This window comes from Zootoca vivipara, chromosome Z2 (assembly GCF_965207765.1).
Source record: "Zootoca vivipara chromosome Z2, rZooViv2.hap1.1, whole genome shotgun sequence".
NCBI lineage: Eukaryota > Metazoa > Chordata > Lepidosauria > Squamata > Lacertidae > Zootoca > Zootoca vivipara.
In genome coordinates this window covers 9,183,878-9,255,423 of record NC_142585.1, presented here as the reverse complement: position 1 = coordinate 9,255,423, position 71,546 = coordinate 9,183,878, and the positions used below count along the sequence as shown (strand labels likewise).

At 42.6% G+C, this 71,546-nt stretch overlaps 3 protein-coding genes across 7 annotated transcripts; 1 reads left to right on the top strand and 2 right to left on the bottom strand.

The window, feature by feature from the left end:
• The first annotated feature begins 41,664 nt into the window (after window positions 1–41,664).
• On the top strand, window positions 41,665–48,704 carry LOC118084559 (protein EOLA1). 5 transcript variants are annotated; one of them, XM_088664450.1, is made up of 4 exons: window positions 41,677–41,806; window positions 42,076–42,163; window positions 45,456–45,739; window positions 47,423–48,704. In XM_088664450.1, exons 3-4 carry the CDS (start codon window positions 45,487–45,489, stop codon window positions 47,644–47,646), a joined length of 477 nt encoding a protein of 158 aa, XP_088520576.1. In that variant the 5' UTR covers window positions 41,677–41,806; window positions 42,076–42,163; window positions 45,456–45,486; the 3' UTR covers window positions 47,647–48,704. The 5 variants fall into 5 exon arrangements, with proteins under 5 accessions (XP_034970085.2, XP_088520576.1, XP_034970089.2 ...); XM_088664451.1 differs by lacking the exon at window positions 41,677–41,806 and adding an exon at window positions 41,837–41,966; XM_035114194.3 differs by lacking the exon at window positions 42,076–42,163 and having other exon boundaries at window positions 41,665–41,806.
• Window positions 48,705–49,046: 342 nt separating this feature from the next.
• On the bottom strand, window positions 49,047–55,356 carry LOC118084008 (heat shock transcription factor, Y-linked-like). The gene is made up of 2 exons (XM_035113219.3): window positions 54,793–55,356; window positions 49,047–51,845 (listed from the first exon to the last, which is right to left on the bottom strand). Exons 1-2 carry the CDS (start codon window positions 55,354–55,356, stop codon window positions 51,066–51,068), a joined length of 1,344 nt encoding a protein of 447 aa, XP_034969110.1. The 3' UTR covers window positions 49,047–51,065.
• Window positions 55,357–56,993: 1,637 nt separating this feature from the next.
• Window positions 56,994–68,921, bottom strand: TMEM185A (transmembrane protein 185A). Its single transcript, XM_035113217.3, has 7 exons — window positions 68,793–68,921; window positions 63,079–63,255; window positions 61,370–61,577; window positions 60,366–60,449; window positions 58,931–59,107; window positions 58,066–58,189; window positions 56,994–57,906 (listed from the first exon to the last, which is right to left on the bottom strand). Exons 1-7 carry the CDS (start codon window positions 68,828–68,830, stop codon window positions 57,662–57,664), a joined length of 1,053 nt encoding a protein of 350 aa, XP_034969108.1. The 5' UTR covers window positions 68,831–68,921; the 3' UTR covers window positions 56,994–57,661.
• Window positions 68,922–71,546: the final 2,625 nt, after the last annotated feature.

The window sequence follows — 71,546 nt, the reverse complement described above, 5'->3', positions numbered from 1 at the left end:
CTTCCCTATTTAGAGAAGTTTTCGGTTTTTTGTTTGCTGCATGCAACTGGTGGGAGTGATGCTTTCCACTAGTAGTTTGTGTGGTGTACTTTGTTTACTTCTGCTCTCAACTTACAGCATATATGCACATATTACATATGGAAACATCAGTCTGTTTGACTCTTCATTTAAATCAATAGGGCCCTAATTGGATTTTAGCAAGGATGCATCCTACCAGTGGCGAACCTATGTTTTTAGGGCCCTGAAATTTGAAATGTCATGAGGGCTCCTTTGCCAGCAATGAGGTCTGGCTAACCCCTTGTTACTTTCTTCAATGGGGTTGTTCAATGACAGATCACCAATTTTTTAAAAAAATTAACTACTGCATCTCAGATTTTGATTAAAATGGCTGTCCTGGATTATCTCACCTATCAAAGTCACCAGGGGAAACAAAAATGCCTTACAGTTTTTGAGCCCCACGTTGGGCAAAAGATTCCTGCATTGCAGCAGGTTGGACTAGATCAGCGTTTCTCAACCGCTGTTCCGCGGCACGCTAGTGTGCCGTGAGACGCTGGCTGGTGTGCCGCGACTTGCGGCGGCGAGAAGGGCGATTTGGGGAGAAGGGCAATCCCCAAAGCGAAGAAGACCTCAGGCCTGGCAGCTAGGCCTCTTCCCCACTCGCACCCTGCGCCGTCTCCTAGCAACCGGCCGTTGGCGGCACTGATTGGCCGGCGCGGCTCCCGCCACCATTTTCAAACGGCTTTTTTTTTTTTTTTGCCGAGGCAGCCGGGCGGCCCTCCTCCCTCAGCCGCCGCCATTAACCATTCTCGTCCCGGGCTTAAGTGGAGGCGAGTCTGGTGTCGCCCGGCATGGTGAGCAGCCCTCTGGCTGAGAAGCCCCTTCTGAGGAGGAAGGGGAGGCGGCGGCGGCAGCAGCAGCAAGCGGCGAGGCCCACCGCCGCCGCAGGGGGAGCGCCTGTGAGGCGCGGCGGCGCGCTCCTATTCGAGACCCCCGGAGGGGCCCGGCAGGCCTCCTCCTCCTCCTCCTCCTCAACCGCCTCCTCCTGCGGGTGGTAAGTGCCCCCTCCCACCCCTGCCCTGGGTCCTTAGGGTGAGGGGCGGGTGACGAATAAATTCATGGTAATAGGAATAATAGTAATCGACGAGGGGGTTGGCAGGCGGTGTGAGGTGCTGGGGGTGTTGACCCCCTCCCCAATATTATTCGCTTCAAAAGGAGGGGGGCGTAAGAGCCTTCAGCCCCCTACCCGTCACAGGGACGATCAGATTGCATCGCCGCCACCACAATCATTATTGATTACAGTACTATTGAACTCCAGGCCCAGTTTTCTCCCCGAAAAGGGGAGGGCGGCACAGAGTTGGTGTGCCTCGTGATTTTTTTCATGGAACGAGTGTGCCGTGGCCCAAAAAAGGTTGAGAAACACTGGACTAGATGATCCATAGGGTCCCTTCCAAATCTGAAATTCTATGGTTTGTTTTTCTGGATTTTCTAGCAACATATTCACGATCAGTTTCATTACAGGAGAGCTTCCTTGCAATGTCATTTTCTGGAGACAATATGCAGAAAGAATTTAAGCACTCTTCAGCAGAACAGCCAACTTACCCTGACGCTTCACCTTTGCAGCGCCTGCGCAATTTCAAGACTGTTGACATATATACCACCAAAAATTAATCAATCTGAGTCATGCTACTCAAATTGGGTCTATTGGGTCCAATTTTTTTAAGCAATGAGGACTAAAGTTGCTTCTGGGGCCCCTCTGGGATTAGGGGCCCTGAAGCCTAAGCTTCATTAGTTTCATATTTCAAATTCACCCCTGAATTCCTACCCAATCTAATCAGTGAAGAGATGATTTGTAGTGCTCTGTTTTGATATTAAGGGTGGGGGACCAAGCTACCTTGCAAAATGTAGAGAGGATTTCCTGAAGTATATCAAGGATATATCATTAGAGGATGAAGAAATTAGTAATATCCTTCAACACTTCACCTAGTCCTCCCCATATATATATATATATATAGTTATTATTTAAAGTTTGAGAGTAGAGTTGAATAAACAAGAAATAATTTAATGAGGGTGTTTTTGTATTTCTTTGGAAAATAAAATAATAAATGCAAACAATTATTTTTTAAAATGGGGCCAGAGATGATGGCCTTCAAAATCTTCATTACATCAACATTTCAGCATAATAATTCTCTTCTATATAGGCTAAGAATACACGTCAGCCAAACCAGTTAGCTAACAGCAAGAAGTCTATGACCAGAATTTAATTTTTTTTTTCCTTCTGTGGGCTAAAGGAACATCTCTTTGCTTAATCCTAAAGATGTAGCAAGCAGTATGCAATCAATTTCTGAAGATGCTCCTGGAAAATGTGGACAAACAGTGCCACTAACATCACTTGCCTCCGGCAGCAGGAAACCCATCTCTCTGCTCTGCTTGATGTCAGGTGAGGCATACTGTGTGGCATCATTACCAGACATCAAGAACAAGTGTGAGTTTAAAAGTATATTCTTTTCCTTGGTGAGAAAAGAACATATAATCACTTACCCTTCAAACCTATAAAATTGGAGTGGGACGAGACCTAGCTGTTAGGGAATGTTCAACATTTGTCTTTTCTTAAGGTTTTCCTGGTAGCAAATATGTATTCTCTCTATCTCTCTCTCTCTTTCATTTTCCCTCTTCCCAACAGATAAAAGGGTAATAAGCAAAAGGCTGAGCATATCCTCCCTAAAGTGATTGCTGGTGGTTTTGGTTTTTTAAAAAAACAGTAATTGGTGGAAAGAGAGAAAGACTAGAATTGTTGTTATTTCCTTTGGACAGGAGGTGAACTGGATCAGAACAACCTACAAGACCTTTAACAATATTGTTAACTGAAATACAAAATACAGTACCAAGTTCTTCTGTGACTATGTGCCACAATAAAATGCCCCAGTCTTTAAGGTGCTCCAAGAATCTTCGTTGCTTTTTTGGGGAGTTAAGAGTTCCCAGTATTTTTAGTTACTTAGAACTGTGTGTTTCCCTACACTTTCCTGCATAGGTTGGGTGGCTTTCTAAATGACAGCCTATGTAATTAAGATGTGCACCTATTCAGAGTATTGCCAGATCTGCCCCCACCAATTTTTAGTAAACTTTTAAACTTGTAAGTAGTAGGTTACATAATAAGTAGTAGGTTGCAGCCCATGATAAGAGGACAAAACAGCAAAGACCTTTTTCCAGAAATGAGCAATTGGTCTACAGTCCCAGCACACATGTATAGTGATGCCCAGCAAAATGCAACTACGCCAGCACTGAGGTGATAGTGTGGAGCTGATGAGAGTGGCATCCAATCCCAGTATAGATAAACCTTCAAGGTTGCTTCTTGGTTTCTAGCTGAAATAGATTTTAACAGAGGACTTACTTACCCATAGTCTGTCCCACACCTGGTCCTCAATTTGGATGCCAATGTCTGGTTCACAGTATTTTTTTAGTGCTGTGGATGACCCCATATTGATTTCTATGAGAAGTTTATAATTTTGAGATAAAGGTAAAGGTAAAGGGACCCCTGACCATTAGGTCCAGCTGTGACCGACCCTGGGGTTGCGGCACTCATCTCGCGTTATTGGCCGAGGGAGCCGGCGTATAGCTTCCAGGTCATGTGGCCAGCATAACAAAGCCGCTTACCATGGGCGATGTCAGCAAAGAACGGTATCATTGCTGCTGTTCCTACAGCCAATGAAGAAGCAAGAGGGCTAGATTAATAAGAATCCTTACATGAGGCAACTGGCTAGAGCCTTCGTGGTTGCAGGGATCTACCCACAATAGCTTTCATTTAGAAAAATGAATTTCTGACTCATAACGCTCAGAATGTGTGCGGCTTGTGTTATGCTGATGTCTTAAAAAATTCAGGGCAATTAAGCTACTTGCCCTGTTAAGAGTGTCATCCAAACTGGCTGGGTAGTTGAGAGGAAGGATAACGTGGTTTGTCTCAAGGCCAGTACCTCTAGCAAAGTTCTCCTAAAGAGCTCACACTTAAGTCTCCTTCCCACTTCAATAAAAAGGACCGTGTGTCAGCCTTCCACTATCACCTGCCACCTCTTTGCTTACCCTTGCACATATTGAAAGCCAAACCTTGAAAATGCAGGGCCAACTGCCTTGCTTAGCAATAGCTAATTAGTGTGTGCAAAACCGGAAAAGCTAGTGAATTTGTCTGCAGTTTTGCAAAGACAGCCCCCTTCTGTCATAAAAGGAATAGCCAAGTGATTCCAGCTCCGAAGAGGAGCCTACATTGCATTAAAAACCAACTGCCATGTGCAAATAATTGCTCCACACGCAGCATAGTCCAAAAATAATTGACTCTGCCTGTTTTGCTATTTTGGGGAACCAAAGAAGAATTAGCATGCCAAAACAAAGTGCCACTTATAAGGGAAGGGAGGAGAACCACTGTGGCCATCTGCTTGGTATGTCAGTGGCAATATAAATACTGGTAAAGAAAAATAAAATAAAAACCACACACACTCTCTCTCTCTCTTTCCTTCACTACTTGCAACATTTAGAAAGGTCCTTTGGTGAGTTAATGTACTTGTGGCATTCTGTAGGCAATCCTCTCTCATACTGCCCCTCCTCAGTTGTCTGGTTGGAAAACATCACTGTGGCTCAAAGTACAGTGTACTTGTATGCTGTTTTGGGGCTAACTGCCCCAGCATATTTCTGAAGGTTATCGCCAGGAACTGGTGACAAAGCACGTTAGACAAACTTTGCTGGCCTGTATTGGTGTCCAGTAATTTTCCAGGCTGAGTTTAAGATTCCACTTATCGCCTAGAGCCCAGCATATATCTGCAAGAATACCTCCTCCCATAGTTTAGTCTCCCTAATGTTTAGGATCTTTTGTGCACACCTGCCTCTGGGCACCTTCTTTTTGAGACAGTGCCCAAAGCTAGGAATCTCCCTCACCACTCTTCTCATTTTCTCTTTGTTTTAATCAGTTTCATCAGAACTTCTACAACATGCGTGTCAGAGAGGGAGAAATGCCAGGAGGAAGCCCTTAAATGCCATTCAAGTGAGAGGTGAATATGGTGCACTGTACAGTATTACAAGGTTTTAGGATGTTACGAGGAGTTTACAGGAGTTGGGATGTACCTGCATCAGGGCTCATTTGATTCTGCTTATGCAAAGGGCAAAATGTTCTGATGATAAAGATAAGCCCTTACTTCTCTGGTTTCATGTTTCCCTGGGTTGTTCCTAGGTCAACTGCAGGCAGTATGTGCAGGATATTACTTCCAGCAGTTCTTAAAACAGAACAGGCTGCTGTGCTTAAGAGTTAAACTACAACATATCCCCCTCTTCCCCTATGCTTCCTTGTCAGACTGCAACACACTGTTGTACAGTGTTTTGTGGGAGATGTATGTATACCTTTACCTTTTGCACAGCAGGAAGGTAGACTACTGTACAAAGTAAGAGTTGCCTCCACTGTTCTGCCTACCTTTGCCTCTGGCCCCACTCTCATATGGTCCCTGGAAGGTTCTCCAGAAGGCAATGAACTGAAAAATATCAGCCACCCCTGCATTAAGTGTTCAGATACATAGGTGAAATATTATTCTACTTTTTATACATTTGGAGCCTAAACAGCATCGCCAAAGGGTCTCACCCTTCAATACTTCCCAGCACTACAAGAGATCTACCCACAGGAGAATCTCCACACTGCCAAAATACTCACTGGTACACAAAAAACACCCTGATATGATTTACAGTATATAATAAAAATCAAGAGTTGAGCAACATGAGAACCGGGGAAAAAACTAGCATAATTTACAAGACATAATAAAGGAAAAGTTGAGCAATAAGAACAGAAATATGACAAGTAGCCCTGTTGTATTTTAAAAATGCTCTCTCATGATCTGCATTTGCAAAATATCCATGGATGTTATTTTGATTGTTCTGAAAAAAGCTATTATTAAAAAAGCAGCAAAAGAACATGAAAAAGTAAAAAGTCTGCACTATGTTCCAGTAGCATCTGCCTCACTGATTGCTCAGTGTCAGGCTAGGTAACATTCTGGTCTCGTCTTCATTTCATGAGAACCCTCCCCTCATGTCTAGCAGATGCTAAGCTATTGTACCATGTGGGCAGAGTCTGAGTGAAGAAGACAGCCATGTCACAAAGAAATGTTTGTCAGAATAATCACAGAATGCAGCACACCATTACATCCATCCCCTCCTCCTCTTTATTCTGTTATGCTAAGGCTTGTAACAACTGTGGGGTTCCTGGTGTTAACAGTTGGCGAACTAGCAAATTGTGATGTTGCCAGAGTCAAGTCCATACAGTAATATGGAGAATAAAACTGTGTATGTTAGACCAAAGACAGGCATTAAGAGTGGGCAACCTTTGAGGCATTTTATTCATGGAACATCATCAACTTTGCTGCAGTTAACTTCAAGATCTCAAGGGGAATGTTCTCAACTGCTCAAGTATAAATAAAATATTCATAGTTTGGGACAGGTGGTTGGTTTCTAAGTAGTTAAAGATTTATATATATTTGGGAAATAGTTTGCCTGCCTGTCCACCTGTTCTCTAGGAGTCTGGGCACCTCTCAAGCTAAGTGTGACACAAGGTTTCCCAAGATGGGGGAAGGAACGTTGGTCAATTTTTGGATGCCGCATGCCATTTTGAATCAAGATGGTGAACTGAAACATGATTTTGGCATGACTTTGCCCTTTTTGGCACAAGTTCAGCTGCCTCTCAAGATATTGTCATTAAACAGCAGTCTTCACTGACACTTTTACCGTAATTATTTTTTTCCATAGAATTCAATGTAATCTCCTACATAGTTCTCTCCCACCCTATTTTTGTCATCACAACAACCCTTTGAGATAGGCCAGACTGAGAGAGCATGACTGGATCAAGGTTTGCTAGTCTTGTGTCTTCTCATTCTTCACCATAGTGGCCCTCAGCACTATATGAAAATTAAACTAATTTACCATTTTCGGTTTATAATCAGTATGTTTGCCAGGAACTTAGAACCAGTGTCGTTTTCATCGCAAAGCATTAACCTTTTATGTGAATCATAACCCAGAAGACAGCACCATGCTGGGCTGTCAAACAAGTTAATATTCAAGACAATACACTTTTTCAACTGAAAGAGCAGCAAGGATTTATTCACACTTCCTCCTGTGCTGCTGCCTCACCCCCCCCCCCCCAGGAAAACTGCTCTTTAGTGCTCAGTCAGACCAAACCACAACTCAGGTTTTCCCTGGATTGCCATTTGTTCTGATCTATCACTAAAGAGTGGGTTTCCCCTTGCAGAGGAGGGCAGCAAGGGGAGAACTGCTTGGACCCATGCATGGAACCAACGGAAGTGTATATGAGCCCTAAATCTGAATCACCCTTGCCTGCTCTGTTGAGTATTCAGGGTGCTGTGGTCTTCTCAGCTAAAAAAAGTTCTAGTTTCAATTTTCTATATCCTTTTTGTGCACAATGACTAGTATTGAACAGGATTCTATGAACATATTAGAACAGGCTCAGTCACTTCAGAGCATGCCAGGTAGAGAAGCTATGGTTGCAAAGTAGCACCATCTAATGGCTTTAAATTGTCATTGCAAGACTGGAAAGCAAATAAAATACAGTAAGCTGATCCAAGACTGGAATTCCACGAACAATTCAATAGTTGGCAGGCATGTCAGCAGAACTCTTAAAAAACTTTTAAGAGTTGTATTCTGTCTTAATGAAACATAAAAAAGGAAAGGAAAAACCACTGCAACCAACCAGCCATACACATCCTTCTCACTTCTCTCTAGTGATTTCTGAACTTAAAGACATTCAAGCTTTATAAGTTCACAGGTGTGGTTCATTTCCTCAGAGAAGCATTGTGCAGTGCTCCACTCCAATAAGTAATTACTGCTGCTAAAGTGCACCGGGCACAATCACTACACCTGTGGCTATTATTCTTATTCAACTATGTAGTGCAAATGAGGTGATCTAGTGCCTAATGTAATTAGTTTCTCAAACACTATAAGAGTCCCTTTTCTGATAGTCACACTCTCCACTTATACTGGCACACAAAAGTAATCATACAGACCTCCACAAATGAATTCACGGCATTTGTGTGTTGCTCCATAACATAAAATTCTCTGGGCAGCTTATGTAGGAAAACAAATTAAATATGAAAACAAGACATGAACCCAAGCAAAAAAAAAATGCAACAAAAACAAAACTCACCATACTCCAAAAGTTAAAATATAGGGAGATGTTATGATGGAGATATATATGATGTCTATAAATAATGGTTGAAGAGAAAGATCTTCACCTGGTGCCAAAGGGACTGAAAGGAGGGTACCGGATGAACCTCGCTGGGACAGCTATTTGGTAGCCAGGATGCCACTACAACAAAGTCCCTCTTCTCACTTGTGGTTACCCACCTTACTTCCTTTGGTGGGGGAACTCAGAATCTGTGACCCTCCAGATACGGCTGGACACCAGTTCTCATCATCCCCACCTATTGACCATGCTAGTTGGGGATCATGGAAGTTGGAATCCACCATTTGAAGAGCCACTTATTTCCCATCCTTTATTCAAGGGTTGCAGCTACAGATTTCAGTCTACTGTTTCTCATATTCACCAAGGCTAATGAAGATAAAAGCTCACTGCCTGTCTCAGCAGGAGCAGGCCTAACTTGGCAACAATTAATTTCAAAAGTATTCCTAGGTCAATCAATAGCCGAATTTGTAAAAGCTTTTTTTTTAAAGGCCACTGTAATTTCTAGCACTTCCCACTCGCATGGAAGAGCAATACTGGCATGGAAATCATATATAGTCTGTCTACCTATTGTTGTTTAGAAAACAAAACACAAAGTGTTTTTTTGCACCCTAAGACTGACAAATTTATTGCAACAGAAGCTTTCATGGGCAAGAATTGGCTGTTAGGTACTTGTGACAAATTGCAGCTTTAATGTATATAAAACAATAAGCATCACCATTCACAAAGCAGTGATGATTTTAAAACAAACGCTCTGGCATTGGCAGGGGTGGACTTTGGTCTTTCATATTTCAGAAGCTCTCTGTGTGGAGCCAAAACCCATCCCACCCCACCCCCTTCCATTCTGCTCATTTCACTATGTCAGAGTTGCAACACCTTGCAGTCCCCCCCCCCAGGCTCAGTGCCCAATATGGTAGAACTGGTCATGCTAACCTAAAACTGCCTCTGGCACTGGTAAGGAAAAGATAAAAACCTATTATCTTGATCCAGGCCACAAGTGATTTAATTTAACATGTAGTTGCTTTCTCACAGTCATATATAGTAGCCCTCCCTCCCGATCAAGTTTATAATATAATTTCCTTTGAAAAATCTATGGACTTTTAATGGAAGCAAGTGTTAACCCGACCCTTCCATAGTTCTGTGCTCACACTGTGGCCTTGGGTAAATTACACTCTTTTAACCTCACATTTCCTAATGTGTGTAACATGTAAATAGGGCCAGGAAGGTGGATTGTGTATTTAACAAAAAAACAAAAAAACCCACCCCCCCACACTGATTTATCGCTTGAGGCTGCAATTCACAGAAGGCAGCAAATGAAACGGTTCTGGTTTTAGTGACATAAAACTTTTAACACCAAGCCGGTAATTTTGTTCCAAGAGGATTCTTGCTACTAGCCTTGCTAAAATTGGATTATGTTATCACATGTTAGTCTACTGCTTTCTTTACTAACAAATTAAAAAGTCTGGTCATCAGTTAGCCACACACACACACACCTTGCAGAGATAAGTATTGATTTTCTGCTCCACAGAAACAAAGCCTTAGATGTTCTGTTAAATGATTGACTGCAGCTGAGAGCCCTTCTTAAAAGCAGAGAGCTTAAAATCCAGTCCTCAAGCACATCCTAACAGCTTCTGTACACATGGTTCTCACTGTTCTAGATGGTGCTCTGGCACACGATCTCACAAGTTAGCTTGTGAATGTAAACTGAAGCACAGAAGTATAAATGATGGTTGCCTCTTCCCCTACATAAGTCAGACCCAGTACAATTTATTATCAGTCTCAGTGTGCCAAACACATATATCTATAGTCAAGGCATATGCTGTCCCTTAGTTGGGTAAAAGTGTTCAATAAAAAAGAGGCAAGTGTGCCTGTGCAGAGGAGAAATTACTGTTTTGTTCATTCCTTTGAAGCCTTCAGTGACTAACGTTAACATTATATTGTCAAAAATTCAGCAGGCCTCTGAAGGATGCATTGTGTTTGTGAGCAAACACATTTGCATCTCAAGAAATCTGAGGTTTATGCAATGAGTAGATTTAAAGGGAAGAAAGCACGTGTTGTTTATGCCATATGAACAGCCATGCTGCTGTTTGCCTCCTACATTCAACAGTCGATTCACCTGGGAGGGAAGGGGAGGCATTTACTGCATGCATAGAAGAAAAGGGGAACAAAGCCCCATAGTGATGTGCAGAACAGAAAGTTGCCTTATACTGTAGTGAGAACATTGGTCCATCTAGCTCAGGGGTAGGCAACCTAAGGCCCGGGGGCCGAATGCAGCCTATCACCTTCTCAATCCGGCCCACGGATGGTTCAGGAATCAGCGTGTTTTTACATGAGTAGAAAGTGTGGTTTTATTTAAAATGCATCTCTGGGTTATTTGTGGGGCATAGGAATTTGTTCATTCCCCCCCCCCAAAAAAATTGTCCAACCGACCACATGGTCTGAGGGACAGTAGACCGGCCCAGGGCTGAAAAAGGTTGCTGACCCCTGATCTAGCTCAGTATTGTTTACATTGACTGGCAGCATCTCTCCAGGGTTTCAAACAGGAATCTCTCTGAGCCCTACCTGGAGATGCCAGGGATTGAACCTCGGACCTTCTGCATGGAAAAGCAGGTGCTCTATCACTCAGCTACAGCCCATTCCAGGTGGATGCTGTCCTAGGAATGCAGGAGGATACCCTACTCCTTCAAGATGAACATCTTTATCACACTTTGACCATATTTAAGTGCTTATCTGTGCTTGTCACTAACCTGCTCCCTTTGTCAGTCAAAGAATATTGTGTGTGCAACACCATTTTGGAAGCATTATCACAGAATCATAGAACTGTAGAGTTGGGACCCCAAGGCCCACCTAGTCCAACCTCCTGCAATGCAGGGATCTCAACTAAAGCATCCCTGGCAGATGGTCATCCTGTCTGCTTAAAAACCTCTAAGAAAGGAGAGTCCGCCATGGAGTCTATTCCACTGTTGAACAGTTCTTACTGTCAGAAAGTTCTTCCTGATGTTTAGTCAGAATTTACTTTCTCGTAACATTGAATCCAATGGTTCAGGTCCTAGCCTCCAGAGCAGGTTAGGTATAATTAAATTTATGCCCCAATCCTTAACCTCCATTCTCAACGCATCCCTAGAGTTGACTAGCTGTTGATGGCTTATTTAATAATCAACATTTTCAAATTTCTGCATTTAAGTCCATGATCCTGAAACATCTATGGCTGGCCTTTCTAACATTTTCAACATTGATAATTCTGTAAAAAAAACAAAACCACCCAGTTATGTAGAGCTGTAATTTTCTTTAAAGTTACCAAAGGAAGAAGTGGCTGAGCTATACATACAGAAGCAAGTCTCAGCATTCAATGAATCTGTTAGCTGAGATGGAGTACATTATATTAAGTAAATGTCAATTGACAATAGGATCTATCAAAACAATGGGTCTCAAGTTTTCCCTGGCAACTTCCAGTATTCAAAGCTTATTTGTTGGCATCTTTGATACTTCTAAAGCAAGCAAGCAAACAAACAAACAAACACATTGAAACCTTTCATTTTACTCTTCTTCTTGTTGTTGTTGTTTAGTCGTTTAGTTGTGTCTGACTCTTTGTGACCCCATGGACCAGAGCACGCAGGGCACTCCTGTCTTCCACTGCCTCCCGCAGTTTGGTCAAACTCATATGGGAAGGTTCGAGAACTCTGTCCAACCATCTTGTCCTCTGTCGTCCCCTTCTCCTTGTGTCCTCAATCTTTCCCAGCATCAGGGTCTTTTCCAGGGAGTCTTCTCTTCTCATGAGGTGGCCAAAGTATTGGAGCCTCAGCTTCAGGATCTGTCCTTCGGTGAGCACTCAGGGCTGATTTGAACGGATAGGTTTGATCTTCTTGCAGTCCATGGGACTCTCAAGAGTCTGTCTGATGCTGGAGAGAGAGGGAGCCATGTTGCAGTGCTCCATGTGTATTTATATGTAAATAAAGTAGATTAGCCAAAATGCTGAGTTGCTGAGTTCTGTTACGCAACTGCGCAAACCTCTGCAGATCTCTAAGTGTGCTGATGTCTTCTGGCATCAGTCGCTGTGATGTTCGGGTTGAGGAATGCTTTTGAAGCTCCCGAACGATCGCCCAGTAGGTAGGGAATGTGCTAGTTGGGCATGTGTCTCTGCCAAGGTTCTACTCGTGTGTAGGACATCCTGACACTTCAGCACCATAATTCAAAAGCATCAATTCTTTAGCTATCACCCTTCCTTCTGGTCCGGCTCTCACTTCCATACATCGCTACTGGGAAAACCATAGCTTTAACTATGCGGACCTTTGTCGGCAAGGTGATGTCTCTGCTTTTAAAGATGCTGTCTAGGTTTATCATCACTTTTCTCCCAAGAAGCAGGTGTCTTGTAATTTTGTGACTGCTGTCACCATCTGCAGTGATCATGGAGCCCAAGAAAGTAAAATCTCTCACTGCCTCCATTTCTCCCCCTTCTATTTGCCAGGAGGTGATGGGACCAGTGGCCATGATCTTAGTTTTTGTGATGTTGAGCTTCAGACCATATTTTGCGCTCTCCTCTTTCACCTTCATTAAAAGGTTCTTTAATTCCTCCTCACTTTCTGCCATCAAGGTTGTGTCATCTGCATATCTGAGGTTGTTGATATTTCTTCCGGCAATCTTAATTCCTGTTTGGGATTCATCCAGTCCAGTCTTTCGCATGATGAATTCTGCATATAAGTTAAATAAGCAGGGAGACAATATACAGCTTTGTCGTACTCCTTTCCCAATTTTGAACCAATCAGTTGTTCCATATCCAGTTCTAACTATTGCTTCTTGTCCTACATAGAGATTTCTCAGGAGACAGATAAGGTGGTCAGGCACTTGTATTTCTTTAAGAACTTGCCATAGTTTGCTGTGGTCAACACAGTCAAATGCTTTTGCATAATCCAGGGGTGTCAAACTCAAATTCATCGGGGGCCGCATCAGCAGTTTGGTCACCCTCAAAAGGCCGGTTGTATCTGTAGGACTATGTGTCCACTCTTTATTATCATAAATTGTTGTCACTGCATTCAATTATTACTGTTTTTTGTAATAATGTAAGTAATAACTAGCTCTGAAAGCAGAAACATAGTCAGAATAATGGCAAGTAGATATTCAAATGTACAATTATTGTACAATTTATTGAAAAATGATTTTTGGTAACTGCACTGGGTGGTGGAGGCTCGCTAGGGTTTCATGCAGGACCTTTGCAGAGCTACTAGTACCTGGAGATGCTGGGGTCCTTCTGCATGCAGGACAGATGTTCTGCCAGTGAGCCACCACCCTTCACCAAAGGGACTGGCTGAGGTTGACTCACTGGAGCTGCTCTCCTGGTTCCAGGGTTTAAGGGCCAGAAGTATAAAGCAGCATCCTATGTTTCTGAGGAGAGGGAGGGGGAGGGGGAGGGGGAGGGGAGGGAGGGAGGAAGGAAGGAAGGAAGAAAAGAGGGAGTGGAAGGGAGAGAGGAAGGAAGGAAAGAGGGGAGAGAAAGAAGAGTAGGAAATAAGGAAGGGAATAAAGAAGGAAAGAAAAAGAAAGAGGGAGAGAAGACGGAAAGGGAGAAAGAAGGAAGGAAGTAGAGGGAAAGAAAGAATAAGAATGAGGGAGAGGAAGAAAGATGGGAAGGATAGAAGGAAGGAAGGAAGGAAGGAAGGAAGGAAGGAAGGAAGGAAGGAAGGAAGGAAGGAAGGAAGGAAGGAAGGAAGGAAGGAAGAGAAAAGAGGGAGCAGGAGGGAGAGAGGAAGGAAAGAGGTGAGAGAAAGAAGAGTAGGAAAGAAGGAATAAAGAAGGAAAGAAAAAGAAAGAGGGAGAGAAGACAGAGATAAAGAAGGAAGGAAGTCCAGTCTTTCCTCCATGCTTTTCAGGTATGGTCCACAATTTATAACTCTGTGTCCAAGCGCTCTTTTTAAATTTTTGCTCCAGGGCTCTCCCCACAAAAACCCCCTTTAAATCTGAATCAGACCAAACAGCAATTTGAAGAAAACCTGAATTGCTGTTGGCTACACTTTGGCTTTAAAGAGTGGGTTTCCGATGCAAAAAAAAAAAAGAGTGCTCAGAGACAGAGTTTTAATTTACTTATTTATTTATAATCTGTAATCTATTTATTTCTACACTGCCCTTTTACCAATGATCACAGGATGGTTTACAATACTGTGCAGTCTGGTGCCTCAAAAAGCAGAGCAAAAGATAAGAAGCATGGATAAGCCCTCAGTGTGACAGTTAAAAGCAGATTGTTTCACTTCTCAGGTTGTGCAAACCATCCTATTATGTCAGAAACATTAACCATATAACATTAGCTCAGTCGGTAGAGCATGAAAATTTTAATCTCAGGACCATGGGTTCAAGCCCCACATTGGGCAAAAGATTCTTGCATTGCAGGGGGTTGGACTAGATGGCCCTTGTGGTCCCTTTCAACTCTACAGTTCTATGATCCTAGGACAGTGATGGGCAACCTTTTGAGCTTGGTGTGTCAAAATTCACCAAAACCCCAAGCATAACTTGGGTGGTGTGTCACTTCGAGAAAAAACCCATAATTTATAGTTATAGTTTAGATAACAAAAATGTATAATTGTAATATATAACTGTATTTAATAAACCAAAAACTAATTATTTAACCAAACCAACCCCAAACCCCCTTATTTATCACAAAGTGCCCAGAGTTGTTGACCTTTTTGGGGGGAGCTGCTAACCTTTGGAGGTTTTTTTGGGGGGTGCAAAAGTTGCTTTGCTTTTTTGGGGGGGTGCCCCAAAGCTGCTGCACTTTTGGGGGGGGAGAGAACAAAAATAAATGATGAATAATACCTTCGCTGGAACTAACACACAGCACTGACATAGTCTGCCAAAGCACCAAAAAAACCCAGCACAGAACGGGTTAAAAAATGAACGCTGTTACACCCAATCATAGTCTGCCAAAGTGCCAGAAAAAAACAGCACAGAAAGGGTTAAAAAACCAATCTCTGGCTACCAGCAACAGAAAAGCTGTAGGAGGAGCAGGAGAACAAATGGGGGGGGGGACAAAAACAGCATAAATGGGCCGACAGGGTGCGTGCCAGCAGTGAGGGCTCTGCGTGTCACGTCTGACATGCGTGTCATAGGTTCGCCATCACTGTCCTAGGATTAGGGCTTACCATAGGTCATTTCAAAGCCCAGTTATTGCTTTTGCCAAAAGACCTATGATTAAGGCCAGAAGTAGCAATTCATACCCTCGAAGGTATGTGTGAGACAGATTCTGTGGTTGAACCATGGTAAAGCAATCACCAGTTGTATCTGCATCTAGCCAAATATGTAACATAATACCAACTCTTCATGTGATTATCATGATAAGAATGAGATTATAAACATTATACTGCAGATCAGTATAAAGAAATACAAAATGCAATAAGCAGTGCCATAAATTGACTGCAGTCCACCTCTATATTCTATAATACCCTTTAACAACCAGGAGTCTTCCACAGAAAACTGCAGTTTTGAGGGTTCAAAAAACAAAGAATTAAATCTAATTTTGAAACATCAGTACATTATTTTAAACTTTTAAAATACAGTTGAAAATTATTTGCAAAGTAGGCAGATTGTAAATAATTATAGGTTTGATTCTTATTAAACAGCAGCAGCAAGATTGTAAAGGCATGCACATTATACCGTGTTTCCCCCTTTTTAAGACACCGTCTTATAACTTTTTTTCCTCAAAAAAACACAGGGTGGCTTACTTTCGGTGGGATGTCTTATTTTTTAATTACTGGTACGGTTTTTACGGCTCAGGGCGCTGCTGTGCTCTCTTGAGTGCTCAGCACTGCAGCAGCCACCGGTTCCGGGCGGCAGGGCAGCAGGCGTCCTTGGCCAGGCCAGGCGGAGGCCACTGGCTCAGGCGCTCCCCCCGCCGCTGCAGGGTGCTCCAAGCTCCTTGGCTGGGCCAGGCAAGGAAGAAGCAGTGAGCCCAGCGGTGGTGGCAAGCGGTGGTGGCAAGCGGAGCACGGGGATGCAGCCAGCAAGGCGGGAGCGCGATCAGCTGTTAAGCAGAGCTCTTGGCCGCATGGAGTGACTCTGTGAGTGGAGGTGCCTGTGGGGGTTGGTTTCCATGGCGCGGAAGTATGGCTTATTTTGGGGGTATGTCTTATATTTCTCAAATGCTTAAAAACCCTGCCATGGCTTACTTTATGACTATGTATTAAAAAGGGGGAAACAGGGTATTATTCAAGGAACAACTGAATTATCATGCAATCTTTAGGAGGCAGATGCCAGATATTAAGAAAACCTTCCATCCATGGAGCAAGTTGGAAGAATGTTAACAGTCACCTCTCTTATGCAGAATGCTGACTTAGCAAGCCTGTATGTGAAACATTACATTTTTTATCAAGAGTATGGACCACACATAAGTTTTTTTTTTAAAAGAAATTATTGCCAGATATGAGAATAAAGACCAAGACCAAGTCAAAAACTTCTCCAGGGAGGTAAAACACCTTTGGACCAATATATTTCTGGGGATCTCAAGAATGAACACTGAAGGTGGGGGGGAGACATTAGGTGATCATAGATGTCAGACACTTGGCATCTGCCACCACAGGATAGTTTTGTTTATATAAGGGCTTTATATCATGGTTAGGAGGAAACTCGACAAATTCCACACATCAGTTTTTATTACTAATGTCTGCACTGCAAGCACAGGGAGGCAACCTAAGTGGTGTTTCGTTCTTATAAACATTCGGCTCAATGCTAAATATGTTAACCCAGAAATGGGGCTGTTGCCTGAGATGTTTCCCTGGGAACATAAAAGTTTTAGTTTCTGCACATTTCTTTTTAAATTGAATTTAGGTTCACAACCTAAACGTAAGCCTAAAATCTTCCTGTATGCCTACATAAATCAAATTAACAGCTATTTGATCAAACAACTTTTTAAAAAATCATCTGACAGCTCAAGATATAAACAAGTAGAAAAAGAACTGAAGTGGTAAAATGTAAGAGGGAAAGCTTTTAAAAATAAGGATCTAATGAATGGATATTTTTGCACCTGTTGTCTGCAACTAAAGAGGCTCAGATCAAAACTTGAAAAAAATCCACTCCTCCCCACTGCCAAGAAAATCCTCAAACACCCTGCTACATCGTTCACTACAATTTGCTGGCACTCCATCCTGTGTCTCACAACATAATTGAGTAAGAATTGATGTCTTCTTTTTAGGATACAGTCAAGACGGAGTTCTTCATAGTATCATAGCATCCTCATTCTTGGATGTACATTGTTTTCTATCTTCCTTGTGGGTGCGTGCACACCCGCACATGTGTGTATGTGGCCATATTCTTCTACCAAGGATTACTGCAGGATTTTAATGGCAGGCTCTACACTCCATGGTGCCTCAGTATTCTTCATGCATGAATTTATGTGCACTAGACTAGACTGGTTATGTATCTACTCAGCACAAGTGGGCATCTCTGGGAAGAGGGATGAGACCTGAAGAATGACATCTCTAGAACACACATGAACACATTCCCCGCCCCCCCTACCAAAAAAAAAATACTTCCAGAAAATATCAGAAAGCAAAACTGGGTGCAGTGATTTGCAAGAAAACCAAGATGGTCCTTGGTAAACAGGGACTGGAGGAGGGAAAATACTGTTAGGCTTTATTTGTCAGAAATGACCTGTCATGCCTATTTAATAACCACAACCAATTGCATATTTTAGGGAGCAAAAAACATTGCACTGTTGCCTAACAGTATTGTGATTTGCATATATAGTTTATTACAAGCTGCAACAACTCTGAGACACAGCAAGTATGCCAATGGAAAAAAAATGTTTCTGGCTTTGGTTTTTATTAAGGACAAATTAGATATTTCTGAATTGCTTTTAATGTCTGCAGACAGTGCTGCTCTCTCTTGGGCATGTCTTATTTATTTGGATATGTTAAAGCCTGCCTCATCCTGAGGCTTCCCACAAAAAGCAACAACTTGTAGTATAACACAAGAATGCTAAATATATACTTTAATAGAACCGTATTAGCTCACCCCAGCCAGATTAAACATTAAAAAACCAAGATGAAATGGTCTGATCTTGTCACCTCTGTTTTTTTAGGATGTGAACAATATGCTGATCACACTCAGTAATACCTCACTTTTTCAACCTATCTTGGTTATACAATGTCAGTGCTTACCTTGCATTTGCCCATAGAGAGAACCCATAACACAAAGTTTAATCTACTTCCTTTTCATTTGAGTGAAGTCACATTATGTGCCTCTTAATCCACAATCCTGGTTCAACACTCTAACCATTACAACCAGCCTGGAATGAATAAAAATGCCTTCAACTGGGATTGAAAGGTCACCAATAAGAGGGAGGGATCAAATTCACAGAGGTGGTTCCAACTGGGGTGATGCCACAGAGAAGGCCATGCCCTGAGACGTCATGACACATACTCCGCCAGAGGTGGATCTACCAACAGGGCATCTCCCATGGAACAGAGATAAGAGGACAGGAAAAACAGAGGAATTCTTGCAAGCCACCCTTTCCTTAGATGCAGTCCACTAAGGACAGACTCTCTGCCTTCCACTTCCAGAAGCACTTTTTGGTTTTCCCGTTTGGATTGCCTTTTAATAGCGGTGAGTAAGCAGGCATGGAATGTTTTTTATTCCTATATAAAATACATTTTTATTGTTTTTCTTTTTAGTGCATCCCCTCTACCCCAAAAAAGTCCATTACCTGCCTCAAATCTTAGCAGAACATAATAAAGTATCTGGTTTAACCCCCTACGTATCGTCCAGTGGATGGGACTGACTGTGTTTTTGAATAATTATTTGCTCACAAAGCTTACAAATATACAGGTCAGCTAGACGGGTTGGGGGTTGGGGTTGGTTACATGCCAATGCACTTTTGCAATGCAAACTGCCTTTTGCTACTAAAATGGAGAGCTGCAACCCCCCCCCCCAACCCACCTTTCTTTGAAAAAAGGTGGTGTGCTTTGACTATTTGTTCCTACTAAATCACACACACATTTCTGCGGGACATTCAATAATCATATAAAAAGCAAGTCACATCCTGCTTCTTAAAGAATACTCCACAGTGCAACATCAGAACACCCACATAACTCTTTTCTCTCCCCCTCTTCCCCGCCTTGGTAAACAGAGCCCTATGATTAAAGTCTGAGCTCCCATGGTTATCATGCACACACAAGTATGCATTACACATACTGTCTCAGCAGGTCCTCATTATGTAGTCACAGCATAGAAAAAATAAATGCCTCACTGAACAAGGCGGAAGGGGGAGATTTTTCACTAGCTGTGTGGAAAAGCATTAACAATTTAGAGAAAAGGACAAAAGGTAGGATGACCACATTTCCTTTTTTTAATCCCCATTTTCAGAATGTTTACTGATAGAGCAGAATAAATGCTTTGGAGTGAGAAAAACTGCTCTCTAGAGGTTTTACACTAAACAGTTTTGTTAGGTACTAGCTTATTGGCTACCTTGTAGTTTCTTCTCCTGTTTGGGTGATGATGACGATGATGATGATGATGATGATGATGATGATGATGATAATAATAATAATAATAATAATAGCAGCAGCTGGGACTAAGCACTGAGACACCAGAGTAAATTATTAATTTGGGTTAAAGCAGAAATAACAATCCATTCTTTAAATATTTAATTGGTAACAATGACAAATGTCAGGTGCCCCAGAGAGACAGTGAAACACATAGTCTGGAAACACTGTCTACTGCTCACAGTATATTGAACCATACCTGTATGTTTAACCCATTGCTTTCAGAAAACAAAGCCAAAATTTCATCACTTCATTTAGTTGATCAGGGACCTTCATTCAAGAACCTTCAGATGCTGTGTTCAACGTAATTTCTTCCCCAAAGAATTTCAGGTGAATTCAAACTTGTAAAAAATTACAGGTGTAGAGACAGAAGACTGCCTGCCAGTGGCGAAGGGTTCCTCACTGGCACCCAAGTGACGGGGTGCACAGCCGGAGCAACCATTGCCCACTGGAGCTAAGTGGGGCGACACTGCACCACCTGTCCGGGGAGCCTGGCCAGCCGATGCAGCCAATAACACCCTGCTTTGAGGGGCACACTCACATCACTCTTGTGAGCCCAGCACCGGTTTGTGAGACTAGCAAAAGCGGTGTGGGGCTGGCAGTGCAAATGCCTGTTGCATCCTGCTGGAGGGTGGGTTAGAAGGACGCAACAGCTCACAACACAGTTGTGCCCCCCAAAAAACTGCCCCCAGGATGATGGCACTCCCAGCCCGGCCCATGCTACACCTCTGCTGAATGCTTCTAGATTTATAACTTTCTTTATTTGTCTGTTTTATTGTATTTATGAGAAACCTTACAATTTCTGTTATGAATCACTCTGGGATATTCAGATGAACGTCAGTAGTATACATATTATTATTATTATTATTATTATTATTATTATTATTATTATTATTTCTTGAAATTTTTATCCTGTTCTTCCTACAAGCAGATCTAGATAACTTACATAGGCATCCCCTTCTTCTACCCTCTCAACTATCCTGTTGAGAGATCATAACAGGCCTGAGGCTGTCAGTAAGCTTTGTGGCTAAGTGGGGATTCGAGCCCTGGTCTCCAGCAGTCTAGCCACTACCCCAACTTGGGTCTGAGTCAGGAACCTTAGCCTGTCACCAGGAACTCCCCAAGAGATTAATCAGGCTTGCCCCTTTACTACCAACTCCAGTGAGGACAACTGATTTCCGACTACAGTACTGTAAAAGATAAAGCTAAAGGGGACCCCTGACTGTTAAGTCCAGTCACGAACAACTCTGGGGTTGCGACGCTCATCTTGCTTTACTGGCCTAGGGAGCCAGCGTGTGTTCGCAGACAGCTTCCAGGTCATGTGGCCAGCATGACTAAGCTGCTTCTGGCAAACCAGAGCAGCACACAGAAAAGCCGTTTACCTTCCCACTTGGAGTGGTTCCTATTTATCTACTTGCACTTTGACGTGCTTTCGAACTGCTAGGTTGGCAGGAGCTGAGACCGAGCAACAGGAGCTCACCCCGTCACAGGGATTCAAACCACCAACCTTCTGATCGGCAAGCCCTAGGCTCTGTGGTTTAGACCATAGCGCCACCCACGTCCCATTCCAACTGCTGTAGGTAGCCAATTTTTAACTACCCCACATGGCCTTAGGAATCTCTTTCATTAGCACCAGCATTTAGGGAGCTTTTTCTTTTCTTTTTAAGATTGTTTCTTCTATCGTCTATGCATGCAACAATCATGACAGTAAAGCAATCTTTCTTTCTGTCTCTCTCTCCCCACCGCCCACCAAGAACAATATGATAAATAGAATTAATAAGATTTCTAAATATTCCTCCAGTATTGCAAAAATAGTCTATCTGCAAAGCATCCTTGGCTCATCCTTGGTGCACAATATATGGCAATGTATTGCAAAATGAAGTGGTTTGTTATTGCCTGCTGACAACTGCTACTTCAATCATATATGGCTTTCTCAAGCACAATTAACCTTGCCTTCTCAAACTAAAGTTAATAAGACTTTTATTGGGCATAATGACCACATATTTTTGGTCCCTAGCTAAGGATTCAAGTATATGTCAAGATGTGCATGTTGTTGAGCATTGTTCCTGATATCCCTGCATCCCTGTTATCAATGACTGAACTGCTCTGATGTCACAATAACCTTGTTAACCCTTGCAAGTAGGTCAAGTCGCTTAGTAAAGCATTCATTCTGATTTATTTTGGGGGAAAGCATTTATCCTTCACTTTCCATAGCACAAAAGTTTGGTTTTTCATATTTGTTGCATAAATGCACCAAATCCACTTTAATTGGTTTTTTAAAATTATTATTCTTTATTCGACTGTCAGTCAGAAAAGATACATTTCTCAGTACAAGATTAAAACATCTAAGACATCTAAAAAACAAACTCTAAAATAAAACATGGGCAACACTAATAAAAGCTATACAGATAAACCCACATCAATGCAGTCGATTTTAATTTTATGACACGAGAGGTAGGAAGAGAAATTTTTCCACCAAGACAGCTGTTTTCCCAGTGGGATTATTCAACAAATATACAACCTGACTTTCTCTGGATAGAGAGCTGAGCTGAGATAGGCATGGGGCTATGAGATATTGCCTTAAATCTACATAGAAAGGGCAACTCAGGAGGATATGTTCAGTGGACTCTACCTCTCCCAAGGCACAATGGCAAGTTCTCTGGTCGTATGGAACTCCCCTGTACCTTCCTCATAATACCGCAGATTCAAGGACATTCAAGCTGGCTGCATTGAATAGTCTACAGTATTCCACATAGTAGATTTCCGCAAGATAAGGAGATGGTGTAACCTGATAGATCTGCTCCCCCAGGAACATCCCTGGTTTCACGAGGACTATGTCCTCTTGTCTAGCAATATCACCCAATCTCTGAGAGATCACAGCTCTAGCTTGACTGTATGTCATAGACTCCAAGTAAAGATGTGACAGCCCGCAAGTCTGTACTTCATCTAAGACCTCCCTTTCCCACGATGATTGAATATCATCCCTCAATATCAAGGGGGCCAAACCCACTGGTTTAAAGCATAGCTTAAGCCAGGGGTCCCCAGACTTTCTGCGCGGCGGGCCGGTGCCCGCCGCGCCGACCGCACGGTGGGCCGGAGGGCAGGGGAGTGCGCGCGCAGCGGGCCGGAGGGCGGGGGAGTGCGCGCCCGTGCGCACACGCACACGGGCGGGAAAAAAATCGCCAAAAAACGCTTGTGCGCATGCGTATGGGCCTCCCCCGACCCGGAAGTGCACCAGAAATGACCTCTTCCGGGTCGGGAGAGGCCCATACGCATGCGCACAAAGGATTTTCGGCGATTTTTTGCCGATTTTTTAGATCGTCGCTGCGCCGCGCGCCGTGAGAGCGGGCGGCGGCAGCGGGCGGCGGGAGTCGTCGCGGGCCGGATTGGAAGGCCGATTGGGCCGCATCCGGCCCGGGGGCCGTAGTTTGGGGACCCCTGGCTTAAGCCATAGCCAAAGCTTCGCTTTCAGGGCCATGTACCGAAAAGCTTGGCAGCCAGCCACTAATCTCATGACTGCACCCGCTACGGAAGTGGGGATCCTGAGGATAGCTCTGAGAAATTGCAATTGGATAGATTCCAGTCTTAAAAAATCCCTGCGTGAACCCAAAGCAATGCCCACCAAAAGTAGTAGTAGGACTTTCATTTGGAAAAGTCTCAAAGCCACTTTCACTGTTTGTGCCTGTATCTTGGCATATAAGGATCTAATCAACATAGCTGCTTTAGATGCGTTTGCAGCTATATAATCTCTATGTGCCAAAAAAGACCTGTTTGATTGGATTACCTGGCCCAGATATTTGAAACAGCTAACCAGGCTACTGAGGCAATGGTCTGAAAAGTGCCTCAGTAGCCTGGCCTTGGGTTTAAAAGTCATAGAACCTCAGTGGGTGTGATAAAGGCCTAAAATGCTTCAGCCTCTCTAAATGCCGCAGAGTCACAAACAGGCTTATTAAATTGTTACTATATATATATATATATATATATATATATATATATATATATAAAATTATCCAAGAATGTACACATTCTTTTTGCTTTCATTCTTAAAGTACATGCTTAATAGTTTGAGGCAGAGTTACACATTGGGAGCAGGTTAACTACATTTCAATAAATATAACTTATAGTTTTTAAAATTAAAATTAATTTTTAAAAATAAGATGTTCACCATTAAGATGTTGTGTATGGGACGTTAGGGGGAGGGTAGTGCTTCTGGGGCAGTTGGCCACCTTTGGTCCCCACCCTGCAACTCAGCTCTCACCTGTAGCTCCTAGGAACTGTCAGCATGCCACTGTGGCCATACCCTAGGAATGGCACTGACTGACGAGCTAAACCAGGCGAGGGTAGCCAAAACGTTTCAGATCCTCAGTGAATTAGGGACTTCCTTGCATGTGAAGACAAGCGCTGGTGGATTAAGCAGATAAGACCAATAGTGTGTGTCTGTCCTACAGTAAAGAAGGCAGTTTCTGCCCATGTTGTGGAGGGAAGTGAGGAACAGATGGTAGTCAACCTGGTAGTCCATCTAGGAGAAGGAAAACTCTGATCCTAAACCTCTGCTGCCTTGCAGGGCATCTTTGGGAGAAGAAAAGGCTAAGGAGTAAACCCTACAAATCAGGAGTCGCTAAAGAGGCTAGATTGTGCCTTGTCTGTTTCCTTTCAGCAACTCCTGCAGCCAAGCTGGTGCCAAATGTATTGCTTTCCTTACCTTTCGTGAGGCCAAGAACAACAACTTCATGACACTGACTTCCAAAAAGCAATTCAAATAAATTTGAAAAATAGCAAAAAAAAAAAACCTCAGCAGGTACCAACCCCACAAATGAAGTTTATTTTTTCATTTTGGTAAATTAGCCAAAAGCTAAATTGCCCTTAGTGTGTAAAGCATTCATCAGATCTTTAAAACCTAAAAATTTGTATGTGGAAAATACAAAATGCTACATGAGCTTCATTTTAGAATTTTTAAGAATCCAAATCCCTAGACTACAAGGAAACAGATATCCTCAAATGCAACTAGCATGGGTGTAGCAAATGCAACTAGCATGGGGGGGGGGGGCAGGGAGAGACAGCTGCCCCCTTTAAATCAATAAAAATACATAGCTAACTGAGGTTCTGCCCCCCCCAAAGGCCTATATCCCCAACAAAAATCCCTAACAAAAATCCAGGCTATGCCCATGGATACATAAATGAAAGCTGGAGACACATACATGATTCCCCATATTATAAAGCACAGCATTTTAATTGGCTACATATTTGATTTGCTTGCACAAACTATCACTTTTTTTTTTGAAAGACTAAAAGGGGAAAAAATAGAAGTGAAGACTTCTCAATAACTTTACCATCAAACCAGGCAAGAAACTTTTAAAGTTTTAGGCACTTTCAAAAAGCATATAACAGCTGTTAGCATCTGGAAAAAAAAGTGTTAACTAAAACAAGCCTTGACTATGCTTAAATATTTAAACACAAATAGGAGTAATAATTAATCTTTGATGCAACAGTGGTGTAGCAATATAACTGCTAGCACAGTTACAAAGCTAAGCAGAGTTTGGGATGGTTTCCAGATTGGATGGAAGACTACATGTTGAGGTGCCTGCATTGCAGGGGGTTGGACTAAATGACCCTCAGGGACCCGTCCAATTCTATTCTTTATTTTTTTAACGCTGCATAAAGGGCTGTTAACTGAATAAACTATTATTCTACTGTTTATTCATTGCCACTTTGAAATGGAACTGGAAGAGAAGGGAACCGTTCATTGAGCATACCGTTCATTGAGTTTCCCTTTTACTCACTGTGAAAGCAGCAATTTTCCTGCCATGTTTCAGGAGCAGCTCTTTATTACACACATGTCTATCAATACAAACTCTGCATATCATGCTGTGCCTTGGATAAATTCCCATCAAAACATAAATTCTGTTAATACTCTAAAGGTTTTTCAAAGTAGCGTCACATACATTCACTCTCTCCTTAATACATCTCAACATGTTCAGTTTCACATGCTCAACAATTCACTGCAGGTCATTTGCAAAGATCAAAGGTAGAGGCACCATGCCAGCAAGCACTTTATTTTGCATTAAGTGAAAACTTGAAATCAGGAGTAATTTCAGTCATTCTGTCACAAGGATATTATTTGGTAAGTTTTAAGTAGCTGGCTCCTATTGGAGCCCATCACTATGACAACATACAATGTATTTTTAGCACTGTTCTGTCCATACTACATGCACAATGAGCAAGACTTGTTGACTTAAAGCAACACACACCATGATCCAAGGACCAAGAGCTAATTAATGGTGCAGCAGTGTTGTTGTTGTTGTTTTAAAAAAGCCTAGCCATGCTAGCAAACAAAGTTGTTTTTACCAGCTGAAGGGATGTAATGTGCTGTGGTGTTTAAAGTGACCACAGCTCAAACAGTTGGATCCAGACTTAAGAACATAAGGAGAGCCTGCTGGATCAGGCAAGTGGCCCACCTAGATCAGCATCCTGTTCTCACAGTAGCCAGCCAGATGCATGCAGGAAATCCACAAACAGGATCCAAGCACAAGAACACTCTCTCCTCCTAAGGTTTCCAGCAACTGGAATTTAGATGTATTACAGCCTTTGACTATGAGGTAAATACTGTTTCGTGTCACACCAATCTCTGAGCAGTATGAGATTCCAAGGGCCCAGGCACATACTCAGGGTTTGTGTTTCCTTTGGAAATAAGATACAGTAGAAACTGTGGTGCCTTTATGATACATGGTTCATTTACAAATATATCCCAACTGAGCCTACAATGGAGGAGCTCACAGCATTATACTCCAGGAGGTTCTTGCTTCTCCCACGGACACTGTCAAGCATGGCAACAGAAATCAGCCATGATCCTCTGTCCCTTTGCTCAGCTTGCTGCATTTAACAGGTTGCCACTTTTTCTCTCTGGGCTCACATTACTACCACTGCAATCCTAAACTCAACTCTGCTTACTATCTCTCAGTTCAAGGAGCGCTCACACCCAGTTGCTTTGTTAATCAACATTACCTTCTTTTTCTTCTCTTTGATGGCCCTTCTCCCAGGTGATTTCCCAAACTCAAAAAAATGCTTTGGTCTGTACAGTATTACAACATGTTGCTAAATCCAGTGTCTGGCACCCAAGAATTAAAAGGGAGTCTAGGAATTAGAAGGGGGGTCCAGACACCTCATAAACTTATAACACTACTTTGCTGAAGCCTGTGCATTACTGGGTATAGTCACCATGACTAGTAACCTCTGATAGCCTTATCATCCATCAAACTGTTTAATCCCCTTTTAAAGTCATCTAAATTGGTTGTCATCACCACATTTTGTGATAACTACACACTGTGTGAGGGTGCTGTTTCTTTTGTCTAGCCTGAACCTCCATTCAGTGTGGCTGGATGGCCCAGGGTTCTTTTATTATCAGAAAGGGGAAAAGTCTTCTTCCCCAAAACCTGGAAGACAGCTTCTCAGCTGATACTTAACCATGAAGGTTTGATTGTACCTTTTATATATCTGCCATGTAATATTATTGTGCTATTTAGTGCATGTGTGCTATTGATGTACTCCCTAAATAATATTTCCTCTTCCCCATCCATCAGTGGAAGAAGTACTACTCACTCAGACTTATTTCACTTCAGTTTTCCCCTCCTACCCATCAACACCTCAGCACTCTTTCATACTAGCAGCTGGTCCAGGCATTAAAAATCAGGCAGGATGCTGGCAATTCTGCTTACTGGATAAAACTTAAATCACTTGGATCTTAAAGCTAGAAGGCATAGCAACATCTAATTTCAACTCCACACAGAACAAATGCAGCTTGTCTGGAAGGACAGGAACAAAACAAATGCTTGGGGTGATCTTGTTTTAACTTACAAGGCAATACCAGTGTGAAAATCCAGGAAGTGTGTGTGTGTGTGTGTGTATATTCCTATTTGTCGAAAAGGTGAAAACAAACAGCATTCAGCACAGACTATTCTAGGGAAACATTTGAGGATGACAGGAAAATTAGGCCTACCAAGATACAAAAGAACATCACATATTTGCAAGTGACTCTTCACTATTGACATGTAGAAATGTCCAAGATGACTTCTTCTTTTTTTGTAGATTACCCCTTAATCACAACACTGCAATATTTCCAATGTTATAGCTTCTAGTGAGGGCAGAGGTCAGCAGCTGCAGCCTGCTTCTCTAGTGATTTCATTCAGCAACTCTATTAAACCAGCAGACATTATTGTAGAGCACATAATAATAGGATAAAATCCAGTTTCCCTCTCACCCACCACCTTTCTTTTAGGTGAAGCAACTTTGGAATCACAAGTCAACATCACATCACATGTTGATTCAACAACTGCTGATAATAAAAATTTGGTGCTTACCGGTAATTCTCTGCTATTAGGCTAGCTGATAAGTGAAGTTTGTGCACTTCAACTGGGATCATAATGTGTGAAATGTGCCAATCTTTAAGAACCACTCCTGAACATAGCTGCCAAGTTTTCTCTTTTCTCGCGAGGAAGCCTATTCAGCATAAGGGAAAATCCCTTTAAAAAAGGGATAACTTGGCAGCTATGCTCCTGAAAAGAGTGGCATCAGCAAGGTTCTGGAATACTATTAGAACTGGACTTGTGTGTGAAAATTCGTTTCTATGGTTTTAACACCAATACTGTGAAATGAAAATAAGTGATTATAAGCAACTCAGCACTTACGTCAGACATATGTGATGGTCTGGTGCAGTGGTTTCCAATTAACCAAGTACAGTGGTACCTCTACTTATGAATTTAATGCGTTCCGAATGCACATTCATAAGTCGAAAAAAATGGTAAGTCGAATCCCATAGGAATGCATTGGGAGAAAAAATTCGCAAGTAGAAGCAGCCCTATCTAAAAATTCGTAAGTAGAAAAAATCCTATCTAAACCGCATTCAAGATGGCGGACGGAGCTCCATTCGTAAGTAGAGTTATTCGTAAGTAGAGTTATTCGTAAGTAGAGGTACCACTGTACTGTACAGCGGACCCTGTTTTTCAAAATCAAGTCAACAAAATCTATGGTAGTTTTTGTTATGCAAATAGTGGCATGGACCCCCTGGGTGTGGGGTTTACGGAACACTGGGTTGGGAACCACTCGTCTAATGGTGAACTATGCAAATGAACCGTTACATGGATGTCATCGTATCTGTACACTATAGGAGCCAAGGTGAGTAAGAAGATAAGAAATTTCACTATCACCTTTGATAGCCTACACACAAACACAGAAACAGACACCAAGTAAATATTCACAGTAATTGCATTTAGTTATTAGGGACTGAATTTTTGCAGAACAAATATCCACCTTAGCAAAAATGTAACTAAAATCAGAGGTCAATAGTTTGCAAGAAATTAAAAAGAGAGCAATGACAAACATATTTTAAATACCTTGGCTCTGGAAGCAGATGAGTGGACAGGTGAGTGGAAACCTCAGAGCATTTTGTACTGCTTTACTGTTCCAGTGAATGCCAGAGTAGGTAAGCAGAGGGACAGTATCAGTAAGAAACAGCACTGGGCACAATGCAGATGATGGTTACCAGCACGTTTGCTAGTAGTAATTGAGTTCCCTATTCCATCATAACATTTTGCAAAGATTCATTAACACATCAACCGTCAGAAATGCACTCTAGCAAAATGGAGAGGAATCTGACAGGAGTGAAGAAATAAGAGAGCAATAATAAAATATATTGTTGTTGTGGCCTCAGGCATATTTTGGGATTTGCTTGTCAAGCTCAATTTATTTCAGTGTTTTACTTTTAATAGCTCACTTAGTTTAACTTCCAGCTAAAACACACAAAATACTTTGGGTGGCAGTTTCCTAGCTGAAGCCTTACTCTGTATCAGGAATCCCCAAACTGCGACCCGCCAGATGTTTGGCCTACAACTCCCATGATCCCTAGCTAACAGGACCAGTGGTCGGGGAAGATGGGAATTGTAGTCCAAAACATCTAGAGGGCCAAAGTTTGGGGATGCCAGCTCTATATGGTAGAGGAGAAACATAGTGGTAGTTGTAGTAATTGCTATTGGGTGGCTTCCAACAGAAAATATAAAGAAAGCAACAACACATCAGACTTTAAAAGCTTCCCAATACAGGGCTGCCTTCAGATGTCTACGGGAGGTTGCGTAATTGTTTGTTTCTTTGACATCTGATGGGAGGGCATTCCACAGGGCAGGTGCCACTACTGAGAAGGCCCTCTGCTTCAGTTTGGCTTTGAATTCTATGGGGGTGAGAACAATGACCTCATATTTATATTCCTTGCAACTATTGTGTACATTTTACTGTTTTACCTTGCATGCTACACAAAATCTAGCTTCTATAAAACAGTAAGGCAAACTTGTGTGCAACACTTCACTTGAAAAATGTAAGCTGCTGTGATTCTTGCTTATTTGTGAGCCAAAATCACTAATGCCAGATACACAAAGGTTAAAAAACATCCTCAAACTTTATTCTCTATAGAGAGAGCTAACATGTCCCATGCAGAGGAGTCTGAATCCAGACCAATACACAATCAATTCAACAAGTAACACTGAAGGAAAGAGGGATAGTGATGCTTGTGTTGATTTCTGGGCTCAATATCACTTATCGTTCTCTAGATAAGGGAAAATTCTTGCTTGGATTTCAAACAGGACAATTTTGACATATGAAAGAGAGCAGGAAAATTGTTTGCATTAGTAACAGAGAGAAAATTAGATTTCCTAGGTAGGATATCATTCCAAAAAATGGAGATACTGTCCTGTATATAGTATGATTAGAAAGGTAATTAAGGAAGCAATTGCTTGCTGTGCTTCAAATCTGGCTGCAAGTGGTAGTATTGCAGAATTAGAGACTAGATGTCGGGAAGAATGCAAACGAAGATACAGCACGACAAAGCAACTGTTTCTTATTCCTTTGTTCTTGAAATTGCAGAGATTACTATCTACTTGTAGAAGCTGGTAATTACAGGCAACAAAATTTGAAAAAGAATAAAATTATAAAAGGAAATGCATTATTAAAATCAAAGTGAAATCATTCTTTTATCAAACGATATGGGTAAGAGTGGCAACCTCTCAGCAAAGAACCCTCTTCAACTATTTCAACATAGGTTTGTACCACAAGGCCAATTTGGTCATTGGGATGCCCACAATTGGTAGAGCAAACCAAGTTGCCACTGTCTGCATCAATGAATTTTGTCTGCACTAAAGTGTATGCAAGCAACATACAAATACATTGGATATAGCCCTTCACACCCACAAGGCCTCTACAGACATGGTTAAGATCATGGATAATACGCCCAGGATAGTTGGGGGGGGGGAGAGAAAGAAAAAAGATACTTTGCTTGTGCAAAATCACTATCACAGTTCTGCTCTGGTGAACAGTTTTACTATCACATGAATGCATAAGTAGCAATCTTATTGAATTATAACTGAAGTTACCATCCTAACTGGCCATAACCTCCAGCTGCAGGTATTTTATAGGTATCATTACAGCACATTAATCCTACTATTCCTCCAGGTAATTCAGGATGATGCACATGGTTCTACTGCATCTACACAACAGCAATGGCTCCTTGCAAGTGAACGGACTCTCTCAAAAAGGAGATTTTATAGCCTGCATCTTTGTTAACCCAAAGACTGCATAATCCTTTTTCATAAGGAAACAAATTTCTTTTCTTTTTAAAGTCACTTGTAACTTTTTCGTCTTCTTTGTTTTACTACCAATGGATGGAGATTTGTTTGTTGTAACTTCTGGAAACTCTGTGAGTAAAATATCCACTTATTTGGAAAGCTAAGTGTCTGTAATTTAGTCTAGCCTAAGTATTTTCATGAGGAATGGTTTGTTTAAAAGTGGATGAGGGTAGATGTAAATCTAACCAACTTTAAATATGCATGGAACAATCACCATTGTGCTAACTCTGCTATGAGATACTGTAGTAAGAATCTATTTTCCAAAACTCTCTCTCCAACCTTAAGGTACCAACACATATTCCTTGTGTAAATCTGTGTAATCATATACACATGTAGAACAAGGATGTGTGTTGAGAGGGGAATGAAGCATGAGGAAAGCAACTCACCATTTCCTCTCACTCGGGACATGCTACATGCAACATGTTCCCAGAATACTCTCTCTTTGACAAACTTAAGAGCAGAGACGATATAAGTGAACCCCACACAAGGAACACAAACAACACACTTAATCTACTTCATAGATTACATTTGCTTCCTGAAAGGCTCTCACCTGTTATATGGTATGCATACACATCTTAACTTAAGTGAGCAGCCCTTCCACAGCAGTGCTATGTGGCCTTTTCTGTACAAGGCCTTCAACCAATACAAACCCCAGCCATAAAAGATTGATGCTATTGTAATGTAGCCCCTCTATCCATACACAAAACATCTGCTGTTATTTAAAACGACAGGTTTCTTCAAAACGTACGGGTATGGTTGTGCATTTGGAGCAAGAGTTTCCCTTAGGAATCATTAAAGTGTGATAGCTACTGCAGATAAAAGAATACCTGCCCCAGTCCCTAAGAAACTTCTGTGCCACCCCTTGGGGATACAAACACTGTGCAAATACTGTGGCATTTGCTCTGCCTCTGAATTTACTCACAATACTGCGCTCCTCTTACTTTATAGCGGCAATAGTGACATTAATAATTTTCCATGCAATTTAACTAATCCATTCAGACAGGGAAAGCTGTAAAGATCAGGTAGGTAGCCGTGTTGGTCTGAGTCGAAGCAAAAAAAAAAAAATTCCTTCAGTAGCACCTTAAAGACCAACTAACTTTATATTTTGGTATGAGCTTTCGTGTGCATGCACACTTCTTCAGATACACTAGAAACAGAAGTGTCAGACCCTATATATATACAGAGGGTGGTGGGGGTGGGTGGGAATCACCCATTCCCACCCACCCCCACCCACCCCCACCACCCTCTGTATATATATAGGGTCTGACACTTCTGTTTCTAGTGTATCTGAAGAAGTGGGCATGCACACGAAAGCTCATACCAAAATATAAACTTAGTTGGTCTTTAAGGTGCTACTGAGGGAATTTTTTTATTTTGCTGTAAAGATCAGTACTCCCAACGAATCTCTGCCACCCCACCCCAAGCTTTTTCCTGCTGCTGCTGTTCTATTGTTTACACACACACACACACACACACACACACACACACTCTACTTAAAGCTATGTAACAGGTAAAGGTAAAGGTACCCCTGACCATTAGGTCCAGTCGCGGATGACTCTGGGGTTGCGGCGCTCATCTTGCTTTACTGGCCGAGGGAGCCGGCATACAGCTTCCAGGTCATGTGGCCAGCATGACTTAGCCGCTTTTGGTGAACCAGAGCAGCAGAAAGAAACAGGTAGCTGACCACATTTCATTCAATTTTCTCTAGGAAACTGATACATATTTTGTCATAAGGACTAGGAGCAGAATGACTGCATTTATGCTTACTGCTTTCAGGAAGAGAAACTGCATTGCCACCCTGCAACTAGGTTGAGATTTCTTAAAAATCACAGTTTTTTATAAGACAAGATGAGAAAGGTTGCCTGACAGTTCAAAGCAAAAGGAAAGGAAGTGACGAGAACATGTTTTTAATCATATTCATGATTCATGAGATTCTGTTACGTGGGTTCTGGGGCCACCTAGGGGAATGCCAGGAAGGCATAAAAAACTATTTAATATGGTTGCATCAGCATTAAGCAAGCATTCTCCTTCAAAACAATATCTGAAAAGGCGCAACATCCCCAAACCTTTTAAAGGTCATCTTTATTGATTTGGATTGTTAATTTATTAGGATTTTCAGACTACGCTGGCAAATTACCCAGAGAAGGTACAAAAATTATCTGAACTACTCACAAGTTTTCTAGTAGAATGAATGGCCCAAAGAGAGCAACCATCTGGTGGGAATTTTTAGGATCAAATGGAATATTTCACATCCTCAATCTCTACGGACCATATGGGTGAAACTTTCTCATGTACTCTTCCTACATCTTTGTCCCCACACTGACTTCGTATGAAACCTTATACCCAGGTAACAACATTTACTGACCCAGCTGTGTTTCCAATACAAGCAGCTAGGAGCTGCTCTAGAATAGCCAGTTCTGATATACAGTATAATTCTTTGCCCATCACTTCAACTTCACTCAATGATGCCAAATTTCTCTGGGTCCCTTGTCCAAGCTGTATATTTGAGCAGAATGTGTCCTTGTTCAGGATATTCCACAGTGCTGTTATAGATTTCGGGGGCAGGGACCGCCTAATCCCTAAAATTAATAAATGGTTTGATTTTGATTATTTGGGATATGAAGGGAGTACAAGCTGCAGAGGAATTCCTGGGCTAGCCTATGCAAAATGACCTGGTCAAGCTAGGGCAATGAAAGAACAATACAGGGCCTTTGAGGGCCATTGGCTATGCAAAAGAACTGTCCTTCCCCCTCACCTGGAGGTGTGAACAGACACTGGGGATTTCAAAGGTTGCCAGGGTAACTGGGCATGATGTCACAGGAAGAGTTTGGGGCTTTTGGCAGGAGGCTTAGAATATATGAAAAAAGGCCAGAGGGATCTTGGCTGGCTGGCTGAAGGCAGGGTAGGAGACCCTTTGGACTTGTGCTTCACTGCTGGATGTGTGGGGGAGCCCCACTGAAGGTGACCATGTTGTAAGATCTGTACTCCCTCTGTACTAAAGATCTGTACTCCCTCTGTACTTACATCTGTACTAAAGGTGTAAATATGTGTCAAGTAAAACCATATTTCTAAAAGTACGATGGTCTGTGCTGCATCTTGATTCTCTCTAGAACACATACCCTGGAACCCCCTGTAATCTTGCCATAATCTGGCAGAGATTGGGTGGGTGTGGTGTCTAATTTTTGTAACAGTTCTTTCCCAGGATTCTGTGCCACTTCCAGCCTGCATGGCATGAGGGCTTTTCTTTGTTATTTTGTTTGCTTCAGAGTCTGATGGATTTTCTCTTCTACATTATTTTCCTGTAGAGGTGAAATACCAGTGAACCTACTTGGACTCTGCAATCGTCATCTTATGCCCGTCTTCGTGTACCTCCTCCGTGAGAGGTCAAGAGGGTGGCAGCATGAGTACGGGCCTTTTCTGCATGTCTCCTATTTGTGGAGTGCTTTATCTTTGGGTGCCAGGCAAAAACATTCCTCTGCAACTAATCTTTTGGCTGATTAACATCCTGCATCCTTTTAAATGTTTTTGTGGGAGGGGGTTAATATTTTGTTTTTGTTCTTGCCTTTATTATGTATTTTGTGTTTTTCTCTAGTATTTTTTTTATAATAATTTTTATTAGTTTTACAAACAAAACTAAACAAACTACACAAACATACAATATAACACTGTCCCTTCGTTTTCCCTCCACCCACTGGTTCACCTCTGCCACCAGTGAAACCCGTGCGCTTTGAGAATCAAAGGGGTCCATTGTAAGTTGGGTTTGGCCTCCCCCCTCCCTCCTCTTTATCTAGTATTTTTATGCTGTGAACCACCATGAGATCATCAGAGAAAGGCTGGTATACAAAATTAAATAAACAAACAACTAATGCTGTGCAGCCTCTAGCTAGACACCAAAAGGGGAAAGATTTCATTGCTTGCTTCGTAATTATCTCCATCATAAAAAGAAGAAACAAATGCCAAGAGTTCAGGACAAACAAGGCCAGATCCATAAACAAGGCCTTCAAATAGTCAGGATTGCTGCACTAAATTAAAAAAAAGAACTATCCCATGCAAGCACTGTGTTCTACCAGAAGCCCTCAGGAAGAACACAACCAGGTAGCCCTCCCATTATTTGTCCCCAAAATCATGTATTCAGAGGTACACTGCATCTGAACATGTTTTATGTTAATTATCAAAGCTAACATAGCAACCTTGTTGTGGCTCTCTTCCCAAAAATCCTCATTCTTAAATCCCATTCCTTACAGCTATCTCATCATCACTCTTTGTTCTTCTCCAATAGTGCCAGCATCGCCAAACACACAACCAGACCATTACTCTTTCCGTCCCTCCTTCAGTTCCTTCAGTTTCTCTGGGTATCTTATTTTATTTATTAGATTTATATACTACCCTTCATCACAAGATCTCAAGGCGCTTCACAAGATAGAAATATAAAGTAAAAGCATAAATAGTTAAAACAAATACACAATAATGACACACTCATCACAAACACATTTAAAAGGCTGTATAATGTTAATCAACCAATGCTTGGTTGAAGAGGCACCTAAAGACATATAATGAAGGCGCCAGACAAATCTCCCTTACACCAGCATTAAACAGGTTAAAAAACCTCAAAGCTATCCAAATTCAAAGCTCATGTTCTTGGATTATGGACTCCAGAATATTCTTTAAGGACTTCCTGACTTTCCACAGAGGACTGTAGGGCAATGAATAGGCAGGTTTAGTCCCAACAAGCAAGTATTCAGTGTATTCAGAAGCCTACATGAACTGCCTATAGGTTTTTCAGCATGTATTGAGGTGAAATTTGTAGCATTAAGCTCTGGCTATCTTTGGACTGTTATCCTCCCAAATTTTCCATTGCCTTTGTGCAGCTAGTTTCCAATTAGAAATGAAACATTCTCTCCTCGTTAACTACAATTCTGGAGTCTGAATCAGAATATGTTGATTCAAGACACTGAGGGATTGTGGGCTCAAGCCTCACATTAGAGAAACGATTCCTGCATTGCATGGGTTGGACCAGATGACTCTCATGGTCACTTCCAACTCTACAGTTCTATGAAGTATTGAAGCCAATGGTGGGGAACATCATTGGAAAAAAGAAAGGTACAATTGCCTTGCAAGGGTAAATTAATTTAAAATGCAGAATGAACACTCCATTCACAGCAGGTATCTAAAAGTCTTTTTTTTAAAAAAAGCAATAATGAGAAGACATGATCAGTACTTTTGAGGTCACCATCTCTGACTGTGGATACAGAGGATTTAATCTTGATCCTACCATATCTTTAAAAATATTTTCAGCTAGCAGCTGCAGAGGACATTCTCAGTTGCCTCTGGAAGAGAACATGATAATCAGTAGAGGAAGGAGAACTCATGGTAACGAGCTCTTCTTCCTGTGCAGATTACCTCAGCATGAAGCCAAGGATAAAAGAAAAAAGTGGAGCTGAAGGCTACAGTTATTTCTCAATCAGCTGCCCAAATGTGCAAAATCTTATGACTTTCCTGCATCTTTCCAAAAGCCGAAGGATAATTATGAATATCTGAGGTATATATCTTTAAAAGCAACCTGCAGTATTACCCCAAAAAAGCCCTTTCTTTCAGCAGTTTGAATTCCAATGCTACAAATGGGCATCATGGTACCCTCCAAATGTTGTGGCTCAAGGTTTATGAGAATTGTAGTCCACAGCACCTGGAGGGCACCACTTTGCCTACCTCTGTCCTGTACTGTTGGAAAAAAACCCTATTTTAATTTAATTTTTAAAAGATAAATCGCTTTTCCTGCTCTCATCTGAATTCCCCGCTACATCTCTAATAGTGTGATCTAGGGCTTTTGCCAACCTAGGCAAGGCAAGAGACAGAATTCTTCTTTCCTTTAGTTAAATTAAATACCACTGTCGTCAAAGAAACCTTTGGAGGATGTGAACACAAAAAAACGGTCTGTCACTCACTCACTCCACTTCCCTTTACCTAATACAGCTGATTTACCCAGGAACTTTTACTGAGGCACAACATTCCTAACTGCATGCCTAATCTTAAAACTATCTTCTAGACCAGGGGTGTCAAACTCAAATTCATCGGGGGCCGCATCAGCAGTTTGGTCACCCTCAAAGGGCCGGTTGTATCTGTAGGACTATGTGTCCACTCTTTATTATCATAAATTGTTGTCACTGCATTCAATTATTACTGTTTTTTGTAATAATGTAAGTAATAACTAGCTCTGAAAGCAGAAACATAGTCAGAATAATGGCAAGTAGATATTCAAATGTACAATTATTGTACAATTTATTGAAAAATGATTTTTGGTAACTGCACTGGGTGGTGGAGGCTCGCTAGGGTTTCATGCAGGACCTTTGCAGAGCTGCTAGTACCTGGAGATGCTGGGGTCCTTCTGCATGCAGGACAGATGTTCTGCCAGTGAGCCACCACCCTTCACCAAAGGGACTGGCTGAGGTTGACTCACTGGAGCTGCTCTCCTGGTTCCAGGGTTTAAGGGCCAGAAGTATAAAGCAGCATCCTATGTTTCTGAGGAGAGGGAGGGGGAGGGGGAGGGGAGGGAGGGATGGAGGGAGGGAGGGAGGGAGGGAGGGAGGGAGGGAGGAAGGAAGGAAGGAAGGAAGGAAGGAAGGAAGGAAGGAAGGAAGAAAAGAGGGAGTGGAAGGGAGAGAAAAGAGGGAGCAGGAGGGAGAGAGGAAGGAAAGAGGTGAGAGAAAGAAGAGTAGGAAAGAAGGAATAAAGAAGGAAAGAAAAAGAAAGAGGGAGAGAAGACAGAGATAAAGAAGGAAGGAAGGAGAGGGAAAGAAAGAATAAGAACGAGAGAGGAAGAAAGAGTGCCAGAAAAGAGTGTGAAGGGACCCAGAGGCAAAAAGCATTTCCCGTGCAGCGTGAGGCAGCGGGTGTCCGTTTTAGGAGAAGTGCGTAAAGCCTCAGAGTTGCACGTTCGTGAGGCTGAGCCGCGGCAGGAGGAGGAGGAGGTGAGGCAAGAGGAGGAGGAGGCGGCTTGCCAGGTCGGTGCCCGGCAGCGCCGTGCGGAGAGTCCCGAGCCTCTGGGACGCAGCAGTGCTCTGTAGCACTTTGAATCCTCCTCCTCCTCCACGCGGCTGGGTGCTTTGTCTGTGCTTCAGCAGCAGCAGCAGCCGTTTCCAGGCGCCGAGCCATGGCAGGAGGAGGATTCAAAGTGCTACAGAGCACTGCTGCGTTGCAGGGGCTCGGGCCTCTCCGTGTGGCGCTGCTCCGGCCGCCTTTCTACCCCCCCCCAGCCCCAGCTGTTTGTCGGCACTTTGTCGGCGCGGCGCTTCAGCAGCAAGGTTGGCTGGGGCGCTCGGCGGGCCAAGTGACGAGGTCTGGCGGGCCGGATTTGGCCCCCGGGCCTTGTGTTTGACACCCGTGTTCTAGACTGTCTTATACAGTACTACTGATGAACAATTTCAAAATTACACTATGAATTAAGGTTACAAATAAGCATTGCTTGTTAAATGATTACTTTGTTGCCTTCTGTGAATGAAAATGCATTTTCCAATTTCAGACACAACATACCAAGACCACTTATAAAATCAGACTTATGCAATAGTATACCGTAGTTCTGAATACCTTGACCTGGTTTTGACTTTTGATATCTTGGCATATCTTCCTGGATGTTTAATCAGGAAAAAATCAAGTACTGAGTAGATTTGACAGAAACATATCTTCCATTCCTACATTGCAGGAGGTTAGGCTAGGTGACCTTTGGGTTCCAACTCTGCATTGTTGTAGCAAATTATGTATGCAAAAACTCAATTTCTTCTTTTTTAACACATCATATGTAGATAGAATCAGGTAACATTTAAGATACTATATCACAAATCTATGTACATTCAAATCACAAAATAAACAGAGTTTCTGTTAACTACTAGACCTTCATATTTACTTGTCTTACATAGCTATTGTAAAGATTGCTGTGGACCCTGAAGAAGAACAGATTTAACATTTAAGCCCTGGCATGATGCAGAGGGTCTTACTTTCAATCGGGGCTGACAAGGTGAGGCAACTGCCTCAGGCGGCAGAATCCATAGTGGCCATTAATGAATGTACTGCCCACTGCTGCTGCCATGGTGGAAGCAACAGCTGTTTCACGCTCCTTGGGAGGCTGGATCTGGACCCCCATGCCACATCTACAGTGGTCTCTTGGTGTCTAGGAGGCACTGCTGGTCTCCTCCACCCTTGCCCCTAATGTAGATATTTATTCCCCCCTTTCTCCCAGTGTAGATCTTCACTTACCCCTCCTTCCCTGGCAGCAGCAGAATGCCATTTTGTGGTTTCCCTCAGGTGACAAAAGCTATTGGGCCAGTGCTGCTTTGGACACATGGTACACAACAGTTTGGTCAATTGCATTAACAGAAGAATTAACTAATCCAGGGGTCCCCAAACTAAGCCCGGGGGGCCAGATGCCAATTGCCTTCTAAATCCAGCCCGCAGACGGTCCGGGAATCAGCATGTTTTTATGTGAGTAGAATGTGTCCTTTTATTTAAAATACATCTCTGGGTTATTTGTGGGGCATAGGAATTTGTTCATTTTCCGCCCTTCAAAATATAGTCTGGCCCCCCACAAGGTCTGAGGGACAGTGGACCAGCCCCCTGCTGAAAAGTGTTTGCTGGCCCCTAAGAAAGTTGCTCAAGGCAAGTCAGCTCACTTTTCCTTTTACAGCACTTGGTAACCGTTTCTAGACTAGGTGAAAACAGAAGACCACAAAAGATCACCACCACTCTCATTTAAGCTTGTAGAATGGTTTCTTGAATTAAGCCAATACAGACATATGGAACATTCATAGCTTTTATTCTTGTAGGATGTTGTGTCGACTAATATGTTGTAGTGTTATTTGTTGGTTGTATTATTCTGTTGACCTAAAAATGAATAAAAACATGTATATAAAAAACAAAAGCCCTGGCTGGATCAGTACCTTGCCCCCATCTAGTCCAGCATTTGGTTCACACAGTGGCTGCCAAAGTGCCTATGGGAAACCCACAAGCAGAACCTGAATGCAATAGTCAGCACTTTTCCTGCTTGTGATTACTAGCCATTGGTATTCAGAGGCATATTGTCTCCATCAGTGGAGGCCGCCATTGTGGCTAGCAGCCTTATCCTCCATGATTTTTTCAAATTCTCTTGTGAAATCCATCACTACATCTTGTGGTAGTAAATTTCAAAGTTGAATTTCAATGTGTTGTGGAAAGTACTTTACTTTGTCAGCCCTAACTCTTATCTGTCTATCTGATTGCAATACAGTGGTACCTCTACTTACAAATAACTCTACTTACAAATTTTTCTACTTACAAATGGAGCTCCGTCCGCCATCTTGGATGCGGTTTAGATAGGATTTTTTCTACTTACGAATTTTTAGATAGGGTTGCTTCAACTTACAAATTTTTTCTCCCAATGCATCCTATGGGATTCGACTTACAATTTTTTTCGACTTACAAATGTGTGTTCGGAACGCATTAAATTCGTAAGTAGAGGTACCACTGTACTAGAAATATGTATCTACAAACACACACGTATGATTCACCCTTGGCCAAACTTCCATACTTCTCATGCTGGTTGGGTGCTGCCATTTTTAACACTCTTACACAGCTCCTCAGCTTATCCAAGTGAAGGGTTGTTACTTCATCCTGGCCATCAAATTATCAGGAATTGGGATGCTGGGCTTGGTGGAGATGTTTAAATCTGCCCAACCTGGTGCAATATATTTGCCACCAAGATCAGTGGGGTCTTATGGGGTGCAGAAAAAATATATCCTGGGAGTGCTGCATCAGACCTGTGCCAGGGGTTAGTCACTCCTACATTATATAAATACTAATCATCAACAACGTTATCACTAATCGTTATAAGAGAGAACACTACAATTACCATACCGGCGGCAGGTCACATTTCAGCAACTTGCACGATGTCTAAATCAGATATATAACAGTGAAATACCCCCCCCCCCAATTGCTTAAAATCCGTATCCCTCTGGAAGGGGGTTGCCATGCTGTGGATGCACGACCTGACTGACTCTGTCGCGGCGCTACGGCCGGCTGCAAGGGATAACTACATGGCAGGGAATGAAAGACGACAAAACCTCTCAACCTGGCCTACCTCGCAGGGCAGTTGTGAGGACAGACGAAGAGGGGGGGAATACCCCCTCGCACGCCACCCTGGCCGATTAAAGCGAAGCGATGCTGCTAAATAAAACTCTTCCCTGCCAGGCGCTGCTCGCCATTTCCTCTGAGGCGAAGCAGCAGGGGAAAGAACGCCCCCCCCCCGCGCGCCCGCGCTTCCGGCGCCATGACTTTCATCTCATGAGGAGACCCAGTGTAGGAAAGGAGGGGAGCATCGTAGGAATAAACTGCGCTCTTCGCAGCCTGGGGAACGGCGGAGCCTAGCATCCCTGCGGCGGGAGGTGAGGGCGGTGCGCGCAAAGCCGGACAGGGGGCGGCGGAGAGGCCGCGGCTTCGGGCATCCTCCACCTTGGCGAGGCCTGGCGGGCGCGCGAAGGGACAGGAATAGACGCCATTGGGGACGGTCGAAGGAGGGCGGGAGAGAGGCCTGGGCGCCGTCGGGTGAGTTGGCTCGCGGAACTCCCCGCCTCAGGATTCCGGCCTGGTTCGGAGGGGTGGGGGGTGGCCAAGTTATCCCTTTTTTTAAGGGATTTTCCCTTATGCTGAATAGGCTTCCTCGTGGGAAAAGGGAAAACTTGGCAGCTATGGTGGCCAGTGAGCGCACCGGGGGCACGAACAAGCAGCAGCAAATCTGCTAGGTAAGCAGGAAGCTAAATTCCCCTCGGGAGGTTTCAAAACACGATTCATGCATTGCAGGGGGTTGGATTAGATCAGGGGCTTAGTAGCAACGGGTGCCAAGCTGAAGGGGGGGAGTACCATTTGGCGCAGGACCCCCCCCCCCCGTCGCGACTCCCCCAAAGCCAGCGAGCAGCAGAGCGGCAAAGCAGCTGCTGCCGCTCTCCCCCTTCCCTCGCCTTGCTGTAGGCTTGGGAGTCGCGACGGAGGGGGGGGGGTCGAAGTGAGGTGGTCTTGGCCAGCCACAAGATCTGCTGGGAGAGGAATGTACCAACGTCCGGAAATGGGTAGGGGAGGCCAAAGCGAAACGAGGAACTGAAGCAAAGACTAGTACTGTAGTGTTACCACAGCTTTAAAACAAAGCTTCCAGGGGCGAAAAAGGTCGAGAATAATGGTTGGGGAAAGACCGGGCATCCCCCGCACCATGATCTGCTAATGGTACGGTCTGAAGTGTGAGTCCCGGGTGAGGCAGATAAGGCTCTGCGCATGCGGGAGAGCTTTGTTGTTTAGTCGTGTCCGACTCTTCGTGACCCCATGGACCATAGCACGCCAGGCACTCCTGTCTTGCACTGCCTCCCGCAGTTTGGTCAAACTCATGTTCGTAGCTTCGAGAACACTGTCCAACCATCTCGTGCTCTGTCGTCCCCTTCTCCTTGTGCCCTCCATCTTTCCCAACATCAGGGTCTTTTCCAAGGATTCTTCTCTCCTCATGAGGAGGCCAAAGTATTGGAGCCTCAGCTTCAGGATCTGTCCTTCCAGTGAGCACTCAGGGCTGATTTCCTTCAGAATGGATAGGTTTGATCTTCTTGCAGTCCATGGGACTCTCAAGAGTCTCCTCCAGCACCATAATTCAAAAGCATCAATTCTTCGACGATCAGCCTTCTTTATGGTCCAGCTCTCACTTCCAGACATCACTACTGGGAAAACCATAGCTTTAACTATACGGACCTTTGTAGGCAAGGTGATGTCTCTGCTTTTTAAGATGCTGTCTAGGTTTGTCATTGCTTTTCTCCGAAGAAGCAGGCATCTTTTAATTTCGTGACTGCTGTCACCATCTGCAGTGATCAAGGAGCCCAAGAAAGTAAAATCTCTCACTGCCTCCATTTCTTCCCCTTCTATTTGCCAGGAGGTGATGGGACCAGTGGCCATGATCTTGGTTTTTTTGATGTTGAACTTCAGCAGACCATATTTTGCGCTCTCCTCTTTCACCCTCATTAAAAGGTTCTTTAATTCAGATAGCTTTCCTCCTCTTTTCCTTAAATAGAACTTAATGCACCTTTACCAAGTGCATAATGACAATAACCACACACACACCAAACAAAAAACAGGTGGAGGCGGAGGTTTCCCAGCCTGTACGTGCTTCACCTAAATTTCGTATTGTGCTGCTGCTGTTAAGGTACAAGCGCCCGTCCCATTACGGTAGTAAGCCTGCTTTTGGCTAGTGCCTTGTGATGGCTTTGTGGTGCCGGATCTTATAACATTTCTTTTAAAAAAGAGAAGCAGCACCCCAGTGTCCCCTTCAACCAACCAACCAAAAATAAATATTCCTGCAGAAAGATGCATATTATAAAAAGCAAACCATAGCTACCGGTATGTCTATAAGAAGAATATACCAAGCTCCACAGTTGGGTAATAACCTTTACAGTATTAGGGTCAACCTCACAAAAAAGGGGACAAGCTTTAGAATTTCCCAGATAATTTATGGAGAACTTGAAATCATAGCCCGTTTCTGTGACTTTTTTGTTTTCCCTTATTTTTTTAAAAAAGGTCTTTAAACTTTGCAACTTAAACTTGCAACTTCCTAACTGAAACTGAAACTGAGGGTTCCAGGTCTGATAGGAGCTGAGGTGACCTTGGGCCAGTATCTCAGTCCACCTTGCAAGGTTATTGTTGGGAGTGGGTGGGGAGAACCATACAGGCCATTGTGACCTTGCAGGAGGTGGCATATAAATGTAAAAAGTAAAAAAATAAAATAAAGGGCCGTCCTTCTTTGCATGATTTCCCTCCCTCTGCCCAGCTTCATCTCGGACTCATGAAAATATTGCAAGCAAGAGTGCTCCTGAGCACTTTTTCTTCGGTAACTGCAGCCAGTCCTGGCACATCAAGATTCAGGGAGGAGGGCTAATCCCTAGGTGAGGAAGCCGGGCAAATCGGAAGTCGCTTGAAGACACCCACAATACGTTTCTTTTGGAAACCTGAGCACCAAGTTTACCCCGTGTCCATTTCTATTTATTAATTTTATTATTATTATTTTAATTTGTTAACCACCCTTCGCTCTAAGGCCCTGGGCTGGGTTGCAGCCATTTAAAATACAGCGTTAAAAGCAACTTTAAAATTACAATCACAAAAAATAAAAAGAAACAGTAGCATCTTATAAAAAGTACCATTGCTGGGCTTTATTGGAAAAGGTTCTGTTTTTCAGGCATTAAAATAGTTAGGTGTAGAATGTGATCCTATGTGTGATTATTCAGAAGCAAGACCCCCTATTAGTACTAATGTCTTATTAAAACACCTGAAGCTGCTAAAAGAATGAAGAATCTAGGACCACTTTAACAAATTTATTTAGGGGTCCACCTGGCATCATCATAAAACATCTTTTTGGTGCTAAGCTAAAACTTGATGGATTATGATTAGCTGGATAATGGCCTATTTGATGAAATATGCTGCAGGGAGGGGGTTCTGCTGGGTCTGTTTATGGATTATTGAAATGGTGTTACTGAAATGTATTGTTATGGTCTGTTTCACAAGCCAAGGTGGGCTGGAATGACAGTTATTTGAAATACTGTGCTGTGTAAAATAAAAAGAAGATGATTCATGCAGTAGTTGAGGATCTCTGTGGCGTCACTGAGGGCACGCCATTTTAGCAGGTGAGACATAGCTTTTGCAAATGTCCTCAGTGAGAAGTGGTCTTGAAAACATGTTTTTGGGAGTGAGGAGTCCAAATGCTCTTTTATTTTTGTGATTTAGAGAACATTTCCCTTGGTAAACCTACAATGGAAGAAGAAGCCCATAAACTGCTTTCGGAAACTGAATAATTTCAATTTTTAATGTTTTCTAAGCAATTTTACACTCATTTTACATACAAAACTAAATTACGGTATATTAATTCAACTGAATTCCGCAGTCGTGTTGAAACTTTTAAGCACCCCTCATTTTTGGAATTTGGCAGGCAGATTCATGCAAGCCCTGAACACTTGCCAAGAGAGAATATGTGTTCCTCATTCTGGTTTTAAATTGTTTGTTTGAAAATTAAAGGTGATGCAAGAAAGGACTGAACTAAAGAAGTATGAAGTTTCCCTGCCTTTCCTTCCGGCAACCTTATGCTGGGTTGGTTTTAAATGAAGTAAAAACAATAGAGACCCGTTGGCGACCATTGCTGGCCCAGTACGAGTCCTGTACCATTGCTGTCCACATTGCTTTTAAAGACTGGGACGACAAAGCCTGGAAAGACATCCTCACAAACAGGCTTGGCATGACAGTGACTCAAATTGAAGAACTATTGGATGCAGGTGAAAGGTTTGGAAGAGGTGTTGTGGCAGGTAAGTGACAATGACTCAGCTTTTATACTTCCAGTAGACATGAAATGCTGACTTTGTAGAGTATTATTATAATTATTATACTTCTGCCCACCCCAGTCTAAAGAATCTGCTCATATTCTATCCTGAGGATGGTGAAAGTACATCTGGGAAAGTATATCCTTAAATGGCTATAGCCTATGGCATACATTCCAAGTATAGTAAACTCTTAAAGTGCAAAAGTTCACTTTGAAATCCTATATAGACAGACAGAACTCCTATATGGATAGACGAGGACAACTGGGGAACTTTGCTTTAAACATCATATCCATGAGCGTTCATTGTACAATCACCTAACACTATATAGGATTTCAAAGTGAACTTTTGCACTTTAACAGTTGACTATACTTGGAATGTATGCCATAGACCAGGCACCCCCAAACTTCGACCCTCCAGATGTTTTGGACTACAGTTCCCATCTTCCCCGACCACTGGTCCTGTTAGCTAGGGATCATGGGAGTTGTAGGCCAAAACATCTGGAGGGCCGCAGTTTGGGGATGCCTGCCATAGACTATAGCCGTTTAAGTGATTTTTGTTAGCTCATGTTATTTTTGGTCATATTTTTGTTATAATATATTTCATAAGCTTTCTACAAAGGCTCTGGCTGGAAGTACCGTTTCTAGTAGGATACAAAGAGGACCAATAGTTTCTATACTCCCCTCATACAAACCAGTAAATGGGTTAAAGAGGGGAAAGGAAGCACTGGGGGAATGTCACAAAGCAAGGGGAAATGCGTGAGAGAGCTGGAGCTATACCACAAATACCAATTCCCCCATCTGTTAGCCTATTGGGTATCTGCTTATTGTGAAAGCAAGCAACTTTTCCAGCTGTACGGTTCCATTTATGGAGTTTGCTCCCTGGGAAGGCTCCTGTGGCGTCGTTATCATTTAGGTTCCAGGAGAAGTCTGCCCACCCAGATCTTTTAAATCTCTTTTATCTCTGCTGACTTTATAATGTTTGATGCTGTCATTAAGCATTGTATTCTTCTTTGTCTTATTACTGTATTTTATTACATTCTGTAAACTGCCCCAAATGCTTCAAACTGAAGGGCAGGATAAAGTCCTGCAAATAAAAATAAACAGGCCAGAAATTTCATTATTTTTTAGGAAGAAAATTATAGCAATACTAGCTGGCCCTGCCATGCGTTGCTGTGGCTCATCCCTGTGATTTCCCCCACCCTGTGCCAATCCATGACGTAGCCCCCCACCCCACCCGCGGCTCATCCCTGTAACTGGTCCCACCGTGTCCCAACCCCCACCCAGGCAAGTCAGTACCCCCATTCGGCCTAGTCTGTAAAGGCTTTGGTCTAGTATGTAAATGGGAGCCAAGGTGCTGTTGAGAGGGAAGGTTTTATAGGTGCAGTACCAGTGTAGCCACCGCTAGAGGGCGATGGGTTGCAACCTGGTTCTTTTCCCAGCATGCACTTTTGGCTGAGTGGTGCGTTCTGGAACAGGTTTTTTTTGGGGGGGGGTTACCTGGCGGAGGTGTGACATCTGTCTTAGCAAACTTTCCTATATCCTTCGGACATTCACATGTGATGTTGTGTCAAAATTTCACCTCAATCGGTCAAGCAGTTTTGGTGAAGAGTGGAAACACACCCACATGTCCTTTTTACATTTATATATATATATTGTGTTTCAAATACAGGACTAATTGACATTGGGGAGACATCACAGTGCCCAGAACTCTTGCCTTCTGAAGACATTTTGTTACTAGAAAATAAAGCTATCCTCTCTGGCCTGGAGCAGAAATACCTGACAGTTATTTCAAACCCCAGATGGTTGTTGGAACCTATTCCTACACGAGGACGCAAAGATGTATGGCAGGTGGACATCCCAGAGGAACTAATTCCTTCTTTGGACTACTCCTGAATATTTTTTCTTTATGGTCCCTTAACTCTACATTTTCCAAGCTACTAAAATGGAATAATTTTCTTCTACTGACCTTAATATAGACCACTATTATAAAGTGAGCAAGTGCCTGATACCTTGGTGTGATCACTCTTGCAACAATGGAATAGTTGGCGTCACCAGTAAAACTATGCTTTGTTGAAGCTTCTTAGATGTGGATTATTGTGAATGACCCATCTTAGGTCCAAGCTACAGGTGAAACTCGGAAAATTAGAATATCGTTGAAAAGTGCATTTATTTCAGTAATGCAACTTAAAAGGTGAAACCAATATATGAGATAAATGCATGACGTGCAAAGCAAGATATGTCAAGCCTTTATTTGTTGTAATTGTAATTATTTGTCGTTAGGCAGGTCAATTATAAATGGAATGTAATTAATGAAATGTAATAGCGATGTTTATTTTTGTATTATTGTAACTATTTGTTTTATTACTGTGGAATTTCCAAAAGAAAGCATTTGTAAAAACTAAAATAAAAATAAAAAAAATAAAGTTGCATTACTGAAATAAATGTACTTTTCAACAATATTCTAATTTTCCGAGTTTCACCTGTATCTGAAAGACCATATCCTCCCGCGCAAACCTGCCCAGATGTTGAGATCTTCATGGGAGACGTTTCTCTTTGTTCTGCCACCTTCACAGACATGCTTGGAGGGGATGTGGTGGAGGGCCTTCTTGGTGGCTGCTCCCAGACTTTGGAACTCCCTTCCTAGAGAAGCTAGACTGGCTCCCTCCTTGCTGTCCTTCTGCCAACAGATGGAAGACTTTTTTGTTCCAACAGGCTTTGGGAAACTGACTGCTTTTAATGAAAGGGCTGGTGCCATGCTGTTTTTACTGTAATTATTGGCATGTTTCAAACAGGTATTAAATATGTATGTAGTTTTAATTCTATCATTGTTTAATTGTATTTTAATAATTTTCGTGTTTTTAGTGGTTCTTGTTTTTATCTGTAAACCAGCTTAAGTTCCATCGGGGGGAAAGAGGGGTATAAATAAACACTATTATCATCATTTACCTGCACATTATGGAATATTAAACACTTTTTAAAATTATTTTTTTCCTTTTTTATTCACTTTTCTTTTTCTATCATTACATACATCTCATATCAATAACATTTATATTACATCACCTCTCCCCTCCCCTCCTGGGCTTCCCCCAACTTCCACTTCTGGTTTGTTTCCCCCTTATTATATACTGCTGTTTCCTAAAGATCCACTATATTATTTCTTTATCGTTTCAAATGTTACTTATTAATAAGGATGTGAGTGTTTAGTTAAATCCTGCCATCAAGTCAATAGTCTTCCTTTGTTTCTGCAAGTATATTTTAAATCGTTCCCACTCTTTTTCAAAGTCACTGTTGTCTGTCTGTCTGTCAATTTTCCCAGTTCTGCATAGTTCATCAATTTCTCTTCCCATTGTTCTTTAGTTGGCATTTCTCCAGTCTTCCACTTTTGTGCTATCAGAATTCTCGCCACCGTAGTAGCATACATAAATAGTGTCCTCTTCTCTTTCGGCAGATCTTGACCTAAAATGCCTAACAGGAAGGCTTCTGGTTGTTTAACAAATGTTATTTTCAACATTTTCTTCAATTCATTATATATCATTTCCCAATACAGCTTTACATTTTTACAATCCCACCACATATAATAAAAAGTACCTTCAGCCTTGCACCTCCAGCACTCTTTCTTTTCATTTTTATACATTTTTGCCAATTTGGCTAATAATAGGCACCATCTATACATCATCTTCATGTAATTCTCAGCAATACACAATCCGTAAATTTCAAATTTACTTTCCACAAGTTTATCTGATCTTCAAATTGTATACCTATATCTTGTGCCCATTTTATCATTACCGATTTTAATTCTTCATCTTTAGTTTCCCACTCCAAAAGGATATTATATGCCTTTTTTAATAGTTTCGAATTTTCTTCTAGCACTTCCTTTTGGAATTTGGAAACTGAATATGAAAAACCTTTATTGTCCTCTTTGAAGATATCCTTTAGCTGTCTATGGTGCAACCAACTTTGAAGAACCTTTATTTCTTCATATTTTTTCAATTTTAGTTTCCCCTCTTCTACTAATAAGTCTCTATGTGTTGGCCATTCTCTCCTTTTTTCCCAATGTTTTAAGTGGCAATGCCTCAATAGGTGATAACCACCAAGGTGTCTTAAAGGTAAAGGTAAAGGACTATTAGGTCCAGTCGCGGATGACTCTGGGGTTGCGGCGCTCATCTCGCTTTACTGGCTGAGGGAGCTGGCGTACAGCTTCTGGGTCAAGTGGCCAGCATGACTAAGCCACTTCTGGTGAACCAGAGCAGCGCACGGAAACGTCGTTTACCTTCCTGCTGGAGTGGTACCCATTTATCTACTTGCACTTTGATGTGCTTTCAAACTGCTAGGTTGCAGGAGCTGGGACCAAGCAACAGGAGCTCACCCTGTCGTGGGGATTCAAACCGCTGATCTTCTGATCGGCAAGCCCTAGGCTCTGTGGTTTAACCCACAGCGCCACCCGCGTCCCTCCAAGATGTCTTAGGTTCTAATAAATCTTTATACCGGCATTTCCCCCACACTTTGAACAGTGATCTCATTATATGGTTGTGAAACCCTTTATATATTTTTGCTTTTTCATACCATAAATAAGCATGCCATCAAAACCTGTGCGTTCGGAATGCATTAAATTTGTAAGTAGAGGTACCACTGTACTTTATTATAGTGTAGAAGTTGCTTACTGAAAACTTACCCTTTTTTGTTTTTGATTGCATATCAAACAAAACGTGAAAGGTTTACAAAGGACAGTGTTGAATGAGAGATAATTCAAGTGTCTCCATCAAAATCTGCCCTCTCCTGAAATATGTGTGTGTGTTAAGTATCCCTGGCAAAGCCATTCCTTCTTAGGATATAATGCTACTCACTCATTTTTAGAACTTCAAGCTAGTTTTCGAAACCATCTCGGCCACGTGTTTTCTCATGCCATCATAAAACATGAGGTATTTTGCTTGGGCTGTATAGTTCAGCAAATGCATTCCTTCTGGTGGCAATCCACTTGCTTCAAAATACTCCCATTGGATGACAGAGAAAACTCCCAAGTAAATGTGCATCACAGTTTTCATCTGCAGGAACAGCAAAAAGCTGGCAACCCAAATAAAATTTACTATTATCCTACTAGCCCCCTTTTAAAGTCTACACTTCACACAATTAGACCATCGTAGGAAGCAAGTTACTCCTAATCCCTCTAGGATGAAATATGAAAAGTTAACCTAGGTAGACAAGACAGGAGGAAAGGAAAGAAAGAGGTTTTATTCTTCAGTCCACGTCATTCTGATTTTCTCTATTTTAAAAAGGGGTGGGGTTGTTTTTTCTCCTCCAGTCTGCCCTCTGTTTCATCGATGGTAACCACTGTAGTCTGTCGCTTTGGGTCCAACTCCTTTGGAAGCAGAAGTAGCATTTGAAGCACAGTTGCAATTAGGGCAATGGTGATATGAAGGAGTTCGATGATGATGGGAAGATCTTGACATGGAAATGGCAGAAGCCGCTGCTATCATAGGCATGGAAAACCATGGGTTACAAAACGGGAGTAAACTAGCCCAATGAGCCTGCATGGCTGATAAGTCTGGGTACATGGTTGGGAAGGCTGGCAACCCCATCACCGGTGCAAAGGGGTTGTTGGGTACAGGAGGTATGACATGATACAAAGAGGTAGCAGATGTGGTGGTGGTCGAGTCTATCTCATGTGTGTTGACTCGAGCATGATTGGTGTGCTGGGGCAGATGGAAAGGAGCTAGCTGGTTTACTTTGCTGTCATTGTCCTCCGGGGCTGCCTGTTCAGAGGACCTCAGAGGGGTTGGAGGGGAAGCAGTGTATCCACTTCTCAGCCGGGCTGCTGCTCCAGCAAGGCCCTTTGGCATAGTAGGTTTTCGGAGTCCAGCTTTGTGCATTTTGTCCTTTGGGGAAGCTGCAAGGAAGTTACTTTCTCTAGTAGCAGGTCCCAGAGTAGTTTGACCTTCTGGGCTTCTTGACCTGCTCTTCAAGCAGCTTTCACTGAAGTCCTCATCTAAGGAGAAAGCAATAGGTGGTGTGTTTTTGATCCCAACTCTTCTCTTGCACCTTGCAAGAAGGTGAGGACAGCCTCTCTTAAAATTTGGGTTGTGGTAGAACTGTAACTAGAATAAAAACAGAGGAAGAGATGAAGTTAACATAAGGTTTCAAAGAGAAATGCAACAACGAAGCAATGCAAAATGACAGTCTCCATTGTGTATGTTTCAGTTGTCACACAATGGCTCTGAAATGTGGGGTTCTACATCCTACATCTCTATTGAATCAGTTCTGTAATCTTATAATTATGAACTGAGTTGGTGGAAACTGGCATAGAGTTTGCTACAAAGCGGGAGGAAGGAATTTGGCGGTGCACGTGTTGTCAGCATAATGTCTTTGGGAGGCTTAATAAAAGGAAACAGTAGCTAAGTGATATATTTTCAAAACTTGAGTACAGACATTGTTAAATGCACTATGAGCTCAGAAACTACAAAGGGAGTGGATGTATTGTTCTGAAGAATCTAGACTTAAAATCCAGAATATAGGTTTTTCAATTTCAGGTAGGTAGCCATGTTGGTCTGACGCAGTCGAAATATTTTTAAAAAAATGTCCAGTAGCACCTTAGAGACCCACTAAGTTTGCATGCACATGAAAACTTATACCCAGAACAAACTTATTTGGTCTCTAAGATGCTACTGGACATTTTTTTTTTTAAAAAAAAGGTTTTTCAGATTAGGGTCCTGCCCCAAAAGTAGGATGCTAGGGATTAATGTCATAGGGAATCTGTGGCCTGTGGCCCCATTAGGGGTAATAGGCATGGCCCTACTAACTCTACTCTGTCCTCGGTCCTCCCCCACCAGCCCAGTTTTCTCCTTCTTAGTGTCAATGTTGTCCTTGCAGAACTCAGCAGGGAGGAAGATGGGAACAAAACTAGGAATAGTTGGCTCTGACTCCACTTACCATTGGTCTCCCTGCTTTCCACCCTACCACATTCCAATGGGCACCAGCCACCACTTCATAAAATTCTTGAACAAGTGCACATATTAGTTGGTTGCTGTAGCAAATAAACCATTTTTATTGTTTGCAACTAAATTGGAGCCTTTATACTAGACAAGAGCATAATAGAAAACACCTGGTCATGTATCCCACATGCCTTCTGCACTAAGAACTTTTTATCTGTTTGGGGAAACAGTTGCAAAACTAGATAATTTTTGTTGGCCCATGTAGGGACACCTTTAGGATCAATTTATCTGAAGATGAAGTGCCTAGAACATTCCTAAAACAAGGACTGGCGGTTACTGGCAAAAAGTGTCTTTCTTTAGACATATGAAAGGTTCAAGATGCTTGGTTGTCAATTTGGATAAATGCCATATTTATTATTCCCCCTTTTTAACTCAATAGGTAAACGGCGTTTCTGTGCGCTACTCTGGTTCGCCAGAAGCGGCTTTGTCATGCTGGCCACATGACCTGGAAGCTGTCATTGGCTCCCTCGGCCAATAACATGAGATGAGTGCTGCAACTGCAGAGTCGGTTACGACTGGACCTGATAGTCAGGGGTCCCTTTACCTTTACATCCCATTGGTTTCAGTGAGAGATATGTACGTAAACTGCATCCTATGCACATTTAACTGGGGATAAGTCTCAACAGACACCCATAGGATTCTGTTGTAAATCTTTCTTGCTGTAATAAATGGTTTAGAGGTGTTTTAACTTTTAAGAGACAGTATGTAGATCTGAAATCACTGATATAACTTCCATTTATCCAATCTAAATAATCTGCTGTTTTGTGTAGTCTGTGCACAGCATTAAGCTCACACAGAATGTGTTTTGCTGCTATATTTAGTATTCACACTGAAGAGGCACTAACCTTATGATGACATTCCTGAGCAATTTCCATTTGCGTGAATAGCTCTTCCTTCCGGATATTGTATCACATAGTTTCCCTCCCCCTTTATCAAGCCTTTCAATTATTTTGCTTAGTTGATTTAGTAATCAACATTCACCTCTTCATGGAATTCTATGAGGCCACCTCCTACATGTATTTTGAGATTCTGAACATGCCTTCCCATCACAAGAGCCTTTACAGAACTAGCTTTCATTCTATTTATATTTAATGTGCCTCAGTGTTCACATCTACAGAGGTACTTGACTGGCTACATCCAAATTTGACTTCAAAAATGAAAATAATGACCTGGTAATCTTTAAATGAGGTAGTGCAAAACTTCAGGGAAGTAAACTATATTTAAGAAATATAACATTAAGGATTGCAATGGAATAATAGAATTGTAGATGCAATGCAGGAATATGCAGGTGGCCCGTTTGGGGATCAAACCTGTAACCTTTTTATTATCAGCACCATGCTCTAACCAACTAGAGTTGTGTCCTTACACTAACTGCAATATACAATAGCCAGCCAGCCATTTTTTTCTGTGCAAGTTGCAGTCCATAATTGCAAAGTACAATATGAAGTATACTTTTCCAATTTATCCAGAAAAAGCCTCTTGTCACAGCAAAAGTTGGAGTCAGCTTTTAAGCAGCTGCCATAATGAATCACAAGCGGCCTTGGCAGAACATCACTCAGATGCCTTGGAGAGCTTGTGAGAATTAAGAGCAGATACAGAATGAACTGTATCATTGTTCATTGTGAGTGGCATAGAGTGAGGATGCTTTTTAGCTGATTATTTTGGATTTGTCAGTCCCATGTTGAATGAATTTATCTAATTCACATGACAATTAAATTAACCCCTTCTTTTCAAATATGTTTAGCAGCTTAAAAAGAAAAGGAGGTACTGGTAAGAGCTTCTAAGTAGGCATTATTGTGTTCTATTTGGGAAATGGGGAAACATTAGCGACTTTCTGGATTAACCAAATTACTAACACTATATACTGTACATTCTCACTTGTGTCCTGGCCTTGAAGCAGCTCAATATCCACTATTTTTCCACGTTCTCTTAAGTACCTGTTTCCATTCTGTGTTGCTTTTTTCCCCTTTTCTGGAGAATGACTGATCTTGCACAGTATTAAAAGCAAGCTTTGAGCAATGTCTACCTTTTGAAAACCACACCATGCTCTTACCTTGCTAAATGCATAAGCAGCTTTTTCTTCAGCTAAAAATTCGACAAGGGAGGCAGACCTTTGAAAATTCTGCCTCATCTTGCTAAAGCCATAGAGATTGAGCTGACGAATGAAGCTTTTCATACAGTCAGTTTCAAAAATGCGCAGTGGTCCTTTCCTCTCTAGAACTTCCTTTTTAAAAAGCTCTTCATCTATCACTACACAATTCCCATCATCATCCCACCACAGTGACTTAAACTGATCACTTTCAACAATTTTCCAAAGCTTCTTTGGGAAGGTGAGGGATAGGAAATCATTGTCTTCAAGAGAACCATCATCACAGAGAGTAAGCCGTGGTCTTTTTGCCCAGGGTCCATCATTCAAAGCCTGAAAAGCATTTTCTTCTATCATAGACCTCAAGGCAGTGTCACCAGCTGCAGTTTTATCATGCAACGGAGTAGATGAAATTGATATTGCAGAATGAACTATTTCATCTTCAGCTGAAAAGTGTTGAGTCTGTGCAGCAGGAAGGTCCATGTCCATTTCTCTCTTCTCATTCTGGTAATTTTTTTCAGCTGTAGCCATTTATACTATTAGTCAAACCATGCTGATAAGGCAGCAGCAGGCCTATTAAAAATGATGCTAGCTTGTAGGGAGCTTCAATAGGGAGTTCTAGAACATCACAATGAGACCTATCTTGTGCAGGTGTGACATCACAAAATGAACTCTGGTTTCCTAGCGAACGATTTCATAATGACTGAACAGTATTTATGCATCTTCACTGAACAAGGGAAATTAGGACAAAGCCTATCAAATATTTGCCTTAAAATACGCACCATAAAAGCATCACATACCCACTGCACTTTAATTCCAAGAGAGAGGACACAAGTAAGATCATACTTCTTTTTTTAAAAAAAGAAAATTTGTTTGTGTAATTTCCTGCACTTGGATAAAGGTGGTTTTACTCGAGGTGTTGCATGAATGCTATAAAAAAAAACCCACCGTGCATTCTCTTAAGAAAAGTGAATTGTGTCAATACCACCACTGCATGTAACACAGTTCAGAACAAAATCTGGGGTACAATAACCCCAGAAACTGGAGTTATTCTAGGCCAATTTTCACTCTGTAATTTTATAGTAAGGAACAGAAAGCTAAGAACCCACCCTTTCTGCTCTTACAGAAGAGGAAGCATGTTTGACTTGCTAGATCCCCCTTGTTGCTCTGTGAGCATAATTGTACATCCTCATTCACAAGCAAAAGTTCATTAACAATTTAGATGTAGAGACAAAACACTACTCAAGTCTCCACTCCCTTCAGCTAATACAATTTGCCTAATACATACACTAAGGTTAAACACTACAGTAGATGCATACTGAACCTTGGTTAAGTCCATAGCTTTAAGAGAAATATGCAAATGTGGTTACATGTGCTTAAAATTTGTCACCTGGTGAAGAGGAAATCTGTTCCAGTTCAGCTTGTGAATAAGCAGGCAGCAGCTTCTCATTTGCTATTCCAGTACAAGCCCTGCCGACACTGATTTTCTATCATTGTGAATAAACCATTCCTTTTTCACACAAAGGAAGTTTTATGCCGAATTTCAAGCAACTTTGTTGTACAGCAACAGAAAAAGTGGCTTGGGTTAAAAGGTGTCCTTCTATACATGGAAGGGCTCTTTCCAACCTAGCTGAAGAATGGAGCATGAAAAAGTGACCCTAAATGCAAGGAAACTCTTCCATGTAGCTAAAGATTCTTTCACAAAGCTCCTTTAAAGATCTGTTAGTGTTCATCACATGACTGTGTCTTTATCCATTGTTTTTGATATTATAATCTGAATATTCTAATACCCCTTGAAAAATTGTGGCACTGCCCTGCCAGAAGTCTTCTGCAAGTGTTTATAGAACAGAACCACTAAGTTTTTGCTTTCTGCTCAGTTTTTGAACCGAGCACAATAGGACTTCTTAAGTCGATTTTTGCTATTGTTGTCGTTTAGAACCTAAATGGTAAATCTAGTGAATGCCCATGTCATCATGAAATGGCTTATAAATGAATCCTGTCATGTAATTTTCTTCCTTTAAAAATGAGGAATTCTACAAACAGAATAAGGTACATTATCATGGGCACATCCCAACCCTAGTTCTTAAAGAAATCGGGGAGTTTGGAAGCATGTCCACAAAACTAGAGTTTTAATACACTTTGTAGAAAATAGAGAGCTAAGCAAGCAATACAGGAGGATACTTTATTGACCAGCCAAAAATTGGGAGACTGAGAAATAAGATTAACAAACAATAACATTTTAACAAAAGTGGAAAAGCAACTTTTCAAAAAGCTAGTACCTTACCTTTATAAATACTATACAGGCAAGCTTTAATTAAAACAAAGCAGGAAGATTAACAAATAAAGCAGTATTTTCCACTTCTCTAAAACGCTGTGGCTACAATCCAGTCCACAAGTTACATGTGCAAAGGCCACTGATTTCAACATGCCTTGCCCATCTGTAACTAGGCAGGTTTGATGCTCATTAGGTAGGATAGTTATTTTAAATTCTTAATTGTACTGTGTAAAAACTTGGACTCCGTAGCTAACAAACTCTACACTGGAGGTTCAATGCTCGCAGCCAAAACAAGAGTATATGCCATAAACATGAGACCTTTTGTGAACCTTACCCCAGCTATTGCATTCCCATTTATTTTACTGGCATGGTATTTCATATGCAAATACATTGAAACTCTATAATTATATCAAAACAATTCTACATTATCTACATTACAAGCCATTAAAGCAGACACTGCTATCCATAAACAAATAAAAACAAAGGCATGACAAAAAAGTTGGCCACTGATTCCCAGCGAGTAGTCAGTCCTAGCTATGTGCTACGTGACCGAGTTCACTTTTAATCTGGCATATCAATGTTTAATTTGGGAGGCGGTATAACGTATTTTCCAGGACTCTGAGTAATGACCACTCCAGTCTTCTTCCGAAACATTGGAGCTATTTTTGGAGGTTCTGGGACAGGGGTTTCTTCTGCTTCTTCATTATCTTCATGATGCAGATCATAAGAAATATTGCCGTACTCTCTTAGGAATGGGAAAATTTCAAGTAGAAACTGACAGAAGTCTTTGCGGATTCCAAACCACCCTGTACAACAAAGGATTATTGAGACCTTTAGTCTAAAATGAAATTGACCAAAAACCAAGAAGCAAAACAAACAGACCTATTTCTGCTGCACGTAAAAATGATAGGATGTTATTTCAAAATGAGAAGAACAAGGAGAAGGCTTCTCTGCAGAATACTTACAATGATTGCCTCCTTTTTGTCCAAATGTTGTTGCCATTAAAGTTATCAGTGAGAGCCAGAGAGGAACAAATATGGGTATATATGAGAATGTATTGTGTCCATCCAATCTGTGCACAAGCAGGATCTAGAAAGACAATTAGGGAGTTTCAGTTTCAAGCTTAATACATCCTCTTCCTAGGAACACAAGATTATTTTAATGTCTTAGGCACCAAACTAGCAGGTGGTTGAAATTCCTAGGCATCATGACCATGAATGTGATTTTTTCCCAAATCAAGTAGGAACCCAATTCTAGACATTATCTTACATTCACAGGTCTCATACGGCTAGCAATCTTTTCAGACAGCCATGTGTCTGTTTTCAAGGAGGCCTTTTTCAGTCATGATTGCGTATTTGACACAGTTTGGTACTGGGTGGAGAATACCGACAGCCTCAGTAGTTTCTAGTACTAGCAACTACAAATACAGTTTGAAAATGGGTGGACAGTGTGTGGTGAGCCAAAGTCAAAAGAAAGTACAGGAGGACAGTCTAGCCCTGCATAACTCTTTGCAACTAGAAGTGAAAGTAGCTATGCAAGATGCCCATGCACAAATGTGCTTAGTATGTACAATTTACAGAGATCACAGAATTTATAATCCTCTCACACAACTATCAACGCCGCTCTAGAAATCAGGCAATCAATACTCATTGTTATGCCCTCCCAACACTAAGACACACTCCCCATTTTGCTGTGAAAATCTTATTCACAACAGCAGCTCCATTTGCAACTGTGACTGCCTCTAAAAAAGGCACACTATTAAAAGAACTGTGAATGATCTCCCAGACAATATTCCAACCTCACAAGGTAAATAGATCATTTTTTGCCTACTTCAAAGGTGAGTAATGGAACTACGATTGTCATCCAACTGATGGCCATTGTTATGTGAGTTCTTCTTTGCTCAGCAATCACATCCATCGAACGTAAGAATAGGACTGACCAGACAATGTAATAGAGCACAACCAAACATAGAAAGGACATCAGAATCCACAGAGGGACACAGACAACCTGCAAATAAAGCAGGGGAGATAATGCTTTCACACATCAGTCAGAAAAGCTGCCCAGTTTTCCTATGAAGGTAGTACCAGTTCTGAAATTTGTCATTAATTTAAAAATCCTTTTAGTGCAGCTCCTTTAAAACCAAACAGGGACTATTTACCTTTAACAACAGTCATGCGATCAGATGAACCTACCTCAAAGAACACACGGTACTTGGAACTATAAATCTACCTCCTCCCCACCACAGCTTTAAGAAGTTTTGCCTTAGTAAAATACTTAAACAAGATTTATTTTAAAGTGTGGACTTTGCTTCATTTGAAGTCTAAAACTTAGATAGGAGTTTCTTCATGTACCCATATACTGGAAAGTGGGGTAGGGTGAGGGGGATAATATAATGGAGATATCAGTCCTAGGGGCAGGGGGACAACTGGTTTCACAGAGCTTACAATGTCAATATTGCCTTCATATGGAAGACAGGCATTATGAAGCAGGAGACTAAGATAAAACCACCACTAATGTGCTCGGTGTCTTTAAATGTAATTTGCACCTTACATTCTGAAGACCATATCAGACACTCATCTGAAAAGGAGACCTTTATAGTTTGTCCTTGCAGCACAGAAACCCTTATAACGTCTTATGGATATCATGGCAGCCTAAATTTCATTTACTGTACTGTTTATTCTGCTCATGTCTTTCTTCATCTTCTCTGCATGAAGTATGTTCCAAACCCTTTGTTATTCATCCGAGGCCCTCTGAACCCCCACCACCACCCGAATAAGTACATGGTGACCACAAAGAGAGCTTTCTCATCCACCGTACGTTAGATATGGAACGCCTGGGACTTACTTAAGGATTTTAGAAAGCAGGCAATTTTTTAAAAAAATTGCCAAGGTATTCCATTATGTTTTTATCACAAGTTTTAAGGTTGCTTTATGATTTTAGAGATATTTTTGTGGGTTTTGCTACAGCTTATGTGTTTTTCATTATGATTTTGCTGTACTTGTTTTTTAGTTGTATGTCACCCTGTTAATAAAAGTGTGGCTTGTAAATGGAAGAAACAATAAATACAGAAGGCTCACCTACTATTTATAATGCATCTTAAGGTTTGTTAAAACAAGCGGTCAATTTGCTTTGTGGATTATTGCTCAGGTTTCCATGTATGCCATAATTAAAAAGCCCCTTTTTCTTAGATAGTCATCACACTTAGCATTTGCATAAGACCTTAAAGCTTTGAAAATAGCATAAAAAATGAGCACAGTTTACATACAAGCCATGGCCACTTGATTATTTCATCCAGTCGGAGTGCAATGAATATGAACTGGAGAATATTGACAGAACACAGGATTTCCAGCTAGGAAAGAATAAAAGCAGGTATGTCAGAATGAAATAGGGTTTTATTCCCCCCCCCCAATGCTACCACAGTCAAAATACACTTAACAAAGCACCTGTACATAATTTTTGAGCTGACCATTTTGTTCCTTGAGGGCAATTAGATAAGTTATATTATGAGTGTACCACCACAACTGAAACATAAACAGGAAGTTAATAAGGCCCTTCAGACATTCTAGTGTAGGAGCCAAATCTGGCCCAGTAGACCTCCCAATTTGGCTCATGATGCCATTTTAGGGAAGCCATGCCCGCCCTGCACCTGACATCATACATAATGTCCTGCCTACCTGTCAAATTTGGCTCATTAGGGTCAGGGCATGCTGAAACTAAAAGTGGTTTTCCACTCATGGTCTGTCTGGGGCAGATAAACCATATGACTGAATTTGGATGTACCACCAAGCCAAAATATGGTATACCTCAGGACAGCAGGCCTGGAGGAGGAAAGCTGCCCTGATCTCTAGGAGCCAGCACAATTACTTTTCCATGCTAAGCAATATAATATGATAATATATATATACAGTGGTACCTCAGGTTAAGAACTTAATTCGTTCCAGGGGTCCATTCTTAACCTGAAACGGTTCTTAACCCGAGGTGTGCTTTTGCTAATGGGGCCTCCTGCTGCCACTGTGCCACTGGCACGCGATTTCCGTTCTTATCCTGGGGCAAAGTTATTAACCCGGGGCAACCACTTCCTGGTTAGCGGAGTTTGTAACCTGAAGCGTCTGTAACCCAAGGTACCACTGTACATCTACTAAAAATTGATTTACAACATGATTCAAAAGAACTGAGATAGAAACAGATATTTTCAGTTTATAAATTTGAATTATAAATTAAAGCCCTCAACCCCCACCACAGCACTATCCACCCATCCAGCAGTCTCACCTCCAGAGATCTGTCATGCCGAAAGCCCCAAACACAAGCTGCAATGGATACTGGAGACACAAAGAACAACGGCATGAAGACTAGAAGCCAAAAGCGGGTTCCTCTCTCAATCCCATCACAGACTAGCACTTCAAACATCAGCAGTAACAAGTGGATGCCAACTGCAATTAACATGGCTTTGAACTCCACACATGTTTCTCCTTCTGCACTAAAGGGGGGCAGAAAAAATATATACAGTATTATGTTAGATGAACAATACAACTTTGTCCACACATTCACAGGGATTTGACTTAGCCTGCTCTCTACATATTACTTATACTTTATGCGAAGATGCTATACCCCTTATGGGAAAAGGTCACCTGTTGTGCTCATGAGGTGTACATAGATAAGTCACCACAGGATAATTGCTAACATGTCATCTTCCAAGGTGGCACTAACTGCATAAAGGACTTGTTTTTTGGTTAAGGTCATTAACTGAACTACCATGATCCTATCCCCATCTGAAAAGCAGTCCTGTGAGGGAACTAAGATTGTGTGGCAACAGGGCCCACACAAGCACTCTCAGTGGCTATACCACAAAGTTTACACGAAGTACCGTATTTTTTCGCCCCATAGGACGCACCTGACCATAGGACGCACCTAGTTTTTTTAGAGGAAAGCAAGAAAAAAACTACTTTGCTTTCTTGAATTGTCCTAGGCATAGCAGCCAACTCCTAGAGGCCTAGATGCCTTTGCCCCCCCCCCCAATTAAATATTTGAGGAAGCTTCTTTTGCAAAGGGGGAAAACTCCATTTTTTAAGGATCAGCTCCAAGTTGTGCAGCTTTTTTTACAAATGGGAAAAGCCCCGTTTTTGGGGGGTGGGGGTCAGCTCAGAGTTGTGCATCTTTTTTGCAAAGGGGGAAAGCTCCATTTTTTAAGGATCAGCTCAAAATTGCTGAGTTTCCTTGCAAGGGGAAAAAAATCCTGTTTTTATGGGGTTCAACTCACAGTTCTGCAGCTTCTTTTATAGGAAAGGAAAGGGACCCATTTCTACAGTTTCCAGACAGATAATCTAATCAGCCAGTCACGTGTCTCCCTCTGCAGACAACAACTGAGGCCTATGGGAGGGGCCTGGAAGGGAGTTAGCTCTCTTATCTCCCTCCCCGATCTCTTGCAATCAGCTGCTGAGTGGGTTCCTTTCAGCTCATTTCCTCTTGTTAGCCCTTAGCTCTTTCTTTCTTTTCTTTTTTTAAAAAAAAGCACAATCTGCCTTTAGCCTCTGGGCAATTCAGCTTCTGGGACCACGCATTTGCTCCATAAGACCACAGACATTTCCTCTTACTTTTTAGGAGGAAAAAGGTGTGTCTTATGAAACGAAAAATCAGCCCCGAGTGCTCCCTGGAAGGACAGATCCTGAAGCTGAGGCTACAATACTTTGGCCACCTCACGAGAAGAGAAGACTCCCTGGAAAAGACCCTGATGTTGGGAAAGATGGAGGACACAAGGAGAAGGGGACAACAGGAGATGGCTGGACAGTGCTCTTGAAGCTACAAACATGAGTTTGACCAAACTGCGGGAGGCAGTGGAAGACAGGAGTGCCTGGCGTGCTATGGTCCATGGGGTCACGAAGAGTCGGACACGACTAAACGACTAAACAACAACAATATGGAACGAAAAATATGGTAACCCACTGATTATTTAAACACACAAAAAATATAATTACTCTTACCGATACTGTGGGTTTCGTGCCCATACTCCAGTTCCTACTGAGGCGCCCACAATTACCATTAACTTCCACAGCCATATTGGAGCAAACACTGCCCAGTAGCTCCACTGAATCTTGTCATCCAAACGAAGAGAAAGCAAAACTGAGAACAGCAGCAGGCAGGCATAGATAAGAAATTTGCTGGGGGGGGGGTTTAAAAAAGAGAGAGAATGATTTATTTTTACACACGAGATTGCAAAAAAACAACAACCTCAAAGCAGTTTACAAAAGATAAAACAACTCACTTTACTGGCCAAGGGAGCCAGTGTACAGCTTCCGGGGCATGTGGCCAGCATGACTAAGCCACTTCTGGCGAACCAGAGCAGCACACGGAAACGCCGTTTACCTTCCCACCGGAGCGGTATCTATTTACAGTATCTACTTGCACTTCGACATGCTTTCAAACGGCAGGAGCTGGGACCAAGCAATGGGAGCTCACCCCATCACGGGGATTCGAAATGCCGACCTTCTGATCGACAAGCCTTAGGCTCAGTGGTTTAACCCACAGCGCCACCTGCATCCCGGTCTAGGCTTGTCTAAATAGGAATGTTTTTAGCAGGCACCAGAAAGGGCAAGTTGAAGGAGCCTGCTTGATCTCAGTAGGGAGTTCCGAAGTGCAGGCACTGCCACACTGAAGAATTGAGATCTTACAAATGTGTAATGGGTATGATGTGGCACCTGTAGTAGTGCCATTTCTACCAATCGGAGCGCTCAAGGAGGCACATGTAGGGTAAGGTGACCTTGTAGGTTAACTGGTTCCAGGTTGTTAAGGGCTTTATACCAATAGTAACACCTTGAACTTTGCCAGTAGCAAATGAGCAAGCAGTGCAAATCTGTAAGCACAGGTGTTATATGCTGATAATGCCTTGCTCCAGTCAGCAATAATGCTGCATTCTGCACTAACTGCAGCTTCCGGATCAAGCGTGAAGGAAGCCCCACATACAGCACATTGCAGTAGTCCAGTCTTGTAGTAACAAACACATGAACATCAAGGAATTTGCATTTTTAGGGTATGAATGCTGCTGTCCTAGGTATCTTTAAAAAATCAATAAACATCTAAGGCACTGAACAAATAAAGATCCAAATGTCCCAATACTCAATCTACCTGCACCCCTAGGTCCCATCACATGAGCACCAAAATCTTCCAAAAGACCCATATATTATACATTGGTAAGACTGTACCAATGTATGTTCTATTCCAAGAACATAGCTCAGCTATCTGACACTACACACCTGGTATATATGCCTTGGGAAGCTTCCTGCATTACTTTTTAAAACTCCAGGCATGCTCTTAAAACTCAACAAATTAGTTGATCGATCAAAACACTTTTCCTACAACAAAACCACTTGCCATAGAGCTGGGCCAGCCTCAACCCTCTTATAAGTAGTAAGAATTAAAGGAGAATGTATTTATGTGGTGCATGAGGTGCTATGAGTGAGATTACAAAAACCTCTTAAAACAAAATGCAAGAAGCAAATTCCTTCAGGTCAACTGGGGGATTATTTTTCCGCTTGATGGGGACTGAAGACCCTCGTCCACATGAGAAATGCCTCAGATGGCCATTAACCCACCTCTATTTTTGAAGACAAACCTCATAACAGGGCATGCGTTTGCTTTTTGCCTACTCCATCCCAATGAGGCAAGTAATGATGAGTCATAAAATTCAATTCACAATAGATTAATTCCATTTTATCTTGTAAAAAGCAATATGTTTTTAAAACCCAGCTGTTTCTCACAATATTCATACTTTCCTGGCACTATAATTCTATTCCATGTTAAAAACAAACAAAAAACACCTTTCTGGTTTTCTCTTTATAAGATTTAAGCCTTCCATAATTTTTATCTCCCAGTTTTCATTTGTTGCTCTAAAGAAGTACCAGTAATAGAGTGTGATGTACAAGCTAAGTGACAGAAAGCTCTACTAGCAACTTAGTCATAATAGGAACCTTGGGATACAGAAGTAGAAAACCTTTGAACGCTAGTTGTCACGAGACAAACAAGGCAGGGTTATTCCTTTCAAGCAAGTCTGTGGTCATCCTGGAAGCATCTGGCTAGCCACTAATGGAAACAGGATGCTGGATTAGAAAGACCTTTGACTGAAACTAGTGCAGCATGTTTCAAAAAGTTCCTGTATCAAATCTCAGCTCTTTAAGTTGTTTTAAACAAATCACTCTCTGTCAGCCCATAGCTACAATACTGGAGAACTGGAATGCTGGCTTGCCTCACAGGGCTGTTGTAAAGATTTCCACTTTGAACTAGACTATATAACAAAAACCACTTAAATACCGTAACCACACCTACTCCACAACCCAACTTTGTATTTAAACCACAGCCTGGCAGCCATGACATAAAAAATAAATTCCATGCAGGTGAATAAGCAGACTGGCAAAGGAGAGATGGAGCTCTTCATTCATCTGCTGTCATCAGCACAGAAACCAAGCAGGCTGCCAGAAGGGGGATGCCACCTGCTCTGCACCTACTATAGAAATGCAGGTGTTGAAGGATGGGATCCTATTTCTTTTCTGCTGGCAGAGTAGTAATTTTTATTACAGGCAACCCACCCCTCAATTTACGTGTGTTCAATACATGCGCAACTGCGCATCACACTGAACCCAAAAGTGACCCCCCAAAAGGGGCCAGGCGGTTCAAAGTGTCTGTAGGCTTTTCCAATGGTGTTTCAAATTTACCGGTACGTGATTTCACTGACACACATGGTGCCTCAGAAGTAATCTCCGTGTAAATGGGGGGTTGGCTGTCCTCACCTTATTTACATGGCCAGTGTAGCTGACAGCATGGCCTTGAATCAAGCTGGCCTGGATCTCAAGTCTCCCTTCAGCCACAATGATTCCAGGATGGCTGCAATCTCCCAGCTTTACTCTTCTTCAAAAGGTTGCTATTTGGAAGAGCAAACTGGATCCCTATGCTTAACAGCTACTAATCCATAAAGCTCTAAGGAACCTCCAGCAGCAATGCACCATATTTTTTTTGTCCCATAGGAAGAAGAGAGCAGAGAGAATTGCTGTAGAGTAGACCAGGGGTGTCAAACTCAAATTCATTGGGGGCCGCATCAGCAGTTTGGTCACCCTCAAAGGGCCGGTTGTATCTGTAGGACTATGTGTCCACTCTTTATTATCATAAATTGTTGTCACTGCATTCAATTATTACTGTTTTTTGTAATAATGTAAGTAATAACTAGCTCTGAAAGCAGAAACATAGTCAGAATAATGGCAAGTAGATATTCAAATGTACAATTATTGTACAATTTATTGAAAAATGATTTTTGGTAACTGCACTGGGTGGTGGAGGCTCGCTAGGGTTTCATGCAGGACCTTTGCAGAGCTACTAGTACCTGGAGATGCTGGGGTCCTTCTGCATGCAGGACAGATGTTCTGCCAGTGAGCCACCACCCTTCACCAAAGGGACTGGCTGAGGTTGACTCACTGGAGCTGCTCTCCTGGTTCCAGGGTTTAAGGGCCAGAAGTATAAAGCAGCATCCTATGTTTCTGAGGAGAGGGAGGGGGAGGGGAGGGGGAAGGGGAGGGGAGGGGAGGGAGGGAGGGAGGGAGGGAAGAAGGAAGGAAGGAAGGAAGGAAGGAAGGAAGAAAAGAGGGAGTGGAAGGGAGAGAGGAAGGAAGGAAAGAGGAGAGAGAAAGAAGAGTAGGAAATAAGGAAGGGAATAAAGAAGGAAAGAAAAAGAAAGAGGGAGAGAAGACGGAAAGGGAGAAAGAAGGAAGGAAGTAGAGGGAAAGAAAGAATAAGAATGAGGGAGAGGAAGAAAGATGGGAAGGATAGAAGGAAGGAAGGAAGGAAGGAAGGAAGGAAGGAAGGAAGGAAGGAAGGAAGGAAGGAAGGGAAAAGAGGGAGCAGGAGGGAGAGAGGAAGGAAAGAGGTGAGAGAAAGAAGAGTAGGGAAGAAGGAATAAAGAAGGAAAGAAAAAGAAAGAGGGAGAGAAGACAGAGATAAAGAAGGAAGGAAGGAGAGGGAAAGAAAGAATAAGAACGAGAGAGGAAGAAAGAGTGCCAGAAAAGAGTGTGAAGGGACCCAGGGGCAAAAAGCATTTCCCGTGCAGCGTGAGGCAGCGGGTGTCCGTTTTAGGAGAAGTGCGTAAAGCCTCAGAGTTGCACGTTCGTGAGGCTGAGCCGCGGCAGGAGGAGGAGGAGGTGAGGCAAGAGGAGGAGGAGGAGGCGGCGGCTTGCCGGGTCGGTGCCCGGCAGCGCCGTGCGGAGAGTCCCGAGCCTCTGGGACGCAGCAGTGCTCTGTAGCACTTTGAATCCTCCTCCTCCTCCACGCGGCTGGGTGCTTTGTCTGTGCTTCAGCAGCAGCAGCAGCCGTTTCCAGGCGCCGAGCCATGGCAGGAGGAGGATTCAAAGTGCTACAGAGCACTGCTGCGTTGCAGAGGCTCGGGCCTCTCCGTGCGGCGCTGCTCCGGCCGCCTTTCTACCCCCCCCAGCCCCAGCTGTTTGTCGGCACTTTGTCGGCGCGGCGCTTCAGCAGCAAGGTTGGCTGGGGCGCTCGGCGGACCAAGTGACGAGGTCTGGCGGGCCGGATTTGGCCCCCGGGCCTTGTGTTTGACACCCGTGGAGTAGACCCTTCGCATCCTGGTCATCACTTGTTTGATTTACTCCCATTCGGATGTCAATACAGGACTCTATATACAAAAACGTCTAGGCACAGGAATAGCTTTTTTCCTTGTGCCATCAAATTGTTGAATCTGTAGTTGTGGGCGGAAGGGAGGCCAGTTGCGAGTATGGAATCTTTTCGCTGTGCTGTTGTATTGTGAGGGGAATACCGTTTGTATGAGGTACGTTTTTTCTTTACATTGCAATGCAATATAGTCGAAGCAAAATTCCAAGTATGGTTGATACTTGGCCAATAAATTATTCTATTCTATTCTAATAACAACAATACCAATACCCCGCATATCTGGCTGGGTTTCCCCAGCCACTCTGGGTGGCTTTCAGTACATACAAAAACTTAGTAAAACGTCAAAGACTGTGTGGGGATGTTAGGTATGTTAAAATCCCTTGGGAGAAGCAGACTCTCTCATCTGACAAAATTTTCTGGTTTCCATTTTGTCTGCTTTGCATATTTTATCTTCTGCAATAGCTTCAGCGGGACGAGGTAGATGAACAAACAAATAATGCCATCCATTTTTATATATGTGTGTGTGTGTGTGTTTGCGTCTGTGCGTGAGATCTGTTTACTTTATAAGGTATAAGCACTGGTTTATGGTTTGTTTTTTAAAATGCTATCAGTTTTATTTTATTTATTTACTTCGTAAGACTTATGCACCACTTGATTGTTTTAAAAAAGGAGAGAGACACCCCTCGAGGCGGTTTGCAACACTCTTCCCTTCCCCGCCCCCCAGTAAAATCGAGGAAAAATTCACAACACGCGGAAGCCGAAATGCTAAAAAGTGTTTAGAGTTCACCTCGGCTTCCTCCTAAATACCCTGGTTAGCAGGGGCCGAAAAGAGTACAAAGCGCAGGGAAGGCGCCTCCCTGACCTCAAGGGGCAGGGAGTTCCGACGGTGCGGGCGCTGCCTCACCAAGGAATAGCAGCCATAAAAAGAACAATAAGGTTTCTCGCGAATAACAATAACCGCTCCACCGGCCCTTCCGAGGCCCCTCTGAACCCGCGCAGACACGGCCTCCGCCTCGACCCCTCCCGGCCTCACCTGGGATTGAAGTCCTGAAACAAGCCCCTCAGGTTCATGGCGATCTGCCTTCCGCCGCCCTTCTCACAGGGGGCGCATCGCGGGACCCCCCAAAAATGTCCGCCGCCCGACAGCCGCCCGCCCTATCCTGCCAGCTCACAGCGGCCGGGCCGCACCGCGCCTGCGCCGCCGCTCGGATGCGCACGCGCGGGATCTCGGAGGCTGTTCCCAGCCAACCCTCCCCTCCCTACTCCCTTGCGCCCAAGGCTGCTTCTTTTTCTCTCCTTCCCCGCCCACTACCGAAAGCTCCGGGCCCCGCCCACCTCCGCCGGCTAAAGGCGTTGGGAAGGCAGTGCGCGTGCGCGACGGCCAGGCGCCTGCGCCATGCGCGCCTTCGAAGCTTTGCTCGGTTGCGGGGCAGAGAAGGGCAAGGTGATAAAAGCATTGGGCTTTCCAACGTAATCATGCTTTTTCTAAGGACCTGGCATCATAGGTTAAGGGCACCACAATCTAGCGCCCAACCCCGTCCCCTTGCAATGCAGGAATTTTTTATGGCTAACGTGGGGCCGGAATCCACGACCCTGAGATTAATGCTCAACCAGCTGTCTTTTTTTTCTCCCGACCATCGCAGTGCCTTTATCTGACTAGCTGCCTGGTTTGTATCTTGGGTTTTATTTCCTCACACACAGTGCTTTAGCGATGCTTATCCATACACTTAGACATGCCTACTCAAAAGAAAGTTCGCTTAGGGACGGTTGTGTAGTTGCAGTCTTCAAGGCAGCTTGCGAATACGGTACTCTTTTTAAATAATAATAATAATAATTAATTAACACCGTTTTCAAGTTTTCACAGAAATTCGGTAACTTTTGCATGGAGAGCAGAAAAGACTTCTCTCCGTGCCCTTGTCCCCACTGTTTTGCATTCCATTGCCTTGTTAAAAATAAATAAAGCGATAATGACAACATACTGTATATATACCGTATGCATATATGGTACATAATATGTATATATGGATATTCGAGGAAAACACAAGTTAAATCACCTTGAAAACAGACACTGGGGTTTGCCCGTGAGCGTGCACAGAAAAATGTAGGTCCAGCTGAAAGACAACGGCAGGAGATTTGTATTTATTTAGTATTTATTTAGAGAAGAATCCCAAGCAGGAATTAAGATTGCCGGAAGAAATATCAACAACCTCAGATATGCAGATGACACAACCTTGATGGCAGAAAGTGAGGAGGAATTAAAGAACCTTTTAATGAAGGTGAAAGAGGAGAGCGCAAAATATGGTCTGAAGCTCAACATCACAAAAACTAAGATCATGGCCACTGGTCCCATCACCTCCTGGCAAATGGAAGGGGAAGAAACGGAGGCAGTGAGAGATTTTACTTTCTTTGGCTCCTTGATCACTGCAGATGGTGACAGCAGTCACGAAATTAAAAGACGCCTGCTTCTTGGGAGAAAAGCAATGACAAACCTAGACAGCATCTTAAAAAGCAGAGACATCACCTTGCCGACAAAGGTCCGTATAGTTAAAGCTATGGTTTTCCCAGTAGTGATGTATGGAAGTGAGAGCTGGACCATAAAGAAGGCTGATCGCCGAAGAATTGATGCTTTTGCATTATGGTGCTGGAGGAGACTCTTGAGAGTCCCATGGACTGCAAGAAGATCAAACCTATCCATTCTTAAGGAAATCAGCCCTGAGTGCTCCCTGGAAGGACAGATCGTGAAGCTGAGGCTCCAATACTTTGGCCACCTCATGAGAAGAGAAGAATCTTTGGAAAAGACCTTGATGTTGGGAAAGATGGAGGGCACTAGGAGAAGGGGACGACAGAGGACGAGATGGTTGGACAGTGTTCTCGAAGCTACGAACATGAGTTTGACCAAACTGCGGGAGGCAGTGGAAGACAGGAGTGCCTGGCGTGCTATGGTCCATGGGGTCACGAAGAGTCGGACACGACTAAACGACTAAACAACAACAAAGTATTTATGGAGGGTGCAAGAATCAGTAAGCAATGCGGGAAGGGTTAGGGACCCTGGACTTGAGGTTCCCCAGGTGTTCTGTCGCTTAATATTTGTTCCACATTTGAAAACAGGTGATCTTTTAGTGTGGTAACCTTCGCACTTTGGAACTCCCTCCCTACTGACATCAGGGAGCTGCTTTCCCTTTACTCTTTTTGGTGCCACTTAACATTTTCCTTTAGGCAAGCCTCTTAAGGCATGTAGAATTTCTTTTTGGTTTTTAGCTTGATGTTGATATTATTATTATTTTTCTTTTTCTTTTTTTAATGTTTTAAACAGTTGGGAATTTTTAAGTGCCTTTTCTTCTTCTTCTGATAATCTCATTGTTTTGTTCTTTGAGGTTTTATTACAGTCAGGAGGTATAGTAATCTTATGAATTACATAAACGAGCTCTCATTGGGCCCTGTCAGCCTAACAACAGCCTGATCCCCCTCATCCCCGTTGCAGAATCTGGAGTACTGATTACACGACCCTTTTGCAGAGAAAATAAGTGATCGCTGGGATGGTCCCCGCCCCACGCACCCACACTCAGCTGTTGCTGCGCACTGCAACTAAATTTTGCGAAACAAAATAAAAGCCAACCCTAAATTTCACATGCAGTTTATTTGTCTTCAAAGAAGAGCGGGTGGCGCTTGAAAATAAAGACCAGAGCAACAGGAGTGCAGAGCCTGGGTAAGTACAAGATGCAGCCGCCGCCTCCTCCTTTTGGAATGACACCGGGCAAGCTTGCGTGCAGACATAAACCTCTGCTCG

Bases quoted from the DNA above. Each gene is read 5' to 3' on its own strand.
- TMEM185A (XM_035113217.3), bottom strand. From the start codon at position 68,830: ATGAACCTGAGGGGCTTGTTTCAGGACTTCAATCCCAG. The intron at 60,450-61,369 runs GTGAGACTGCTG...ATTCTTTCCTAG, and splicing joins GGCATGACAGATCTCTGGAG to CTGGAAATCCTGTGTTCTGT. The intron at 58,190-58,930 runs GTAGGCAAAAAA...TTGTCTTTCTAG, and splicing joins TTCCATTACTCACCTTTGAA to ATCCTGCTTGTGCACAGATT.
- LOC118084559 (XM_035114194.3), top strand. From the start codon at position 45,487: ATGAAGTTTCCCTGCCTTTCCTTCCGGCAACCTTATGCTGGGTTGGTT. The intron at 45,740-47,422 runs GTAAGTGACAAT...TTTCAAATACAG, and splicing joins TGGAAGAGGTGTTGTGGCAG to GACTAATTGACATTGGGGAG.
- LOC118084008 (XM_035113219.3), bottom strand. From the start codon at position 55,356: ATGGCTACAGCTGAAAAAAATTACCAGAATGAGAAGAGAGAAATGGAC. The intron at 51,846-54,792 runs GTAAGAGCATGG...TTTTTATTCTAG, and splicing joins CTGCTTATGCATTTAGCAAG to TTACAGTTCTACCACAACCC.